This window comes from Pan troglodytes, chromosome 6 (genome assembly GCF_028858775.2).
Source record: "Pan troglodytes isolate AG18354 chromosome 6, NHGRI_mPanTro3-v2.0_pri, whole genome shotgun sequence".
NCBI lineage: Eukaryota > Metazoa > Chordata > Mammalia > Primates > Hominidae > Pan > Pan troglodytes.
In genome coordinates this window covers 12,190,095-12,260,248 of record NC_072404.2, presented here as the reverse complement: position 1 = coordinate 12,260,248, position 70,154 = coordinate 12,190,095, and the positions used below count along the sequence as shown (strand labels likewise).

Here is a 70,154-nt window from a genome sequence, read left to right as displayed (position 1 = left end):
CAATCTTGTTTCATTGCAGCCTTGACCTCCCTCCTGGGTTCAAGTGATCCTCCTGCCTCAGCCCCCCAAGTAGCTGAGACTACAGCTGCACACCGCCACACCCACCTAATTTTTGTATTTTTAGTAGAGAACGGGTTTCTCCATGTTGGCCCAGCTGGTCTTGAACTCCTGGGCTCAAGCGATCCACCCACCTCAGCCTCCCAAAGTGCTAGGATTACAGGCATGAGCCACCATCCCTGGCCTAAAAATATTTTTTCAGCTCTAGAAATGTTAGCTCTTTTGCTGTACATTTCCAGAGCTGCTTTAATAATGACAGTTATCACACCCATAATTTCATGTGATGATTGCATTCTTAATTTTTAAATTTAACAACTGCACTTACTTCATGAGGTCTTGTTCATTGATACATCTTTAGCACCTAGTGTGCTTCTGGTGTAGCACACGGTTGATATAAATTGAAATTGAATTAATGCCCTCAGTAGTTTGGGGATGGAGCTGGTAGTTCTGCATTAATTTTGCAGGTGAAAAAAAAAAGGCATGAGGAAGTTGAAACTTGCCAAAAAATACAGCCAGTACGTGCTAGAATTGGCCCTGGGTCTCAAATCTGGGCTTCTGACTCCAAAGCTTAGGCTCCTGCTCATACAGGTTTATTTTCACATTCTAAGCTTTTAATGAAATGTATGTCCAATGAGTCATTTCTGTTTAGAAAGCCTTTAGGAGTTGGAAGCTACTTCCTGGTGATGTAATGTTTGACTCTCTAAAGTTTTTGGAATGGGGAGTTCCAACTTAAGCCCTCAATAATGTCATGAGTGAATGAATATTGGCAAGACTGGCTGGGCCTGTAATCTGCCTTGAGTGTGAGGGAAAATGGAAAAGCGCTTAACTTTATGGTGAATTCTAATTTATAGTAGTTGAGATTGAACGACAAAAATCTTAAAATTATGATGCTGATGTGTCATTGTGACCTTGGTAAACTGACAGCACAGCAGAGAGAAGGGCTCATTAAGGAGAGCACTTGGCTAACTGAACCCTCAGGATGCCAGAGACTTGAATTCTCATGTAAGCCCTTAAGCTTGCCTTGTCAATGCTGTAAAAATTGGAGACCTTTATGTTTTGCTAATGATGTGGTGACCTTAGTTATTAGGTGGTAGCCTCTTGAAAAACATTCCAGGTGGTTGGGAGACTTTCAGCCACCACTCTTCTGCCTGGCGGCACACTGGTAATATTAGGATTAGTCTCTACCCATTGCCAGTTGTGCAGGTGGTGCTCCTTTCTCTGAAGTATTTCTACACACTTCTCTGTTTGGCAAGTTTAACTCCCATCGTCTCTGAGCTGTTAATTAAATGTCTGGGATGTATTGTGATAGTCCCTGCTTATAGACTTATGGTGCTGTGTGAGGATTGGGGCTGGGGGAGGTGGCAGTTAAATACAGCTGAATCAATGTGATGGCAGTTACGTGTGGTAGTTTATTGACTAAGCACTTTCTCTCAAGAGAACAGTCATTGCCGATTGCCATAGGGGAGGCTGTAGGGATGTGGTGGGATTTTGAGCTGTGCCACTTAAGGCAGCAGAATAAGTTACTTAAAGAGGAAGGCTGTGTTTGTATATTAGTGTTAATTAAAATACCTTTAGGCTGGGTGTGGTGGCTCATGCCTGTAATCCCAGCACTTTGGGAGGTCCAGGTGGGCGGATCACTTGAGGTCAGGAGTTCGAGACCAGCTTGGCCAACATGGCGAAAACCCATCTCTACTAAAAATACAAAAAAATTATCCAGGCGTGGTGGTGGACAGCTGTAATCCCAGCTACTTGGGAGGCTGAGGCAGGAGAATCGCTTGAACCTGGGAGGCAGAGGTTGCAGTGAGCCAAGATGGTGCCTCTGCACTGCACTCCAGCCGGGGCGACAGCACGAGACTCGGTCTCAAAAAAAAAAAAAAAAGAAAAAAAGAAAATATCTTCAGGATCAAACTTAAGATTCTTGATGAGAGGCTCTACAGATGTTCACAGAAGAGACGTGAAGTTTTAAAATCTTGTTTTTCTTGAGTCTTGTACATAGGTGACAACTGTTTCTTGACTATTAATGCTAACACCAGGTACCTAAACAGAATGTGATGGCTCCTGACTCTATCTTTCTGAGAAATTCTAGTTTGTTTACTTTAAATTTCAGGGTACCAATGTGTATGTGGTGATAAAGGGTTATAGAAAACATTTTCTTTAATGCTAAGTATGTGATGTATATGCCTTGATTTTTTTTCTCTAGAAATTATTTTAACCTAATAGTGAAAGCTAAGATTACATTCGTGTTGACTAAGCAACCTTTTTTCTCTTTCTCTTTAGAGCTGTAGGTAAAACTTGCCTACTGATCAGTTACACAACCAATGCATTTCCTGGAGAATATATCCCTACTGTGTAAGTATCTTAAATTGGGAATTAACTTGTTTGTGTTACGGGTTTCACATTTCTTTGACCATTTGTTTTGCTGTAAAGCCATCTTTAATCCTCATATGAACAGATACTAATTTTTTCTTAAACATTCACTGAAACCTAATTATAAGGTATATTAGGCTTTAAAAAAATAGGGCTGGGGGTGGTGATCTCAGCACTTTGGGAGACTGAGGCGGGTGGATCAACTGAGGGTCAGGAGTTCGAGACCAGTGTGGTCAACGTGATGAAAACCCATCTCTACTAAAAATACAAAAAATTAGCCAGGCGTGGTGGCGGGTGCCTGTAATCCCACATACTTGGGAGGCTGAGGCAGGAGAATCACTCGAACCCTGGAGGCGGAGGTTGCAGTGAGCCAAGATCACGCCACTGCACTCCAGCCTGGGCAATGAGAGCGAAACTCCATCTCAAAAGAAAAAAAAAAAGAAACTTAGGGTAATATAAACTTTTCACAACTTTGCTAGTTGATTTTTAGACATCCAGAAAGCAAACTTTAACTGTCTGTGAAATACAGAGACTGGATGATGTTAAAGAAAACCAGAGTTGGACACAAGAACTCTGACCAAAAGTGTGATCAGAAACAGTCCTTGTCAGTGCACGAGTTTCAGATACATTGGCTTTCTGGGAACTGGAACGGGAAAGATTCCATTATGTTTTAATTGGCCTTTTCTGATAAGTCATCAGTTGGTTACATGTCCGCATTGAGGTGTAGGGCTTTGGAATTGAAACTTGGGTGTGTGTGTTGAAGGGGGAATGGGAGGGTGGAATTGGCTATTGAATTGCTTACTCCCTGTAGGCAGCAGAATTGGGTGGAGACAGGAAAGTGCTGCTCTGGTGATGGGTTACCCGGGAGCCCACGTAGCTGAGCCTCATAATGCACCATCCTGCAGCTGCTGTGAGTCCTCCCTGTGCAAGCTGGGGAGGTGTCGCCTCCTCCCCACCTGTGTTCACCTCCTCAGGCACAGCACACACCCAGGTGCTCTCTGAAGTGTCGTACCCATGTTTTTGTTGTTGTTGTTGTTGTTTTCCTTTTTTTTTTTTTTTTTTGGAGTTAGTCTCTCTCTCTCTTGCCCAGGCTGGAGTGCTGTGATGGGATCTCAGCTCACTGCAGCGTCTGCCTCCTGGGTTCAAGTGATTCTCTGCCTCAGCCTCCCAGGTAGCTGGGATTACAGGCATACACCACCACACCTGGCTAATTTTTGTTTCTTTAGTAGAGACGGGTTTCACCATGTTGGCCAGGTTGGTCTCAAACTCCTGACCTCAGGTGATCTGCCAACTTCAGCCTCCCAAAGTGCTGGGATTACAGGCATGAGTCACGGCACCCATTTTTTACTGTAAGTGGAATCATGCTGTCCCTGTTGTCTTAAATTTATGGGGGAGATTTTCCTTATCTACATATGTAGATAAAGGTTTAATCATTAATGATGAATGATTTTGAAGTACTATAACTGATTTAACCCACTGGTCACTTGGACTCTTGGTGTTAACAAACATTGCTGGGTTCAGTGTTGTCCCTTATGTCTTTGTGTACACTTGATAGATTATTAGAAGCAAAATCATGCCAAATCAAAAGACAATGGATGTTTTAAATTTTGGTAGATACAGCTGGGCGTGATTGCTCACGCCTGTAATCCCAGCACTTTGGGAGGCCAAGACGGAAGGATCACTTGAGGTCAGGAGTTCGAGACCAACCTGGCCAACATGGTAAAACCCCCACCTCTGCTAAAAATACAGTAGTTAGCCGGGTGTGGTGGTGCACTCCTGTAGTCCCAGCTACTCAGGAGGCTGAGGCATGAGAATTGCTTGAACCCGGGAAGCAGAGGTTGCAGTGAGCCAAGATTGTGCCACTGCACTTCAGCCTGGGTAACAGAGTGAGACTCTGTCTCCCAAAAAAAAAAAAAAAAATTAAAAAATTATTTTTTGGTAGATAACTACCAAATTGCTGTCTATAAAGCTGTCACTTTGCTGGCCTTGACTTAAGTGGCCTCTTAGTACACACTGCCATTAACGTGGGTTGAAGTTATCTAACCGTTTTCATTTCCAATCACAGATGTGGTTAAAATCTTTTGAATTTTTTTTTTTTAATTAAAAAATTTTGCTCACGCCTGTAATCCCAGCACTTGGGGAGGCTGAGCTGGGCGGATCACTGAGGTAAGGAGTTTGAGACCAACTTGGCCAAGATGGTGAAACCCTGTCTCTACTAAAAATACAAAAATTAGCTGGGCATGGTGGCACATGACTATAATCCCAGCTATTCGGGAGGCTGAGGCAGGAGGATTGCTTGAACCTGTGAGGTGGAGGTTGCAGTGAGCCAAGATTGTGCCTCTGCACTCCAGCCTGGGCAACAGAACAAGACATTGTCTCCAAAAAAGAAAAAAATATATATGTGTTTTTGTAGAGCTATGTTTTGCTATATTGCCCAGGCTGGTCTTGAAGACCTGGCCTCAGGTGATTCTCCACCTTGGTCTCCCAAAGTGTTGGGATTACAGGCGTGAGCCACCACACCTGGCTCTTTTGAATGTTTACTGTACATTTTTAGTCTCTTGTGAATTGTCTGTTTAAATCTTTCGTATTTTTCTACTGAGATTTTTTCTTACTGATGGAACATTTCCTTCCTTCCTTCCCTCCCTCCCTGTCTCCCTCCCTTCCTCCCTTCCTTTCTTCCCTCCCTCCTCCTCTCCCTCCTTCCCTCCTCCCCTACTCCTTCCCTCCTTCCCTACTCCTTCCCTCCTTCCCTCCTTCCCTCCTTCCTTCCTTCCTTCCTTCTCCTTTCCTCCTTCCTTCTCCTTTCTTTTCCCCTCCCTCCCTTCCTCCCTCCCTCCCTCCTTCCCTCCTCTCCTACTCCTTCCCTCCTTCCTTCTCCTTTCTTTTCCCCTCCCTCCCTTCCTCCCTCCCTTTTTTTTTTTTTTTTTTTTGTGAGATGGGGTCTTGCAGTATTGCCCAGGCCGGACTTGAACTACTGGTCCTTCCACCTCAGCCTGTTGAGTAGCATGCTCCACTGCACGTGGCCTGATGGAACGTTTTGTAAATAATCCTCAGTCTGTCATTTGTCTTTGTACTTCATTATGGTGTCTTCTGCCATATAGAAATTTAGCATTTAATGTAAATAATACCACCTTACCCGGGCACGGTGGCTCACACCTGTAATTCCAGCACTTTGGGAAGCTGAGGTGGGCGCATTATGAGGTCAGGAGATCAAGACCAGCCTGATCAACATGGTGAAACCCCATCTCTACTAAAAATACAAAAATTACCCGGGCGTGGTGGCATGCACCTGTAATCCCAGCTCCTCAGGAGGCTGAGGCAGGAGAATCACTTGAACCCAGGAGGTGGAGGTTGCAGTGAGCCGAGATCGCACCACTGCACTCCAGCCTGGGTGACAGAGTGAGATTCTGTCTCAAAAAAAAAAAATAATAATAATAATGATAATACCACCTCTCCCTCAGAATTGTATGTTGTACTTAGAAAGGCCTTTCCTACTTAAATAATGCAAAAGTATGCTCTAGTATTTTTTTCTAGGATTTTTGTGGCTAAAATTTTTATCTTTAATGCATTTAGGACTTATTTTTGGTATAGAATGAGGCAAGGACCTGATTGTTTTTCCCTTATGGGGAAAAAAAGTCACAATACTATTTATCCAATAATCTTTTTCTTATGGAAATATAATTAACATGTCCATCACCATCACACCTTTTCTTTCTTCTTCTTCTTTTTTTTTGAGACCGAGTTTTGCACTTGTTGCCCAGGCCGGAGTGCAGTGGCGCAGCTTGGCCCACTGCAACCTCTGCTTCCCGGGTTCAAGCGATTCTCTTGCCTCAGCCTCCCAAGTAGCTGGGATTACAGGTACCTGTCACCACGCCCTGGCTAATTTTTGCATTTTTAGTAGACACAAAGTTTCGTCATGTTGGCCAGGCTGGTCTCGAACTCTTGACCTCAGGTGATCCGCCCACCTCGGCCTCCCAAAGTGCTGGGATTACAGGCGTGAGTCACCGTGCCCAGCCTCTGCTTTTTATTATATTTTTCCTTTTTTTTTTTTTTTTTATTTTTTGCCTTCCTGTCCAGAGGAAACACTATTTTCTTCTAAAGCTTGGTTTCTGCTGACCAGTAGCAATTTTTAACATCAGTCTGATTTCCCTCTGTCAGCCTATAGGCTTTGCTGGGTTATCTCTCCTGACTAATTTGTGTAGCAACTTCACATGAATTTAAACATTTGTATCATCAGTTACACTCACTTTGAAAATGTTATTGGGAGGCTTGTTAAGTCAGGTGTATTTTGTGTGACTGCTCTACACTCAGGCCTTCTGGAAACCCTGCAGAGGGTAGCTCTAGTGGCCAGCTAGCTCTCTTGCTGAAAATGAGCAACATAAGTACATGAAAAACCCAACAAGTAGGATTTGAAAGCGGGGCTAATTGTACCCTTATTTCTTCTGGGGATAAAAGTCTTAAACTTTGTTTAAAGTAAAATGTTTTTATTTCTGACGGTGATTTGTTTCACTTAAATAGCTTGTTGTTTGTTTCTTTCATTTCTCTTAAGTTTTGGGTTGGGTTTGGTTTGTTTCCCGCAAGTTTTGCCCGTGCCTCCTTCCTCCTTGTGCCTGCAGGGACATTTGCTGGTGTGGCAGCCTCCAGGCCCATCCCCAGCCTTTTTCTTGGCACACCTGCTCTAGGATGGCTGGGACAGTGACTTAGCTTCTACACCTGTGACTAACCATTTTCATTCCATTCTACAGCTTTGACAATTATTCTGCCAATGTTATGGTAGATGGAAAACCGGTGAATCTGGGCTTATGGGATACAGCTGGACAAGAAGATTATGATAGATTACGCCCCCTATCCTATCCGCAAACAGTAAGGATTGCAGCTGATTTTTAATGTGTCTTTTAGAGTATATAATTCTCGAGCGCTTAATTAGTGCGTGTTACCTATGGACGTGCTTATATTGCCATCATTTGGGTATTGAGTAAATAGCAAACAGGGTGGAATTGGTTCCATGTAAACATCCCCCTAGATGCAAGCCCAGGGGTTTTGTGTTTTGAGCGTTACCAGCTGTTCCATTGTTGGGCATTTTACAGTCTTCCATTTAGCTTTAGAATAACTGTATGAAAGAGGTACTTTTTGTTTTGTTTTTGCAAACCAGTTTTTAACACCAATTAGTTTGAAGGCAGGTTTGCTGTGTGACATTTTTGTACCACAGAATCAAATTAGGCAGTTAAGATTCAGGTTTCTTTAAACCAAGTTAGTAACTAATCTCACAGGTTTAATACATTTTTTCCCACAAAATACATAATTTGTATGGATTTTGTGAACCATACAATAGAACCTAAATTTATTCAATGTAAATTGAAGTTTTGGTTTTGTAAAATGTATCCACTGTGTCGAATCAGAAAAAAAAGTTTAGTTTTGCTTCTGTATCAGACAACTAAGTGATTTATTTACCAAAGCTAATTAGAGCAGTAGCTGGTGAAAATGGGTACTTAGAAGACGTTGTGGTTAAAAGTTACTTTTCTTTAAGCAGTGGTTTTACTTGTGTATCATTTGCTTATCTTGTTACATGTTTGTTCTTCATTTTTAAAAGTGTCTTTGGAAGCAAAAGTTAAATATGCTTGAGATTCCTTGGGTTGATAACCTGTGTGCATGTCCTAGCTCTGTGACTTCAGGCAGGCTTCATCCTCTCTCCAGTCTTTGCCTGTTTCCTTGTAGGGTGAGATGAGTACATGTCACGCACGCATAACAGTCCTGGGTACATAGCACACACTGTGGGGCCAGCCGCTGTCAGAATTCTCCTGTTCCTCAGTGTGCGGGTGGGTCGGCCTAAAGAGTGCTGCTTTCCACGTTGTGCCCAAATGAGTGGAAGTTGTGTGGTGCTCAGCACACCTGGGTTGGCCGGAGGGATTGGGGTTGGGGTTGGGTTGAGGTCAGGAAGACATCCTAGAGAAAGGCTGGCTTTGAGCCCTGATTGATGGTGAGGCAGCCTGTGATTGATTCAACCAGTACTTCGTTGTAGGGGGTAATATGGGTGAAATAACTTAGTAGTTAAGTCTGCTGTATTAAAAATCAGTCTATAATCCCCAGACAATTCAAATTCTTCAGTATCTTAGGAAACTCTTCTATACCCAGTGGATGTTTAATAATTCAGATTGTAAATGGATTTAAAAACATACTGGCTGGTAGAGTAGGAGACTTCAGCCCACTGGACACATGTGGAAGGGTGTGGTGTCATTCTGAGAAACGAGAGCCACCCTGCTGTGACTCAGGGGGTACCGGGCAGGGTGAGGCCTCTCTAAGGAAGGCCTCACAGTAAGTCAAGGGTGACTTGGCAGGAGTCCCACTTTGTGTTCTGAGGAACACACAGATAAGGAAAGAGAACTCTCCTCAGCTTGAACAAAGCTGTAGAGTGTGAGGCCTGGTATCAAAGTAGGTGTTGTCCTCATAGGGCTAGAACTTAAACTTCATGTTTCCTCTGTGTGAGACTGTGGACTGCTTTCCTATAAAATATTTGAGGAGCAAGGAGGGAGTGGGACATGGTTCTTGCCCTCAGGTAGTTCACAGAAAAGTCCCATAAACTGTGTAAGACACCCTGTGCTAGCAAGGGGGTGAGCCGGGCGCTTAAGGAGCAAGAGGGGCGAGCACCCACCCAGCAGTGGAAGCATTCTTGTCTGGACTCCTTCAGAGATAAGGAAATTATCTTGACAACTCAGGGGCAGGCCACAAATGCTCAGATACCATTGTCTGGAAGGTCTCATCCCTTTGAGCCACACTGTCCTAAGAAGAACTGGATCTGGTAGTAACATGCTGGCACCTGGGTCTCTTGTTGATAAAGGGGAAACCTCTAAATTTTGTACTACATGGAATGTGGTCCCTGATTGCTGGCTCTGTGGTCTGCAGACCTGTTGATGTAGCTCATCCAAGACTGCTTAGACACTCTCCTGAAGGACCAGTTGGAAGATTTCTTATCTAGGGTGTCCTAAAAAGAGATGTTACATTTCTTGTGGTCATTTAACATTGGCATCCTCTCTATTGGGCAGCTCTGTCTGGCTAAGTCTGTTCAGACCATTCATTTCTTCTTCCTTCTCCAAAAGATGGTGAGCAGGTAGTCGCCATTCTTAGTTGAAATTGCCCTTCAGGTTTTTATTTTCCCAAATTACGTAATCCTTACATTATCTTCTCTTGAAAATCTTTGCTAAGTTCTGCATACTCATCTTCAGTTGCTATGCACAGAATCAAGTCTCGTCAGAGTGACGCTCAAGTCCAGCATCTTCCCTTGTGTAGATCACCTGTATTTATTTGCCTGCTTGTACCAGCATTGGTGGTGTGAGTGGGAGCCTAAGTGACCTGTCAGTGTCACAGCGAGTCCTGAGCCCTGTGTGTGTCCTGAGACTCAGGCTGTGCAGCGGGTTCGCTGAGATTCTGAGCCTCCATGTTGGGGTCAGCCAGGACCCCAGTGCGTCATGCCAGTTGTTTCATTTTCTCTCTAGGCTAAAAGTTGTTGTTGTTGTTGTTGTTTTTTGAGACAGAGTTTCGCTCTTGTTGTCCAGGCTGGAGTGCAATGGTGTGATCTTGGCTCACTGCAACCTCCGCTTCCCAGGTTCAAGCGACTTTCCCGCCCTAGTCTCTCAAGTAGCTGGGACTACAGGCATGTGCTACCATGCCTGGCTAATTTTGTTTTGTATTTTATTTTTTTTGAGACGGAGTCTCGCTCTGTCGCCCAGGCTGGAGTGCAATGGTGCGATCTTGGCTCACTGCAAGCTTCACCTCCTGGGTTCACGCCATTCTCCTGCCTCAGCCTCCTGAGTAGCTGGGACTACAGGCGCCCGCCACCACACCCGACTAATTTTTTATATTTTTAGTAGAGACGGGGTTTCACCATGTAAGCCAGGATGGTCTTGATCTCCTGAGCTTGTGATCCGCCCGCCTTGGCCTCCCCAAGTGCTGGGATTACAAATTTGGTATTTTTAGTAGAGACGGGGTTTCTCCACTTTGGTCAGGCTGGTCTCCAACTCCTGACCTCAGGTGATCCGCCTGCCTCTGCCTCCCAAAGTGCTGGGATTACAGGCGTGAGCCACTACGCTTGGCCAGTGCTAAAGGTTTTAAAGTGGTGGGCTAGACTCCTGTGATGGTAGATAAAAAGAAAAACTGTGATGTTCGGCTTGGCAGTTTTGAGTTTCAAAAGGCCTCAGCCTTTGTGAGGTTGGCTGTTACAAGTGCAGCCAGAGAGCACCAGGCACACACCTGTGGTTCAGCAGAACTAGAGTTGTTACTCTTCGCCGCGAGGGAAACACGCACCTGGGGGCTGTGGGAATTCGGCCCTCACTCTTACTGGCCGGGAGCAGGGGATATTTGGTGATTTTTGTGGTTTGTATGATGATCTTGGATTTGTCACTACTTAGAAACGATTATGAGTTGTTTTTTTTAAAGTTTACTTACTTTTGGTCGTATTTCAGCACAGTCACACAGGTGACCTTCTCTAATGTTAGTGTTCTGCGAGATGATTCTATTCAATAGTAACACCTCCACCAGGGCGAAGCTGCGAGTGCCAGGCTGGTTCTCATACGTCAGGGCTGCCTGACCCTTTTACAGGATTACAGGCGTGAGCCACTGCGCCTGGCCAGAATGTCTGTGTGTTTTAAAATTCCAAACCTGAAAGTAAAATCCAGGTGGATAGCATTTGGAAGAGAATAAAACGAAGTAGAAACAACACTACTTTTTTGTAGTGAGATCTCAGCTGTCCAGATGCCCGCCCTGTCTTACTCCATGGAAAGTGGACCCATCTGTTGTGGATGGTTCCACCAGTGGGCAGGAGGCCGTGGGTAGAGCAGCCCTGGCTACATTTACCACCGAGGAGGGAGTGGTGTGTGATACAGGAGTAACAAAGGCGTTGAAGGCACCACGTGTGTAACAGGCACGCGGGAGTCTGGGTTAGTCAGAAAGGGGAAAGCAGTGCTCAGGTTGACTGGAAACATAGGCCGGTGACCGGAGACAGCCTGAGGCTCCAGAACACACAAGTGACCTGTGAGGAAGGAAACTGAGAGACCCTGGAGAGACACCGGTGGTGCCCTCTCAGGTCCTCTGAGTGTTACGAGGACAGGGAAGAAATAGAGCCTCCCAGCCAGGGTCAGCCAGCACAGCCTCTGTATGTGAAGCGTCAGGACAGCGACGGCCGGGAGGAGGGGATGCTAGGAAGTGAGTACCAGAAGCACTAGACAGGGTTTTGGGAAGCTATATTTAGCTGGGGACGAAGAAGGAACAAGGAAGGAACAGGCAGATGGCATAGCACGGACGCCGGGTGGAAAGTGGAACTGCTCGCTCCTGTCGTGTGTGTCTCTTCTCCATCAAAAAAGAGGCTCTTAAAAATCGAAAGCATGCCACAGATACGATCAGAGGCTCTTTGGAAGCTGCATTTTTGTAACTGGTTCTCGATGATCCTCTCCCATGGTAAAGATTTGGCACCATATCAAGTCCTTGGGAGGACAAATCTTCAAAAATAGCCCATAGATGAAACCCAGATAGCTGTGGAAACTAATGTGCTCTTTGAATGTTAAGTCAGAAAAGCTTGAGTGGCCTGGCACAGTGGCTCACGCCTGTAATCCCAGCACTTTGGGAGGCCGAGGTGGGCGGATCACGAGGTCAGGAGATCGAGACCATCCTGGCTAACACGTTGAAACCTCGTCTCTACTAAAAATACAAAAAATTAGCTGGGCGTGGTGGCGGGCACCTGTGGTCCCAGCTACTCGGGAGGCTGAGGCAGGGAGAATGGTGTGAACCTGGGAGGCGGAGGTTGCAGTGAGCCAAGATCGCGCCACTGCACTCCAGCCTGGGCGACAGAGCAAGACTCCCTCTCAAAAACAAAAACAAAAACAAAAAAAAGAAAAGAAACCCCGTCTCTACTAAAAATACAAAAAAATTAGCTGGGCGCAGTGGCGGAAACCTGTAGCCCCAGCTACTGGGGATGCTGAGGCAGGAGAATGGCGTGAACCCGGGAGGTGGAGCTAGCAGTGAGCCCAGATCGCGCCACTGCACTCCAGCCTGGGTGACAGAGCAAGACTCTCTCAAAAAAAAAAAAAAGAAAAAGAAAAGCTTGAGTGAGATGAAATTAAAATAATTTTCTCATTTTGAGACAGAGTCTCGCTCTGTCACCCAGACTGGAGTGCAGTGTCACAGTCTCGCCTCACTGCAACCTCTACCTCCCGGTTTCAAGCAGTTCTCTGCCTCAGCCTCCCGAGTAGCTGGGATTACAGGTGCCTGCCACCATGCACGGCTAATTTTTTGTATTTTTAGTAGACACAGGGTTTCACCATCTTGGCCAGGTTGGCCTTGAACTCCTGACCTCGTGATCCACCTGCCTCGGCCTCCCAAAGTGTTGGGATTAGAGGCGTGAGCGCTTTTCTTAAAAGAGTTCCAGGGTTCTATGTTGGAAGAGCGAGTCTGTCAGTTTTTATTGGAACAAAGAAATGAATTGACAGCATTGTGATAAACACTGGAAGTGTCCCTTCTAAAATTTGTCCATGGCTGGAAGTGGTGGCTCATGCCTGTAATCCCAGCACGTTGGGAAGCCAAGGTGGGTGGAGCACCTGAGGTCAAGAGTTCGAGACCAGCCTGGCCAACATGGTGAAACCTGGTCTCTACTAAAAATACAAAAAATTAGCTGGGCGTGGTGGTGTGTGCCTGTAGTCCCAGCTACTTGGGAGGCTAAGGCAGGAGAAGCGCTTGAACCCAGGAGGCAGAGGTTGCAGTGAGCTGAGATCTCACCATTGCACTCCAGCCTGGGCAACAGAGCAAGACTCCGTCTCAAAAACGCTTGTCCTTAAGGGGTGGCTTCCCCCAGACCTATAAAGTAGCCCAGAATTGGAGGTCTTAGTGTCAGCAACAGTGTTGATTTTGATAATGCAAGTCTGTACATTCAAACCAGTCTCCCAGAACTAGGTGGGAGATAGGAACATTTCTGCATAGGAGACTTGGAATGTTCTGGCAGCATTAAAACCCTGAGGCCCGGCTATGTTCTGGGAGAGCCCTTTGTCTGGTAGGCATCATTTACAGACGGGTCCTTTTCCTGTGTGCTGTGGCTTCAACTAGGCTGTGTCTGAGAACTCAGATGGAGCACTTGAAAGTGCCCGTGGCTCCCGCCTGCCTTTGCGGTAAGGGACAGTGCAGAACATCTCCGGCTGTGCCAGCTGTTGTAGATTCTGGTGGGTGCTGCCATGGGAGGAGGAGCACGTTGTTGCCCCCCCTCAGGATCTGCCTGACCTCTGTCTTCACCATCGTTGAACTTAACGCCTGCTTTTGACCAGGTAGCGTGGAGTGTTTCAGTGGCATTTGTCATCGAAGATATGTTAGAATCTATTGTATGCTTTTGGATCTCTCCGGAGGGTTAAGACAAAATTCTAATAAAGAATCAATAAGAGGTTATATTGATTTTTGTGGTCTTCAGTCTGTACTAAACTCAAACCAAGTTCTCATGCATTACTAGGTTGGAGAAACGTACGGTAAGGATATAACCTCCCGGGGCAAAGACAAGCCGATTGCCGTATGTAAAACTTTCAGTCCACTTCAGTTTCAAGCTTTCTCTGTTCTCTCATTTCACTTCGTTTTCCTAGGATTTTTTATTAAGCCTCAAGCTCCTTGAGTGTTTTATATTTAATTCACTCAAGGTTGGGGTTTTGCTTGATGAAATAAACTTCATTAGAGTGTGATAGTTTACCCACCGGCTTGAATTAAAGCAGTTTGTGAACTGTGATCTTCCCCTCCTAAGTGAAAGGAGGGGAGAGTGAGAGGGCCCCTCTCCTGGCTGGTTGGAGATGCAGATATGGAGACTCCTCCTGGAAGCCCACCTGGCTGTGAGCCGAGCCGGAGCAGGACTAACCTTGTTGCCGGGGCCTTCTTTCTCCGCTTGGGTGTCCCGTGTGGTGGGGCTGTCTGGGCGTGGCTGTGCAGTGCTGCTGAGCTAACCCCACCGTGCTTGAGATGGTGTGCTGGGTGCCGCGGTGATTCTCAGACGAGCTTGTGCATGCGCCAGCATTCTTCAAATGCCAGTTATAAAAAGCTGTTGTGTGGGATGTTTCTTTCCCTTTCAGGTACAAGGTATCAGCTGGAGGGTTGAAAGTGTAGCTTGGGAATTGTGCGCATTTCATAAAGTAGCATAATTGCCTTTTTCCAGGAGAATATTTTAGAAATCTAGCATTTTAGAATTCTTGGGCATTTTTAAATACAGGTGAATATTTGAATTTGGTTTGACACAAAATACAGAATGGATGAAGCATGCAGATGTCTGGCGTGTGCCCCGAAGCACCCTCCACTCTGTCCTCTGCACCCACCCTTTGCGCCTCTGCGTCAGCCACAGCTGCCCCGGGAGCGAGTTCTCCTGAGGCCCTGGCTGTGCTGACTCTAGGGCAGCGTGAGGGTGGTTGTCAGCTGTGAAGGTGCCACTTACACACTAAGTCCTCCTTCCTTGTGGAGGGAAGGGCTCAAGTAGCAAATATTGGAGCCCCCGCTTGGTGCTGGGAGCTGCGACAGGCAGCTCCTGAAGAAGCAGTTTAATTGGAACCAGTGACCATCTAAAACTGTTTGTACTCTAAACCAGATTTTACAGAAATATTGGAATCATACCTTTATACTTGATTTTTTCTGTTTAGATAGTTAGGCGGAAAGGAAGCCTCCTGGGGGTCTGGTCTGATCCTCCTGATCCTTGAAGAGCTTCCAGCATCATTCCCCCTTCATGCTCCCCATTTTCATAAGTAACTGGTGGCTTGACATGCTGGGTTTGGTTTGGGAGCCCTCTGACAAACTGAAAGGGTGGATCAGGAAGCGTCTGACCACACCACTGGTAGACACGCTCTGCGTCCGACAAGTCCTTCCCAGCAACATGTAGAAAGCAAAGTGCATGCTTCATTCTAAGGTCGTTGTCTAAATGTTTCCCTGTGTTTCCTTTTTGTAGGATGTGTTCTTAATTTGCTTTTCCCTTGTGAGTCCTGCATCATTTGAAAATGTCCGTGCAAAGGTACGTGGGGATTTAAAGTGTGTATGTAAGTTATAGAATGATCCTCTCAGAAATAAATACTTTAAAATATCACTTAGCCTAGGAATTTTCAGTTATTTAAATTGGTTTTAGCAATTTGCTACTTAGGTACATGATTGGGTTTTTTTTTCTTTTGAGACGGAGGTCTCACTCTGTTGTGTCTAGGCTGGAGTGTAGTGGTGACATCAGAGCTCACTGTAGCCTTGAACTCCTGGGCTCAAACAGTTCTCCTGCCCCAGCCTCCTGAGTTGCTGGGACCATAAATGTGCACCACCATGCGTGGCTAATCTTAAAAGAATTCTTGTATAGCTGGTTTTGTAGACCCTGGCTTGTCTCAAACTCCTGGGTTGAAGTGATCTTTCAGCTTCAGCCTCCCAAAGTGGTGGGATTATAGCTGTGAGCCACTGTATCTGGCCCATCAGCAGTTTATTTTATTTATTTATTTTTGACAGAGTCTTTTTTTGTTTTTGTTTTTGTTTTTTTTTTTTTGAGATGGAGTTTCACTCTTGTTGCCCAGGCTGGAGTGCAGTGACGCAATCTTGGCTCACTGCAACTTCCGCCTCCTGGGTTCAAGTGATTCTCATGCCTCAGCCTCCCAAGTAGCTGGGATTACAGGCATGCACCACCACGCCCGGCTAATTTTGTATTTTTAGTAGAAATGTGGTTTCTCCACGTCAGTCAGGCTGGTCTCGAACTCCTGACCTCAGGTGATCCGTGCGTCTCGGCCTCCCAAAGTGCTGGGATTACAGGCGTGGGCCATCATGCCCGGCTGAGACAGAATCTTGCACTGTCATCCAAGCTGGAGTGCAGTGGTACAATCTTGGGTCACTGCAACCTCCCCCTCCCGGTTCAAGCAATTCTCCTGCCTCAGCCTTCTTAGTAGCTGGGATGACAGGTGCCCGCCAACACACCTGGCTAATTTTTGTACTTTTAGTAGAGATGGGGTTTCACCATGTTTGCCAGGCTGGTCTCGAACCCCTGGCCTCAAGTGATCCACCCGCCGCAGACTCCCAGAGTGCTGGGATTTCAGGTGTGAGCCACTATGCCCATGCCCGGCCTAATACGTGGATTTTTAAAGCTTCAGGTTCTGGTTCAGAAGTTTCCTGGGTCTCATTAAAATAATGAGGCACTCAGAATTGGTCTAATAAAAATAACGACCATTTCTTTCTACTCCAGTCTCTTTCACAAAGTTCTTAGTGAAAATGACAAGTGAGGCCCTTTAGTAGGGGCATTTTCAGTGGAGATAATAGCGGCAGACCTGAGACCTTGGGCTAGGTAGTTTATTCTCATTTCTGAACAGATGATGAATTTTCTCAGATGACCCTAAGAAATTGTTTTACCAAAAACAAAGTGATCTATTTGCTTTGGGAGGAACTCCCTTCCTTTTGTTTCTCTTCCCTTCCCCGCTTCCCCTGCGGTTGTAGAGCCCGTTCTGTCCGGTCGTGGTTCTGTCCAGCCATAATCCGGGAGTCCTAGCTTGCTAATGGAACACCTGAGATGTTCCTTATGACTCAAGGCTTGAATTGAAGGTGGGAACCATGTGAAGCCTCGGTGGGGAGGCCTTGCCTGAGGTTAGGTGTCTGGCATGAGTGCCGCCGGCTGGGTGTGATTTAGGTGAAGGACATCTGTAAAGGAGCGTGTCACAACCTCTGTTCCTTCTTCACATCTAGTGGTATCCTGAGGTGCGGCACCACTGTCCCAACACTCCCATCATCCTAGTGGGAACTAAACTTGATCTTAGGGATGATAAAGACACGATCGAGAAACTGAAGGAGAAGAAGCTGACTCCCATCACCTATCCGCAGGGTCTAGCCATGGCTAAGGAGATTGGTATGGAATCCTGCGTTTTTCCTCCGCCTTGTACCTCTTTTATTGTAGTGACAGAGACTGAAGTCCAGTCTGGGAAAGGAGGGTGTGTGTCTCCCACTCAGGGCCTGGTGTACTCTTGGGGAACCAGCTGGCAAGGCCCTCTGGGTCTTAACGTCAGCGTTGGAAGGTGGAAGCAGGGCTGGGAGCCGGCAGAAGGCGCCCGGGCCCCAGGAGCTGCCTCCTGCTGGTGGTGTGATCAGAAGAGAGTGGGGTCGAGTGTACATTGCTGTGTGGTCGTGTTTCCTGTAGGTGCTGTAAAATATCTGGAGTGCTCGGCGCTCACACAGCGAGGCCTCAAGACAGTGTTTGACGAAGCGATCCGAGCAGTCCTCTGCCCACCTCCCGTGAAGAAGAGGAAGAGAAAATGCCTGCTGTTGTAAATGTCTCAGCCCCTCGTTCTTGGTCCTGTCCCTTGGAACCTTTGTACGCTTTGCTCAAAAAACAAAAAACAAACAAACAAAAAAAACGGTGGAGCCTTCGCACTCAATGCCAACTTTTTGTTACAGATTAATTTTTCCATAAAACCATTTTCTGAACCAATCAGTAATTTTAAGGTTTTGTTTGTTCTAAATGTAAGAGTTCAGACTCACATTCTATTAAAATTTAGCCCTAAAATGACAAGCCTTCTTAAAGCCTTATTTTTCAAAAGCGCCCCCCCCATTCTTGTTCAGATTAAGAGTTGCCAAAATACCTTCTGAACTACACTGCATTGTTGTGCTGAGAACACCGAGCACTGAACTGTGCAAAGACCTTCGTCTTTGAGAAGACGGTAGCTTCTGCAGTTAGGAGGTGCAGACACTTGCTCAGTAGTTCTCAGATGCGTAAAGCAGAACAGCCTCCCGAATGAAGCGTTGCCATTGAACTCACCAGTGATTTAGCAGCCCGTGTTCCCGACATAACATTGTACTGTAATGGAGTGAGTGTAGCAGCTCAGCTCTTTGGATCAGTCTTTGTGATTTCATAGTGAGTTTTCTGACCAGCTTTTGCGGAGATTTTGAACAGAACTGCTATTTCCTCTAATGAAGAATTCTGTTTAGCTGTGGGGGTGCCGGGTGGGGTGTGTGTGATCAAAGGACAAAGACAGTATTTTGACAAAATACGAAGTGGAGATTTACACTACATTGTACAAGGAATGAAAGTGTCATGGGTAAAAACTCTAAAAGGTTAATTTCTGTCAAATGCAGTAGACGATGAAAGAAAGGTTGGTATTATCAGGAAATGTTTTCTTAAGCTTTTCCTTTCTCTTACACCTGCCATGCCTCCCCAAATTGGGCATTTAATTCATCTTTAAACTGGTTGTTCTGTTAGTCGCTAACTTAGTAAGTGCTTTTCTTATAGAACCCCTTCTGACTGAGCAATATGCCTCCTTGTATTATAAAATCTTTCTGATAATGCATTAGAAGGTTTTTTTGTCGATTAGTAAAAGTGCTTTCCATGTTACTTTATTCAAAGCTAATAAGTGCTTTCCTTAGTTTTCTAGTAACTAGGTGTAAAAATCATGTGTTGCAGCTTTATAGTTTTTAAAATATTTTAGATAATTCTTAAACTATGAACCTTCTTAACATCACTGTCTTGCCAGATTACCGACACTGTCACTTGACCAATACTGACCCTCTTCACCTCGCCCACGCGGACACACGCCTCCTGTAGTCGCTTTGCCTAATGATGTTCCTTTGGGTCTGTGAGGTTCTGTAAACTGTGCTAGTGCTGACGATGTTCTGTACAACTTAACTCACTGGCAAGAATACAGCGTGGGACCTTTCAACCACTACAACAGAATTTTTTAAATTGACAGTTGCAGAATTGTGGAGTGTTTTTACATTGATCTTTTGCTAATGCAATTAGCATTATGTTTTGCATGTATGACTTAATAAATCCTTGAATCATACGACTGGTAATACTGGTGTTTTTGAGACTTGATGAACAAGTTCCTGGTGTGTGTTTGTTTGCCTTGCTTTAAAGTCCTGGGTTGTTGGAGACAGTCATTTTCAATGCGTGTCTCCACACAGGAGGGACAGGGAGTGCCACCTCCAGGGGAGAACTGGGTGAGCCCAAATACGGCAGGAGTGGAGGTGACATTCATGTTTGGACCTGTCGAACAGTGGCGAAGCTCTGATGGAGAAGCGCGCATCGGGGTGTGTGTGCACATCCTGGCCCAGAGCTAGGGGCTGAAGATGGAGATGTTGGGACCCTAGACTGGCCCTGGAAGAGTAGAGGTTGGTGAACCACATGCCCTTAAGATCCTTTCCAGAGGCTGAGTGCGTGGCTTACGCCTCTAAGCCCAACGCTTTGGGAGGCTGAGGCAGGAGGAGCGCTTTAAGCCCAGGAGTTCTAGACCAGCCTGGACAAGAAAGAGACCTACCCCCCCCAAAAAAAAAAAAAAAAATGCAAGAGCCTGAACTTGTACTACATAAAGGTTCATGTTAGAATTCATTTTCTTAATATTCCTTTTTATTGCTTTGAAGATTTTTTTTTTTTTTTTTAAGATGGAGTTTTGCTCTTGTTGCCCAGGCTGGAGTGCAGTGGTGTGATCTCGGCTCACTGCAACCTCTGCCTCTCGGGTTCAAGCGATTCTCCTGCCTCAGACTCCCGAGTAGCTGGGATTACAGGTGCCTCCCCTGACGCCTGGCTAATTTTTTGTATTTTTTCACCATAGTTTCACCATGGCCAGGCTGGTCTTGAACTCCCAACCTTAGGTGATCTGCTCGGCCTCCCAGAGTGCTGGGATTAAAAGCGTGAGCCACCGCCTCCAGCTGAGTATTTTTTTTTAAAACAGATATAAATAATGCAGATTTTGTTTTTTGAGATAAGATCTGGCTCTGTCTCACAGGCTGGAGTGCAGTGGCGTGATCTTGGCTCGCTGCAACCTATGCCTCCTGCACTCAAGCCATCCTCCCACTTCAGCCTCTGGAGTAGCTGGGACCACAGGTGCGCGCCACCACACCCAGCTAATTTTGTGTTTTTTGTAGGGTTTTGCCATGTTGGCCAGGCTGGTCTTAAACTCCTGAGCTCAAGCAATCCACCAGCCTCGACCTCCCAAAGTGCTGGGACTCCAGGTGTGAGCCACCATACCTGTCAATATGCAGTTTTTAAAAGTAAAAGTTTTAGTGGTTTTTAAAGAAAAAGTCTTCCCCCTTCGTAGCCTCTCCAGAAGGAATACTTTGTTTGCTTACCTGATTTTTGGTATTTTACCTGCTGTGTCTAAATTAGGCTTTTTGTTCCAGTGTAACTTCTGAGTTCAGCCATTCTCATCGACATTCCCAGCATGGACGATGAGAGGCTTGCTTTCCTGCTTGTAGCCCTCTCCACCCAAAACCTTTCTCATCCCCTCAATCTGATGGTTTTGGTGGACTCAGTTTAGTGCCGGCATGATCACTACTACATAAACTACTCACTGGCCTTGCCATGTAGCAAGAAAACTGTTTCCTGCAGAACTTCTGGTTTTCTTTGGGATAATTAGTACTTTGCTTACTTTCCTATGTACTGAATTCAATTGTGAACTTTTTTTTTTTTTTAAGGAAGGGTCTTGCTCTGTCACCCAGGTTGGAGTGCAGTGGTGCCATCACAGCTCCTAGACTCAAGTGATCCTCCTGCCCTAGCCGCCTGAGTAGCTGGGACCACAGGTGTGTGCAACCATGCCCGGCTAATTTTTTAAATGTTTAGTAGAGTTGGGGGGGGTCTCCCTGTGTTGCCTAGGCTGGTCTTGAACTCCTGGCCTGAAGCCACCATTCCACCTCAGCCTCCCAAAGTGCTGGGATTACAGGTACAAGCCACTGTGCGCGGCCTCAGCTGTGAACTTTCATCTATTGTCTAAACCTCTCAAGATATTCATATGTGTTGTTATTTTTGCCAATACCCATTTTCCTGGAGTCATCTGATCTGCACCTCTCTTAGGTGCTGGTCTTCATTTCCTGCATCCAGATTCCCTTTTTTCATTTACTTCATCCTGAATGGTTTCTCCAAGAAATCCCTTGAGAGAGTTGGAAGTACGTATAGTCATGCACTATGTAATGACATTTTAGTCAACAGTGTATTGCATATATGATAGTGTGTGGCTGCACCTTATTTTTACTGTACCTTTTCTGTGTACAGATACGCAAATACCACTGTTACAACTCCTACTGCATTCAGTATAGTAACGGGCTATGCAGGTGAGTAGCCTGGGAGCAATGAACAGGCCCTACCTTCGACCTAGGTGTGTAGTAGGCTGACATTAACAATGAAATCACCCGCGTGTTTCTCAGAATGTATACCCATCGTTAAGTAAGGCATCACTCTTATTTTTGAGCCCCTGCATCTTTGAAAACAACTGTTGTACATTACTTCTGGCTGGGCCTAAAATTCTAGGTTGGTGTGAACATCCCTTTTAAGTTATATTTTTGAGACAGGGTCTCACTTTGTTACCCATGCTGGAGTGCAGTAGCATGATCTCAGCTTACTGTGGCCTCAACAACCTGGGCTCAAGCAGTCCTGCTCAGCATCCTGAGTAATAGGGACTACAGGTGTGCACCACCATGCCCAGCTAATTTTGTTTTGTAGAGATGGGATCTGACTATGTTGCTTAGGCTGCAGATTTCTTCTTTTGAGACAGGCTCTTGCTATGTTGACCAGGCTGAGACTCAAACTCCTGGGCTCAAGTGATCCTCCCACTGCAGGCTCTCAAGTAGCTGGGACTACAGGTTTGGCCCACTGCACCCAGCCTCCCTTCGGTCAAAAAAAATTTATTTTTGGCCAGGCGCAGTGGCTCATGCCTGTAATCCCAGCACTTTGGGAGGCCAAGGTGGACAGATCATTTGAGGTCAGGGGTTCGAGACCAGCCTGGCCAACATGGTGAGACCATCTCTACTAAAAATACAAGAATCAGCCAGGCGTGGTGGTGCATGCCTGTAATCCCAGCTACTTAGGAGCCTGAGGCAGGAGAATTGCTTGAACCTGGGAGACGAGGTTGCAGTGAGCCAAAATCGTGCCACTGTGCTCCAGCCTGGGTGGCAATAGTGAGACTCCCATCTCAAAAAAAAAAATTTTTTTTTTTTTTTGTAGAGATGGGGTCTTGCTGTGTTGCCCACACTTGTCTTGAGCTCAAGCAGTCCTCCCACTTTGGCCTCCCAAAATGGAATGATTACAGGCCTGAGCCACTGCACCTAGTCCCTTCAGAATTCTGAAGGCAGTTCTTCCATGATTTTTCTTAGCCATTTCTGTTGGGATGTATTTTTTTCTTAAATCTTGTGAGATTGTCCTTTTCTCTTCCACATCCTAGGGTTTGTTTTATCCACCGTGCTGTGCGCTTGGTGGCCTCTTTCCATCTTGGAAACTCGTGACTTTCAAACTCAGATGTCAGACCTGGAGTGTCCTCGTAACCTTTTTCTTTTCCTGGTTTGTTATCTTTGAGCTTTTGATTTTGTCTGATGCTTTTCATCTTCAGGAGCTCTTTTCCACTCTCCTCACTATGAGCCTTCAGGGTCAGTTCTGAGTCACAGCGCTTTCTCTGAGTCCCAAGCCATGGCATGGGTCATTAGGAGCTTCTGTCCACATCATGTTTCTTTTGGTGTCTTGTTCCTCTGGTGTCAGGAGTCCTTGGCTCATGCTTAAAAGTTGAAGTTGGAAGCAGTTCCCTAGGAGGGTCACACCATGTAGCGAGTCCATCTTGTACCTTTCTGACACTAGGTGAGTGCAGGAATTGAGTTTAGAAACAAAGCTTGTAGCAGTTGGACGCTGCTACTGCTTTTTTTTTTTTTTTTTTTTTTTTTTTTTTTGAGACAGTCTTGCTCTGTCGCCCAAGCTGGAATGCAGTGGCACGATCTCGGCTCACTGCAGCCTCTGCCTCCTGGGCTCAAGCCATTCTCCTGCCTCACCTCCCGAGTAGCTGGGATTGCAGGTACCTGCCACCACGCCTGGCTATTTATTTATTTATTTTTTGAGGCGGAGTCTCGCTCTGTTGCCCAGGCTGGAGTGCAGTGGCATGATCTCAGCTCACTGCAACCTCCGCCTCCCAGGTTCAAGCGATTCTCCTGCCTCAGTCTCCTGAATAGCTGGAGCTATAGGTGCACACCACCACACCTGGCTAATTTTTGTATTTTTAGTAGAGACAGCTTTCACCATGTTGGCCAGGCTGGTCTCAAACTCCTGACCTCAGGTGATCTGCCCACTTTGTCCTCCCCAAAGTGCTGGGATTACAGGCAAGAGCCACGGCACTCAGCCTGCTACAGCATTTCAATTAAAGTTGGACTTATTTCTGTGAGACAGGGTCTTACTCTGTCACCCAGGCTGGAGTGCAGTGGCATGACCGCAGCTCACTGCAGCTGTGAACTCCTGGGCTCAAGTGTCCGCCTGCCTCAGCCTCCCAAAGTGCTGGGATTACAGGTGTGAGCCACTGCGCCTGGCTTGAAGTTTTTAAAGAGCCCTTTGCAGGCTTTACAAAGCTCTAAGGTGGCATGGCTGTGACAGCAGAGAGGCCCCAAGGAGGTGTCTTCTGAGGTCAGATTTCCCGGGAGAATCTTCTCCTTGAAGACTTGGGAGCCAGGAGGGGCACAGTCTCCTTCCCTCAACTGCTTGTGCCCAGGCCCCACCTTCCACCTCAGAGCAAACGACAGGCCAGGTTTCTTCCCGCTTTCCAGCAAACCTGCTCTTTAGCTGGGCGTGTCTGCATCACTCCCACTTCACAGCTGCCCAGGGTCTTGTAAGCTGGGGTCAGTTCATGTCTTTCCTTCCCCCTTAAGGTTCTGTACTGTGCGTCCTCTGACTGTTGGAGTGTCTTTTCCCATCCTGTGGGTCTCTGCTTTTTTGGAGAAATCTCCCTCCTGTCATTCTGTTGGGCTTCCGGTGGGAGAGGGGGTGAAATCAGTGCTTGTGCAATCTTCCATCTGTAGCCAGAACCCCAGGGTTTAAAAAAAAACGTGGAAACATCATTGCTCTACAACCACCCAGTATAGTAGCGCTACCTGGAAATCCCCAATAAGAGAGCACGCGGCTGTACACACAAGCACTATCGTGACGCGCGCTTTATTGTTTCAACTCCTGAATCCACTGGCCGACCCGAGAGCCAGAAGAGTAGCAAGAATTCAATCAGCAACTCTTGAGGTGGACAAACAACTGGGCAGTGGGAATAGGCAGTTGGGGGGCTGCGGCTCGGCGGGGCCGGGGGCTCCACTCACTTCCCCAATCGGGTTTCGTCTTCATCCCCAGCCAGCGCCCAGGGCTGCCCTTGGTGACGCCCAGGAGAAAACCCCAGCCCGCACCCTCACCACAGTTCCATTTGTACATCCAGGAAGCCCAGTTTGAAAAACAAACCACGCCTGTAAACCGAGTTGGATGAAAAGGGCTGCCTTGGGGGTGGGAGGCTAAGGAACTGTTCACGGTCTCCTGGGTGGGTCCTGGATTCCCCACTTCTGGAGCGGTCCTCAGACAGCCAAGGGATCCATCCGCGGGCCAGGGCTTCCCGAGGCTGTCTCCACGGTCGCTGGGTCTCAGGAGTCGTCCTATCACCTGAGCGTGCTGGCTGCTTCTGCTACGATTATGGCCACAATGACTTCCCATAAACTTAGTCATTGAGACCATGGAATTCTGTTCCCATCGGATTCCTGTTGATGGACATTCGCTGTTTTGGCGTCATGGGAACTCCTCGGATGGTAAGTCAGTTTAAGGACAAAAGCGTGAGTCCATCGTTCCTGGGACAGCTTCCAGTGGCCCTGGTCAGGCCACGTCCACACCGGAGACCCCTTGTGCTGGACAGGAGACGCAGGCCGCTCTGTCGGAGACCACGCTGTCCAAGGCCCGCATCAGGATGTCTGGCATGTGGTCTGTGAGCATCTTCGGACCTATGAGTATTTTGCTGAATTCCGCTTCGTGTGACCACTTGGCGCTATAGTGAGCAGCAGAGCAGCAGCCAAACCTGAAGCAGAAAAGGAGAGACAGCTCCCACGCGGCCCCAGGGCTGACCCCGCGCTGCTCCTGCCTGCCCACCACACCCACCACGCCGCACTCACCGCCCCGAGGCGCCCTCCTCCTGCAGGTGGATGATCCTGCCGGGAGGGTAGAGAGGGGGGTACTTGGGAGAAGAGTCCAGTGGGGAGTCGCTGGAGAAGCTGTAGGCCGGGGACCAGCGCGTCAGTAGGCTCTGCTCCCCCAGAAGAGGCTGTGTCAGGACTTCCTGGTCGCCCCCGTCCAGCTCCGTGGGAAAGTTGTTGGGGTTTCCTCCAAACAGTTCGTACCACAAACCGTGCAGCAAGATCTTGTACTGAGGGCGAGACCCAATCAGTAGAATGCTGTCACTCACCCTCTGTCACCCGAGACCTCCCGAAACACCAAGGCGGACCAGGCACAGGAATCTGCCCTTTGACCCAGAAACCCCGCTTGGAAGACTCCAGCAAAGATGCACCGGCGAGCGGTGCTGGGTGGCAGCCACTTCGGCTCAGGACAAGGCTCTATGCCTAGTCACAGATCACGAGTGTGGGCTCTCTCTTGGGCAGTAAAACCATCACACGTGGAGCAATATTAAAAACTAAGCCATACAGACTGTGAGGGATATTTCCCTTAATTATTTTCCGGCAATTCTGGAAATCAGCTTTACCCTTCCTTCCCTGAAAGGCATTAGATATTAATTTCTATGGGCTGGAGCGCAATGGCGTGATCTTGGCTCCACAATCTGCCTCCCGAATTCAAGCGATTCTCCTACCTCAGCCTACTGAGTAGCTCGGCTTACAGGCTCCTGCCACCATACCCCACTAATTTTTTGTATTTTTTTTTTTTTTTTTTTTTTTTTTTTTTTGAGACGGAGTCTCACTCTGTTGCCCAGGCTGGAGTGCAGTGGCGCGATCTTGGCTCACTGCAAGCTCCGCCTCCCGGGTTCACGCCATTCTCCTGCCTCAGCCACCAGAGTAGCTGGGACTACAGGCACCCGCCACCGCACCCGGCTAATTTTTTGTATTTTTAATAGAGACGGGGTTTCACCGTGGTCTTGATCTCCTGACCTCGTGATCCACCCGCCTTGGCCTCCCAAAGTGCTGGGATTACAGGCGTGAGCCACCGCGCCCGGCCTAATTTCTTGTATTTTTAGTAGAGACGGGGTTTCTCCATGTTAGTCAGGCTGGTCTCGAACTCCCGACCTCAGGTGATCCGCCCACCTCAGCCTCCCAAAGTGCTGGGATTACAGGCATGAGCCACCGGGCCCGCCCTAGATACTAATTTCTAAAAAAAATTTTAGGTTGGGCACAGCAGTGGCTCACACCTGTAATCCCAGCACTTTGGGAGGTCAAGGCAAGCAGATTGCTTCAGCCCCGAAGTTTGAGACCAGCCTGGGCAACATGATAAGACCCTGTCTCTACAAAATACAAAAATTAGCCAGGTGTGTTGGCGCATGCCTGTAGTGTAGTCCCAGCTACTCAGAAGGCTGAGGTGGGAGGATCACTTGAACTTGGGAGGCTGCAATGTGCCGAGACTGTGCCACTGCACTCCAGCCTGGGTGACAGAGCGAGACCCTGTCTCAAAAAAGAAAAAACTGGGGGAGGTAATTGGTAAGGAGAAAAATTTAAATTGCGTTTCTTCTTTCTGATTAGGAACAAAACCATGAGAAAGGTCAGAAAACAAAGGGATTAAACAAGTAAAAATCATCTCTACCGACACTAAACAAAACCACCCTTGGCATATGTATTTTCAAATTTTTGTCAAAATTCATATATCTGTATCTCCTTGTCCCCACTCTCTGCCGTGAGTCATATGTCTTAAGAATAATTTTTAAGTTTTTTTTCTTTTGAACTTTTCAATGGATATCTATCTATATCGGCAGACATAAATTTCTTCTTTTTGGAGACAGAGCCTCACTCTATTCCACAGGCTGGAGTGCAGTGGTGCAATCTTGGCTCATGCAACCTCGGCCTCCTGGGTTCAAGCGATTCTTCTGCCTCAGCCTACCAAGTAGCTGGGATTACAGGCACTCACCACCACCCCTGGCTCATTTTTGTATTTTTACTAGAGACGAGGTTTTGCCATGTCGACCACTCTGGTCTCGATCTCCTGACTCAGGTGATCTGCCTGCCTTAGCCTCCCAAAGTGCTGGGATTACAAGCGTGACCCACCGTGCCTGGCCAGCAGACATAAATTTCTATCACCATGTTAAAAAACCCTTGACGTGGACACATGTCACCATTTTAATAACTGCATGATATCCACAGTGTAGATAAATGTGCCTGTACCTCTTAAGGTCCATTTGGCAGCCTTGCTTCCTAAGCTTTCGGACAACAAAGCCAAAAGGCATTAACAAACTGTTAGTCACAAGACAGGACTAAGAAGTTTGTCAGAAAGCAAAATCAAACAGTTCCTCCAGAGTATTTTCTTTTTTTTTTTTTTTTTTAGAATAGAGACAGGGTCTTGTTGTGTTGCCCAGGTTGGCCTCAAGGGATCCTCCTGCCTTGGCCTCCTGAGGTGCTGGGATTCCAGGCATACACCACTGCGCCCAGCCCAGATCCTGTTTCCTCCCTGTGACATTTCCCCCACTTGCTGCAGCCATTTGCTTTCTTAGACATCACAGAGTCCTAGCCCAGAATCTGATCAGATGGTGGAAGGAGAACTTCCAGCAACAGCATAGAGTGCCCTGCACTGAGGGTGCAATTCCTCCCGGCTCTCCACAGGATCTCAGGGACAGGCCCCGTGTCCTGCTGACCCTCTCAACAAGGCACCCGCTTACCTTGGGTTTATTGCAGTGCGCGACCACTCGCAAGATTCTTCTCTTCAGATCTTCCAAGTTGGTCACACTGAGCCTGTTTAGCAAAGAGGCACAGTGAGGCTGGGACCTGGCACTCCCAACCCCCCAGCCCCGGGCACAGCACCAGGCGGGCTTACCTGGGAATCACATCCTTCCCCAGGACGAGTGACACGATGAAGCTCTGAGAATATTCATGCAGAGCTTTGCTGAAATTCCAAACAGAGAGAGGATGTTAGCTTTACGATGACACTGCCCACAAGGGCTGCCATGAAAGAAATCAGTAACACTGAGGGGTTAGGTTCCCAGGCCTCAGCTCTGTTCTCTCTTCTCTAAAGGGAGGGTAGGGGAAACGTCAGTTATGGCAACTCACTGGCCAGATCCTACTAAAGCCACAATATGTGTTCAACAGAGACGCCCCGCAGCTAAAACCGCAAACTGGACACCAAGGCGGACCAAGCACATGGATCTGTCCTTTGACCCAGAAACTGCACTTGGAAGACTCCAAAGATGCACTGGAGGCTGGGTGCAGTGGCTTACGCCTGTAATCCCAGCACTTTGGGAGGCCGAGGCAGGCGGATCACAAGGTCAGGAGATTGAAACCATCCTGGCTAACACGGTAAAACCCCGTCTCTACTAAAAATACAAAAAATTAGCCAGGCGTGGTGGTGGGCGCCTGTAGTCCCAGCTACTCAGGAGGCTGAGGTAGGAGAATGGTGTGAACCCGGGAGGCGGAGCTGGCAGTGAACTGAGATCGCGCCACTGCACTCCAGCCTGGGCGACAGAGCAAGACTCCATCTCAAAAAAAAAAAAAAAAAAAAAAGATGCCGCAGCAAAAATGAAGGGGCAGAGGCAACAGGCGATTCACTGCAGCAGAACCTGCACCGGCAGAGGCTGGAGCCTCCAAACACCCATCCACAGAACTGCCTTCAGCTCCCAACAACGAGTCACATAATCGTGCGTCCCGCACAGCTGGGAGAAGGAGGAGGACTGTGTGTGCCACTGCGGGGTCATCTCAGGACATGCGGTGAAAGTGAACAGCCACGACCAGAGACAGAAGAGCAGGGAGAAGGTGCAGCCTTTCATCAACAGGAGGAGAGGAACACAGACACGCTTCCTTCCAGCCATGGACATAATGGAAGCACCAGTCAAAACCACCACATTCTACCTCTGGGGTGACAGAAAGGACTTTTCTGTTTTTGAGATGGAGTCTTGCTCTGTCTCCCAGGCTGGAGTGCAGTGGCACAATCTCAGCTCACTGCAACCTCCATCTCCCAGGTTCACGCCATTCTCCTGCCTCAGCCTCCCAAGCAGCTGGGACCACAGGCGCCCACCACCACGCCCAGCTAATTTTTTGTATTTTTAGTAGAGATAGGGTTTCACCGTGTTAGCCAGGATGGTCTTGATCTCCTGACCTCATGATCCGCCGGCCTTGGCCTCCCAAAGTGCTGGGATTACAGGTGTGAGCCACCACACCCGGCCAATTTTTTTTTTTTTTCTTTTGAGACGGAGTGTAGCTCTGTCACCCAGACTGGAGTGCAGTGGCACGATCTCGGCTCACTGCAACCTCTTCATCCTGGGTTCAGGCAATCCTACTGCCTCAGCCTCCCGGGTAGCTGGGACCACAGGCACATGTCACCACGTCCAGCTAATTTTTGTAAGGAACGGGGTCTATGTTGCCCAGGCTGGTCTCGATCTCCTGGGTTCAAGTGATCCTCCTGCCTCAGCCTCCCAAAGTGCTGGGGTTACAGATGTGACCCAACATGCCCAGCCTCCTGATCTTTAAGTATCACTATACACTACAGTTACATTTTCTCTTTGGTGTAACAAAAGCCTTTCCTACCTCTTTCCAATGAAAAGGCCTGGAAATTATGACCAGCCCTGTGGTGATGAGAACTACCAGTGCCCCGATTTCAGTTCAGAAATACCATTTCCTGCTAAAAGGAACCAATATTCCTTGGAGAAACGGTTGATTCCAGATATGGACGATGGAAAAAAAAAAGACTTGCTCATTTCAAGCCCAAAACTTGAGAATATTCTTGAGAAAGCAAGAAAATGAGGCCAGGCACAGTGCTCAACACCTTTAATCCTAGCACTTTGGGAGGCTGAGGCAGGAGGATCACTTGAGCCCAGGAGTTCAAGACCAGCCTGGGCAACATAGCAAGACCCTGTTCCTTACAAAAATTAGCTGGATGTGGTGGTGTGCGCCTGTGGTCCGAGCTACTTGGGAGGCTGAGGCAGGAAGATCACCTGAGCACAGGAGGCAGAGACTACAGCAAGCCATGACTGTGCCGCTGCACTCACGCTGGGGAGACTGAGTGACACTCTGTGTCAATAAAAAAAAAAAAAAAAAGACAGCAAGAAAACAGACGACTGAAATTTAAGTTTTAAAAAATTAATGTCTGCCTCTGTAGACTGCTAGGCAACAATTCATTATTCTGAACACTTCTATATTGAGGGAAAGATTTAAGCACTTATACATTCTCCTGTTTTTTCCTGTGTGAACTATACGTCAAAGAAACCAAGTATGCGAAGAAAAGCTCTTTTTGTTCTTTACGTACTTACTTTTTAATCATCCCAAAGGGCCGGGATTACAGGCATGAGCCACCACGCCTGGCCTTTATTTCATTTTAATGAAATAAAGTGGTATAATTTTCCTTTATAATCATGGCAAAAGGTTACACAGAACAGTCAGTATGCTGAATCAGCAAAAAAAAAATATAAACTTTTCAGCCAGGCGTGGTGGCTCATGCCTGTAATCCCACCACTTTGGGAGGCCAAGGTGGGCGGATCATGAGGTGAGAAGACAGGAGATCGAGACCATCCTGGCTAACACGGTGAAACACGTCTCTACTAAAAAAATACAAAAAATTAGCCGGGTGTGGTGGCGGGCGCCTGTAGTCCCAGCTACTCGGGAGGCTGAGGCAGGAGAATCGCTTGAAGCTGGGAGACGGAGGTTGCAGTGAGCCGAGATCACACCACTGCACTCCAGCCTGGGCCACAGAGCAAGACTCCGTCTCAAAAAAAAAAAAAAAGTAATTTTCAAACTCATAAAAATGTCTTTAAACATGTGCATTATGCATGTGTCCCCACCCAGGGCATATGCCCCCTGAGAGGGAGGAGGGAGTGCTCAGCATACTACAGGCTCTGGGCGATGTGCCTACCAGGCGCATGGATGTCAGCAACTGGACCCCTCTGCCAGGGCTGTGAGAATGGGGGAGGGTGTGCTTGCTTGTGGGGAGGGAGGGTATGAGAGATCCCTACAACCTGCTGCTCAGTTTTGCTGTCAGCCTAAAACTGCTCTAAAAAATAAAGTCTGTTTGAAAAAAGACTCTTAGAATTAAATCATTTAGGAAATTACAGGTATGGTCACATAGGTCTAAGAAAGGCTAGACAGACTTTCTTCTGTGAAACAGCGCTTCAAAACACAAACCTCAGCTGCGTGCGGTGGCTCACGCCTGTAATCCCTGCACTTTGGGAGGCCGAGGCGGGCAGATCACTTGAGGTCAGGAGATCAAGACCAGCCTGGCCAACATGGTGAAACCCCACCACTACTAAAAATACAAAAATTAGCCGGCATGCTGGCGGGCGCCTGTAGTCCCAGCAACTCGGGAGGCTGAGGCAGAAGAACCGCTTGAACCTGGGAGGTGGAGCTTGCAGTGAGCCGAGATCACGCCACTGCACTCCAGCCTGGGCGACAGAGCGAGACTCCATCTCAGGAAAATAAAAGAAAAAAAAGATGAGTCTTGACCACATGACTTGTAAGTAGCAAGCTGTTAGAGCAGGAAAACAAAGGCTCACCTCCACAGCCCCCGGGGTGGGGAGAAGGCGTAGCACCTGACCTGCGGGTAGGCGGCTCTGAGCATGGTGGCCAGCAGGGCGGCCGCCCCGCCCCCAAGGCTGTGGCCCACTATGACCAGCCGGTACTCCTAGAGGACAGACAGCAGAATGAGGTGAAGGGTAAAAACAACAGCTCCAAAGAGGACAAGGAAAGAAACGTTAACTAAGATCTCACAGGAGCAATGCTGAAGGCTTGGCTCAAAATCCCGTCGTTGATGAGTCGTCGGTAAACGTATCTGGCAGCTTGAGAAATACCCTAAAAACACAGACAAAGAAGGTGGCCGTTAATCCTCAGACAAGGCAGGCCCAGTAGAGACTCAAAGATGGGATGACGCTGTGCACTGATGTGTGAGTCTCTCCTGGGATCTGAGATTGCAAAATCAGCAGCCACGTCCATCGTGCATGGCTGTGCTCCTGGCACCTTGCACAGGGCCTGACGTGAAGCAGGTGCCAGGTGTGGTGGCGCACGCTTGTAATCCCAGCACTTAGGGAGGCCAAGGCAGGAGGACACTTGAGCCCAGGAGTTCAAGACCAGCCTGGGCGACATAGTCTCTACTAAAATAAAAATACAAGACCAGCCTGGATCCTGACTCTACTAAAAAAAAAAAAAATTAACTGGGCTTGGTGGCGAGCGCCTATAGTCCAGCTACTTGGGAGGCTGAGGTGGGAGGGTCGCTGGAGCACATGAAGTTCAGGCTGCAGTGAGTTATCATCGCACCACTGGGCAGCAGAGTGAGACCCTGTCTCAAAAAACAAACAAACAAACAAAAAACCCAAAACAACCAAACATCTTTCCACAGATACATTTCTGTGGCTTTTTCTGTAGCTACACCGTTTTGCGCTGTGTGAACATATCACAATTTACTTCAGCCAAGTTCCTACGGCTGGTCAGATTTAGACTTTTTACATAACATTTAAACATAAAGTTCTACAGCTGTGCCAAGTGGCTCACACCTACAATCCGAGCTATTTGGGAGGCTGAGGCAGGAGGATCACTTGAACGCATGAGGTTGAGACCAGCCTGGGCCACATAGCAAGACCCCATTTCTCTAAAACAACTACAAAATCCACGAAGTTCCGAATCAAAGACACTGATAAGCATCCACTGTTCCCGCAAAGGTAAAACTAAACCATCAGAAGTGAGTTTTAGGGTGGTCAGGTTTGGCTTTAACTTCAAAAAGTAAACAAAATTTTATTTATTTATTTATGAATGAATGAATGAATGACAGTCTCGCTCTGTTGCCCAGGATGGAGTGCAATGGGGTGATCTCGGCTCACTGCAACCTCTGCCTCCTGGGTTCAAGCAATTCTCCTGCCTCAGCCTCCTGAGTAACTGAGATTACAGGCATGCACCACCACACCCAGCTAATTTTTGTATTTTTAGTAGAGACAGGGTTTCACCATGTTGGCCAGGCTAGTCTCGAACTCCTGACCTCGTGATCCACCTGCCTCAGCCTCCCAAAGTGCTGGGATTACAGGTGTGAGCCACTGTGCCCAGCAAAAATTTAAAATTTTCTAACATATACATCTGTCCTCTGAAATAGGCTTCTTGAAAATTAAGCAGGTGGCTCATGCCTGTAATCCCAACACTTTGGGAGGCTGAGGCAGGAGGATCACTTGAGCCCAGGAGTTCAAGGTTACAGTGAACTATGATTGCACCACTGCACTCCAGCCTGGGCGACAGAGCGAGACTCCGTCTCAAAAAAAAAAAAAATAATAATAATAATAATAATAAATAAAAGAAAAAAAATAAAGCCATTCCCTACACGCAGTTAAGCCCTCAAAAATTTTTTTAAAAAGAGAAGCAGTGCCAGGGAAGAAATGACCCTGTCAATCAAAAATATCTTCAAAATGCTTCCTCAGTGTGCTCCTGTGCTGGGCTCGGAGAAAAGCGGGCCTGGCCCCTGTCCCGTGCAGCTTCGATTCTAATAGGACGGGGTGGAGGAAATCCCACAGAAGATGGGAGATGGTTTTTGATCATCTCTAATCCAACTACAAGTTTCTTTTTTTGTTTTTTTTTTTTTGAGACGGAGTCTCGCTTTGTCGCCCAGGCTGGAGTTCAGTGGCTCAATCTTGGCTCACTGCAAGCTCCACCTCCCGGGTTCACGCCGTTCTCCTGCCTCAGCCTCCTGAGTAGCTGGGACTACAGGCGCCCGCCACCACACCCGGCTAATTTTTTGTATTTTTAGTAGAGACGGGGTTTCACCGTGTTAGCCAGGATGGTCTCCATCTCCTGACCTCGTGATCCACCCGCCTCGGCCTCCCACAGTGCTGGGATTACAGGCGTGAACCACCGCACCTGGCTGCAACTACAAGTTTCTAAGAATTAAATAATTCTGCAAGTAGAATGCTGAACCCAGCCATCATATAAGAAAATTTTTAAAAAGGCTTCAACACTCTGTGTGCATTCAGATGGCACTTCCTTTTTTTTTTTTTTTTTGAGATGGAGTCTCAGGTTCAAGCGGTTCTCCTGCCTCAGCCTCCTGAGTAGCTGGAATTACAGGCACTCACCACCACACCCGGCTAATTTTTGTATTTTCAGTAGAGATGGGGTTTTACCGTGTTGGCCAGGCTGGTCTCAAACTCCTGACCTCAAAGTGCTGGGATTACAGGTGTGAACCACTGCACCCGGCCCTGACAGCACTTCTTAACAAATCACCAGATGCCCTTTCTCACTCCTGTGACGGCGGGATGCAGTCAACTCCAGGCCACACTCACTGGGCACCTACCCTGTGGCTGGTGCTGGGCAGGCAGAGCCCAGCAGGACGTGGACTAAGCTGCTGCTGGCGAGCCTCCCCGGCGCACCTCCAACAACAAATGCCAAAGCCCTTTCGGCCACACAGGTTTGGAGTCCGATTACCGTGGACAGCGTCAGAGCCAAACTCAGCGTGATTTGGAACAAATGAAGCCAAGAGGACAGGACAGGCCCTCAGCGGCAGCCTTCCCGACCCAAGGGATGAACTGTCACTAAAATATGAACCCAGCACGTGGGGGCCTCAGCTGCCAGCCAAGCCGGGGATCCTCAGCTTGTGGTCACATAAAGCCTTTGCCTGAGCAGATCCACCCAGGCCAAGCCCCCTGGCCCCTGACGGGTTTCTGGGGCATCTCTGTACTAAGGCTTACAGTTCCTCCTTTCCTCACACAGTAATGGGCAAACTGGAGTCTTTTGTGAACTGGCATACAAAAAAGACAGCAAAGGGCCGGGCGTGGTGGCTCACGCCTGCAATCCCAGCACTTTGGGAGACTGAGGCAAGAGGACTGCTTGAGCCCAGGAGATTCAAGACCAGTCTGGGCAACACAGAGAGACCCCATCTCTACAAAATAAAAAGTAGAAAATTAGCCAGGCATGGTGGCACACGCCTGTAATCCCAGCTACTTGGGAGGCTGAGGTGGGAAGATCACTTGAACCTGGGAGATGGAGGCTGCAGTGAGCTATGATCACACCACTGCACTCAAGCCTGGGTGACAGAACAAGACCCTGTCTCAGAAACAAAAACAGTCCAGGTGCGGTGGCTTACGCCTGTAATCCTAGCAATTTGGGAGGCTGAGGTGGGGGGATCAGGAGGTCAAGAGATAGAGACCAGCCTGGCCAACATGGTGAAACCCCGTCTCTACTAAAAATACAAAAAATCAGCTGGGTGTGGTGACGTGCGCCTGTAGTCCCAGTTACTTGGGAGGCTGAGACAGGAGAATTGCTTGAACCTGGGAGGCGGAGGTTGCAGTGAGCTGAGATGGCACCACTGCACTCCAGCCTGGACGACAGAGCAAGACTCCATCTCAAAAAAAAAAAAAGAAAAGAAACAGGCCAGTGACAAAAGGACAAATCCTGTACGATTCCACTTCTGTGGGGTTCCCAGAAGAGACGACTTATAGAGACAAAGTAGAACAGAGGTTCCCAGAGGCCGTGGAAGGGAGGAAGCGGAAGTGAGTGGGGATGGGTTCAGAGCTTGTGTTGGGGGTGTGGGACTGGACACGGGTACACGGCACTGGGAACGCACTGGATGCCCGGAACTGCACACTAACGACCACCGAACAGTGAAACTGACCAATGTGTGTCAGGAATATCTCACCACAGTTACAGGAAGCCCCCAAAACTAGAAACCCCTACCCCTCTACTCTGGGCAGGGGGTTTTCATTCCTTCGGGAGGAGCTGAGGCAGCCTCACACCCATAGCACAGTGAGCATGAAACTGTAAGCCTGGCACCGTGCCATCTGCCATCTGCACAGAGAACATGTGAATGACCCGGCAGAGCGCCCGTGGGGTGGGCCTGCCTCCTGAGGGCCTGGTGCGCACTCTCTGCTGCTCTGAGCTTTGATGAAGCTGTTCTTCACCATGAGAATGTACCACCTGAATGAATTCAGAGGCTGGGTGTGGTGGCTCACGCCCGTAATCCCAATACTCTGGGAGGCTGAGGCAGGAGGATTACTTGAGCCCAAGAGGTCAAGACCAGCCTGGGCAACACAGGGAGACTGCCTCTCAGAAAACACACACAGAGAGAAGGAAAAGCCACAGAGCTGGGCTCAAATGCCCAACCTGCTACTTATTCCAGTAGCCACGCGACTTTGGGCAAGGCACTCGCTCTCTCTGAACAGGCTTCTCTCTCTTAGGACAAACGAAATCCCACAGCCTCCCAGGGCTGCTGTGAGAATCAGCACAGAAGGAACAGGCAGCGCGGGAGGCACAGGCAGCGCGGGAAGAACAGGCAGCGCGGGCTCTGTGCAGTCCCTGGCCTGAGGCGCCCATCTGCTGTGTGGTCAGCATTCACAGGAAAGACACACGAGTCCGCACTCATACCTTGTGTGCCAGGCGGTCCTGCACCTCACACTCCACGTCCAGCACCTCACTCTCCGCTGACAGGTCCGTAAGGACATCCTGTAAAAAGGGCGTTGCAGAAGCGGCCGTCAGCCTGTGATGGGCAGGGTAGGAGAATGACAGGTGGTCCCTGCTCCTGACACTTCTGTGGAGCATGGCGGGGATGGCACCGTCTCCTAGTTCAGTCCTGGGACTGAACCCTAAACTAAAGAGGGAAACCCAGCGGTGGCTCCTGAGGGCCCTGATGGCACGACCAGCTCTGGGCCAGGCGTGAAGGGTGGAGGGGACCATGGAGTGTGCCTAAGACACGCCCTGCGCCTTCCCCATCACACACACATATTCTAAGGACCCCGTGGCACAGAACCTGTACCAGGGTTCTGAACAAAGCCTGGTTCCCGTCCTCAGGAGCCCCGTAACAGGTGAAACCGTGGAGAGGAGGAGGCCTAGACTAGCACCACAGCAAGGGCCAGGCGGTGCCGAGTCAGAGGATGGGGCACAGCCCAGGCGCAGGGGCGGCTCCCTGGAGGAGGTGACGCCACAGCCAGACCCGAAGGAAGAGGTTGTTGTGAAAGCAGAGAGGACAGGCGGCGTCCTCCCCACAGGGGCAGCAGGACCCGCTGGCTGGGGCCCTGGGCACGGCTCCACACCAGCCATATTTGAAAAGGTCCACAGGCGAGTGCTGTGCTGCTGGGCTGGAGGCCCCGGCACCAGCGTCCAGGCTGCGGAGTGGGCATGGGGGAGGCTGCTGGGTAAAGCACCCAGAGCTGTGATAAGAAACACAAACTTGATGTTAAAGACAGTGGGCCCAACCATAGAAAAGCGCAAAATCACATCCTCTGCAGCAACGGATGCAGCTGCGGGCCATCATCCTCAGCAAATTAACGCAGACACAGAAAAGCAAACACCGCATGGTCTGATGCGACGGTGGAAGCTCAACATTGGGTATTCATGGACACAAAGAGGGGACAATAGACACTGGGGCTACTAGAGGAGGGCAGGGGAAGGAATGAAAACCTAACCACTGGGTACTATGCTCAGTACCTGGGAGACGGGATCAACAGTACCCCAAACCTCAGCGTCACACAGTATACCCAGCTACAAATCTGCACATGTACCCTCTGAATCTAAAATAAAAGTTGGAATTAAAAAAAGAACATTTAAAGATAAATCCATAAAGGCAATGGGAAGCCACTGGAGGTATCTGAGCAGGACGGTAAGATCCGATCCGTGTTCTGGAGTGAGTCCTTGGTGGACAGGACAATGGACAGACGCTGAGGTGAGTGGATGGCTATAGCCCAGGAGTCCAAGACCAGCCTGGGCAACATAGTGAGATCCTGTCTCTACAAAAATAGAAAAAATTAGCTGGGTGTAGTGGCACATGCCTGTATTCCCAGCTACTTGAGAGGCTGAGGCAGGAGGATCACTTGAGCCCAAGAGGTGGAGGCTGCAGTGAGCTGACTGTACCATCGTACTCCACCCTGGGCAACAGAGCGAGACCCTGTCTTAGAAACAAACAAACAATCAAACAGACTGGGGAGATGATACTAGACAAGGACGGAGATGGGAAGCTAGAGGACTGGGGCCAAAAGCGGGGCCATGGCGCTGGAAATGGAGAGAGGGCCACATAGGCTGGGGCAGGAAGTTCACACACAGCAGACAGGGCGCACAGAAACCACAGACGACGCCACTGCTTCTTTTGAGACAGAGTCTCGCTCTGTCGCCAGGCTGGAGTGCAATGGCGCAATCTCAGCTCACTGTAACCTCCACCTCCCGGGTTCAAGCAATTCTCCTGCCTCAGCCTCCTATCTGGGATTACAGGTTCCCGCCACCATGCCCGGCTGATTTTTTTTTTTTTTTTTGAGACGGAGTCTCACTCTGTCTCCAGGCTGGAGTGCAGTGGTGCAATCTCGACTCACTGCAACCTCCACCTCCCAGGTTCAAGTGATTCTCCTGCCTCAGCCTCCTGAGTAGCTGGGACTACAGGAGCCCACCACCATGCCTGGCTAATTTTTTGTATTTTTAGTAGAGACGGGGTTTCACCATGTTGGACAGGATGGTCTCGATCTCTTGACCTTGTGATCCACCCGCCTCGGCCTCCCAAAGTGCTGGGATTACAGGCGCTACTGCTTCTTAAATGGGCAACGGGGGGACGATGGCAGAGCTGACGTGAACAGGGCGCCCCCCGGGAGGAGCAGCCCTGTGGGAAGTGTGGCTTCTCTGGTGCCTCCCGGGAGACCCACAGATGGCTCCTGAAGATGCAAGTTTGGGGTCCTGGCCCTGGACTTGGGGGGGCTACCCCAGAGCCAGTCAGGAGCAGAAGAGGGCTGAGCGCACAGGCTCTGGAGTCTCAACTCATTTTCTGGGTCAGCAGAGAAGAACGGGAAGTGAGACTGAGGAGTGGCCAGGAGGAAACCGGAATGGAGAGAAGAAAGCTTTGACAAGGAAAGCATCGCCTGGCATCTCCAAGGGGCCCAGGAGTATGGACTGAGGAAGACAGAAGAGGGGCCATGGGCTGGGGATGGATGTCGGCAGTCCTGGCCTCACCTGGAGAACGGCAGGCCACGAGGGCCTGTGAGGATCCAAACCGGGAGCCTGCAGCAGGGCTGGTGGCCAGGGGCGTGACTCTCTGCAGCAAGACTGACTCACTGCCGCCATCTGGCTCTGGTGCAGAAATTCCCCGGGAGGGCTCCCGGGTGTGGGGCCTGGCTGGGCTCAGGGAAGTTAGGCAGGAAGGGGTCAAGCAGGTGCCCTCTGGGAGCTCCTGTGGCCGGGGGGCCAACCTGCTGGCCGCTCTGCTGCTGACAGTTCTCAGTGAAGATGAAACAGCTTCATCCCTTTTTGCAAAGGGAGTATTTCCCAACCCCGGGCTCACATCCTCATTTTCTGTCCTCACCATTTTCCCCTGTGTCTCATGCGGTTACTGACGGTTTTCCCCAGCCGAGCAGCTGTGGGCTCCCGCTCCCGCACCCCACTCCCAGGGCTGGAAAGTCAGGTTCCAACATTACCTGCAGAGACATGGTCCCCCTCACAGCGACCACAACAGACTCTTTCCTGTGATCCAGAGCCACTAAAAATGGCAGCTCGTAAACCTGCAGGAGCAAGAAACAAGCATGGGGCCTAAACAGTGAACACACGCACCAGCACGCAAAGTCGGAGCCCTGCAGTGTCTGCAATGACAGCCCAAGTCCTGCGGCACGGAGAGGAGGGGACACCGCCTCTCCACTCACGCTCACTACACAGTGGGACCCACTCTGGCAAGGACTGGCCTTCATAAACCATGCTGCTCTACATGAAAAAGGATCTTTGTTTTCTTAGCCTCTCTCTGACCTCCCCAGAGATTCGGATTGAACTGGCCCAGGGTGCGGCCTGGACCTCAGCAGTGTTAAAAGCTCCTCAAGAGGTTCTATTGGGCAGCAAAGTGGGAGAGCCGCCGATCTGCGCCAGCAGGCCTCCCGCTGCGGTGCCTATGAGAATCACCTGGAGAGACAGCGAGCGACACTGAACACCCAGCACTGCAGCCACGCACAGCTGGCTTTTTTTTTTGAGATGGCGTCTTGCTCTGTCACCTAGGCTGGAGTGCAATGGCGCAATCTCAACTCACTGTAACCTCCGCTTCCCGGATTCAAGTGATTCTCATGCCTCAGCCTCCCGACCAGCAGAGACTACAGGCACCCGCCACCACGCCCAGCTAATTTTTGTATTTTTAGTAGAGATGGGGTTTCACCATATTGGCCAGGCTGGTCTCGAACTCCTGACCTTATGATCCACCTGCCTCGGCCTCTCAAAGTGCTGGGATTACAGGCGTGAGCCACTGTGCCCAGCCCACAGCTGGCTTTTGCAGCTTCTCCCAAGGTGACAGTGACCCCCCCAGAGTGCCAGACCTGCTACGCTACACTACTGATGGCACTCACAACCCAGGACGACGATACGAATCCCAGAAGGCCATGCGGCATTAATACTGAGGGATTTCACTCCTCAACAGAAGGGCGAGGTAAGAAACATAGCGCGCTATCTCTGATGAAGATGTCTCTATCTTATGTGAAACCTGGGTTCTGAACCTGCACCAGGGCATCTGTGTGGCTCCCCCAGGGTCTGTGGCCCCTCTGAAATAGTACACAGGACTTAGAAGTGTGTTTGTGTGTCTATGAATTACGGGAAGAATAATTCATAACTTCCATCAGAATCTCTAACGGCTCCAGGACCCAAAAGAAGTGAAGAGCCGCTGTCTGCAGCGTCCACACCTTGTCATGGAAGCTGACGTGGATGAAGTCCCTGTACTGCAGCCCTGTGGTGTGCAGGATGGAGCCGAAGTGACAGTTGAGCTGATCGCCTCCGACCAAGTCATAGTCTGTGGTTCTGCTTCTGCAGCTAAAAAGAGGACAAAGACGTTACCGTGCCGAACAGAGCCACTTAGCAAGGAACGTCCATCCTCACTGCCACATGTTCCCGGAGACGTGAGGACCAGAGCGGACAATTCTCAGGACTTAGCCTGGCTGACATGGAATGGCTTTTTAAAACTTAATTTGATCGATTGATTGATTGAGATGGAGCCTCACTCTGTCACCCAGGCTGGAGTACCGTGGTACAATCTCAGGTCACCGCAACCTCCGCCTCCCAGGTTCAGGCGATTCCCCTGCCTCAGCCTCCTGAGTAGCTGGGATTACATGCCTGCACCTCCATGCCCGGCTAGTTTTTGTATTTTCAGTACAGACAGAGTTTCGCCATGTTGGCCAGGATGGTTTTAAACTCCTGACCTCAGGCGAACTGCCCGTCCTGGCCTCCCAAAGTGCTGGGATTATAAGCGTGAGCCACTGCACTGGGCCCGGAATGGCTTATTAAAGATAATACCTGTCTGTGTACACTTCTTGGATAGAGTTCTGACTTCTGGCATCATGTTAATGATTTCTATATTCAAAAAATTCATCAACAAGGATGGGCAAGTCCCTAAAACTGAATGCCAACAGAAGCAGGTAAAGCAAACCTGTCCAAATGAACAGCACAGCCAACTCCGTAGAAAATAAATAAGAAATCATATAAGTAACTTTTGAGTACTGTGCTCTACGTTTAAAAAACAAAAAGAGGCCGGGCGTGGTGGCTGACGCCTGTAATCCAGCACTTTGGGAGATCGAGGCAGGTGGATCACCTGAAGTCAGGAGTTCGAGACCAGTCTGGCCAACGTGCTGGAACCCCACCTCTACTAAAAATACAAAACTCAGCCAGGTGTGGTGGCAGGCGCCTGTAATCCCAGCTACTCGGGACGCTGAGGCAGGAGACTTGCTTGCAACTGGGAGGTGGAGGTTGCAGTGAACTGAGATCGCGCCACTGCACTCCAGCCTAGGTGACAGAGTGAGACTCCGTCTCAAAAAATACAATTAAATTAAATTAAAATAAATAAAAATAAAAACTAAAAAAACTACAAACAAATCGCAAACTCTACTTAGCAGATGCCCTTTTTGTAGTGGAACTGGGTATAGCAATTCTGAAACTATTTTCTTAGGGGACTGAGCGTGGGTAACTCACGCTGATGTTGCTGGGAGCCAAGCTTCTCTTTGCAGACATGATGTGGAGAAGCAAAGAGAAACTCTGTGGCTTTGGACTAGAATTAAAAGATATCAGGGCCAGGAGACTGACACCCATGATGAGCACTTTGGGAGGCTGAGGCGGGAGGATCGCTCAAGTGTTGGAGACCAGCCTGGGCCACAAAGCAAAACTGTCTCTAAAAAGAAATTTATTAATTTAAAACATTTTTAAAAATTATCTGGGTCTGGCAGTGCGTGCCTGTAGTCCCAGCTACTTGGGAGGCTGAGGTGAGAGAACCCCGTCTCTTAAAAGACAAACAAAAAAAAGATATTAGTAAAATCTCATGATCTTTAAAATAAGTACATAGGCGTGGTGGCTTACACCTGTAATCCCAGGACTTTGGGAGACCGAGGCAGGTGAATCACTTGAACCCAGGAGGTTGAGGGTATGGTGTTACAGTAAGCCGTGATGATACCCCTATACTCTAGCCTGGGCAACAGTCCCAAAAAAAGAAAAAGCAAAATCCAGAGGTTAGGAAGTGCTCAGAACATGATGGGGTCATATGAAAAGAACACTGGAGCCAGTCTGCAGGACAAAATCTGGAACATTTTGAGCATCAAATAAACACTGTACTTACTACAAAATGAACAGTCATAATTACAACCCACTGAATAATTTAAGAATCTATAAATCCATATTGACAGTAAGATGTAGGGATAAAAAGCTCTTTTTTATAGGAGAATGACAATTAATGTAGAAGAAATGATGAATTTAGAAAAATCACAATTTTGGCCAGGTGCGGTGGCTCATGCTTGTAATCCAACCACTTTGGGAGGCCAAGGCGAGTGGATCACCTGAGGTCAGGAGTTCGACCAGCCTGGCCAACACAGCAAAAACCTGTCTCTATTAAAATTACAAAAAACTAGCCGAGTATGGTGGTGCAGGCCTGTAATCCCAGCTACTTGGGAGGCTGAGGCAGGAGAATCACTTGAACCTGGGAGATGGAGGTTGCAGTGAGCCAGGATCCTGAGACTCTGTCTCAAAAAAAAAAAAAGAAAGAAAGAAAGAAAAAGAAAAATCATGATTTTGCCACCATCCTGGTAATAAGTGATTCAGACAAGAATCAATGGATGCTGTACTGCCAGATGAGAATTCAGAGAGGGATAGGACATTTACTTACTTGTTTTTTGTTTTGTTTTGGTTTCTTTTTTTTTTTCTTTTTGAGACAGAATCTTGCTCTGTTGCTTAGGCTGCAGGGCAATGGTGTGATCTCCACTCACTGCAACCTCCAACTCCCTGGTTCAAGCGATTCTCCTGCCTCAACCTCCCGAGTAGCTGTGATTACAGGTGTGTGCAACCATGTCCAGCTAATTTCTGTATTTTTAGTAGAGACGGGGTGTCACCATGTTGGTCAGGATGGTCTTGAACTCCTGACCTCAGGTGATCAGCCCGCCTTGGCCTCCCAAAGTGCTGGGATTATAGGCATGAGCCACTGCACCTGGTGGGATATAGACATATATATTTATTTAATTTATTTTTTAAGACAGCGTCTTGCTCTGTCACTCAGGCTGGAGTACAGTGGCGCAACCCCAGCTCACTGCAACCTCAGCCTCCTGGGCTCAAGTGTTTCTCCTGCCTCAGCCTCCCAAGCACCTGGGACTACAGGTACACACTGTTACACCCAGCTAATTTTTATATTTTTAGTGAGATGGAGTTTTGCCAGGTTGCCCAGGCTGGTCTCAAACTCCTGAGCTCAAGTGATCCGCTGGCCTCGACCTCCCAAAATGCTGGGATTACAGGTCTGAGCCACCACGCCCGGCCTCGGACAAGATATTTAAATGGTCTCAAGGCTGGCAGTCACCACCTCAGCCAAGCAATCAATGTTAATATCACCAGAAATGGGACAAACTGGCATCATGTATCCCCTGATATGATACACTAGGAAGGATGGTTGTCATGGACCATTCCCGCCAAAAATGCAAAACATAAATCTAATCATGGGGAAACCATCACACAAATGCAAATTGAAGGCCCTTCTACAAAATATCTGCACTGTCCTCTTCAAAATGTCAATATCATGAAAGGAAAGAACGGCTGAGAAACTTAAAACTTGAAGGAGACCAAAGAGACACAGCAACTAGATGTAACGCATCATCCTGGATTGGAGAAAAAAATTGCTAAAAAGGGTATTACTGGGGCTGGGCACAGTGGCTCACACCTTGTAATCCCAGAACTCTGGGAGGCTGAGGCAGGCAGATCACTTGAGGTCAGGAGTTTCAGACCAGCCCGGTCAACATGGGGAAATCCTGTCTCTACTAAACATACAAAAATTACCTGAGACCGGGCCTGGTGGCTGATGCCTGTAATCTCAGTACTTTGGGAGGGTGAGGCAGGTGAACCACAAGGTCAGGAGTTCCAGACCAGCCTGGCCAACATAGTGAAACCCCGTCTCTACTAAAAATAGAAAATTAGCCGGGTGTGGCCGGGCGTGGTGGCTCATGTTTGTAATCCCAGCACTTTGGGAGGCCGAGGCAGACGGATCACGAGGTCAGGAGATTGAGACCATCCTGGCTAACACGGTGAAACCCCATCTCTACTAAAAATACAAAAAATTAGCCAGCAGTGGTGGCGGGCGCCTGTAGTCCCAGTTACTCGGGAGGCTGAGGCAGGAGAATGGCGTGAACCAGGGAGGCGGAGCTTGCAGTGAGCCCAGATTGTGCCACTGCACTCCAGCCTGGGCGACAGAGTGAAACTCCATCTCAAAAAATGAAAATTAGCCGGGCATGGTGGCGGGCACCTGTAATTCCAACTACTCAGGAGGCTGAGCCAGTAGCACCACTTGAGCCTGGGAGACGGAGGTTGTGGTGAGCTGAGATCACGCCATTGCACTCCAGCCTGGGCAGCAAGGGTGAAACTCTGTCTCAAAAAGAGAAAAATAAAATGGTTCGGGGAAAAAAAAATACATGTGCATATATATATATATATATATATATATATATATATATATATATATATGCATGCAGGGGGGAGGGAGGGAGGGGGAGAGAGAGGGAGAGAGAGAGAGATACAGCGCATGTGACCAGATGAGTCACAGCTGGTGACTCTAGGTAAAGGATTCATGGGAGTTCTTTGCACTGTTCTTTCAAATTTTTGAAATATCTCAAAATAGAAAGCTGTTTTTTTTTAAGGGAAATATGGCTATGGAGGCTCAGACTGTGCCAACCCACCAGTCACCACCAATCCTGCACAGCCCCGTGAGGGGGTTTCTGTAGATGTAGAGGGGCCACCCATAGGCCGCTGCTGCAAACTGCATGTAATGATGGCAGTTTTCTAATTCTGCATCCAGATCAGCTTCCTACAAGAGAAGGACAAAAACTACTGTTTATTAAGGGAACTCCTGACACAGAGGATCGACACACTGAGACCTGAAACCTGAACTCATTCCTGATTCTTCCTGCTCCTTTGTTGAATAGAACTCTCAGACGCCCACAGGCAAAACTGCTCCTTCAATAAGGATGACATGGACTTCTCATTTTTTTTTTTTTTAGACAGAGTCTCGCTCTGTCACCAGGCTGGAGTGCAGTGGCACAATGTCAGCTCACTGCTACCTCCACCTCCCAGGTTCAAGCAATTCCCCTGCCTCAGCCTCTCAAGTCGTTGAGACTACAGGCACCCGCCACCACACCCGGCTAATTTTTGTATTTTTAGTAGAGATGGGGTTTCACCATGTTGGCCAGGCTGGTCTCGAACTCCCGACCTCAGGTGATCAACCTGCCTTGGCCTCCCAAAGTGCTGGGAAGCCAGGCGTGAGCCACCACGCCCGGCCTGACTCCTCATTTTATAGGAACACAGCAAGCACGGGGGAAGTTAACAGTAAAAAACACTCCAGTGACTTCTCTGGTGTCTTTGCTGAAATGAGCCGGCGCTTCCTATCTAGATGCCTGAAACTAGTACATTTCCATGCCGCTGCCACACACGAGCTGTCAAGAACTGAGTGGCTTAACCCGGAGCAGCGAAGATACATACCGTCTACGTGCAATTTTCTTTCTCAAAAACATAACAACCTGTGGCAGGAAAATTATCACCAAGCAAAGCTGAACTGCTTCTGCCCCCAGCCCCAGAGAAGAAAGCAAACACACCCAGGGAGAATCGCAGTCCCCATCCCAGGAGGAATTGTTCTAATGCATAGAATTGAACAGCAAATTTCCTAAAACATAAGCCTTCAAAGATATGATAAATGTGGCCGGATGCAGTGGCTCACGCCTGTAATCCCAGCACTTTGGGGGGCCAAGGCCAGCAAATCACTTGAGGCTAAAAGTTCGAGAACAGCCTGGCCAACACGGTGAAACCCCGTCTCTGCTAAAAATACAAAAATTAGCTGGGCGTGGTGGTGCACGCCTGTAGTCCCAGCTACTGTGGAGGCTGAGGCAGGAGAATTGCTTGAAGTCAGGAGACAGAGGTTGCAGTGAGCCAAGATCATGCCATTGCACTCCAGCCTGGGTGACAGAGACTCTGTCTCAAAAAATAAAATAAAAAATAAAGATATGATGGATGATAAAGTGGCCAGGAATGGGTTCCCACTACCTCAACTCCAGGTGATACGAAGATGCCTCACCTGACAGGTGATGCAATACAACCAGTGGAAGCCACCAATCAGATTCCAACCCTGCTGCTAATGAAACTGCTGTAGGGTCCTAGGCTTAGTAGCTGGGTGACAAAATAATCTGTACAACAAACCTTCGTGACATGAGTTTACCGGTGTAACAACCCTGCTCATGTACCCCTGAACCTAAAATAAACGTTAAAAAAATGAAAAATAGGCCCGGTGTGGTGGCTCATGCCTGTAATCCCAGCACCTGGGAAGCTGAGGCAGGCAGATTACCTGAGGTCATGAGTTTGAGACCAGCCCGGCCAACATGGCAAAACCCCGTCTCTACTAAAAATACAAAAAATTAGCTGAGTGTGGTGGCATGCGCCTGTAATCCCAGCTACTCAGGAGGCTGAGGCAGGAGAATCACCCGGGAGGTGGAAGTTGTGGTGAGCCAATTGTGTCATTGCACTCCAGCCTGAGCAACAAGAGCAAAACTCCATCTCAAAAAAAGAAAAAGAAAAAAAGGGGAGGGGAGGCTGGGCACGGTGGCTCATGCCTGTAATCCCAGCACTTTGGGAGGCTGAGGTGGGCAGATCAGGAGGTGAAGAGATCGAGACCATCCTGGCTAACACGGTGAAACCCCGTCTCTACTAAAAATAAGAAAAAAAATTAGCCAGGTGTGGTGGCAGGCGCCTGTAGTCCCAGCTACTCAGGAGTCTGGGGCAGGAGAATGGTGTGAACCTGGGAGGCAGAACTTGCAGTAAGCCGAGATTGTGCCACTGCACTCCAGCCTGGGCGACAGAGCGAGACTCCGTCTTAAAAAAAAAAAAAAAAAAGGTGGGGGAGTGGAGGGAAGGGGAGGAGGGGGAGCGGAGGGGAGGGGAAAGGGGAAGGAAGGAAGGGAGGAAGAAATTGCTATAGGTTAGCTGTATGATTCTGAAGACCCACCAAAAGGTGTAAGTGTCAGAACTGGACACTCCATGAAGCCAGACTCACCTGGGAGCTCCCTGGAGCATGGCAGACCACCTGGGCAGGCTCTTGGTTGTTCCTGATATTGTCCTGTTGCTGATGAAGCAGGGCGAGGCCCGCCGCAATGTCGCTGGGCACCAGATCTGTGTCCTGGGTGGGAAACCACAATGGCCTGTCATAAAACCCAGCAGGCACCGCCCCCGGGTTCCCTAAAATCCAGTCTTCTATAGTTGATAGGCATTCACGCACACACAGAGACATTTCTAGACACAGAGGTATGTTAAAAAGACTGCTCCTGGCAGGAGTGCTTCTCTATGTGACCTGAATATGTTTTCACATCCTGCCCTCAGACAAGTCCACTGGAGAATATAAAAATGCTATTCGTCTGTCTTAAAATTTCACTTCACGTGACTCAACTATTTTTAATCTACTTCAAATATTTTGTAAAGTGGAGAAATCAATGGATAAATTGTCCGTTTTTGTAGCAATGCACCATTTTAGCCCACGTTTATACTCTCATTTCTCAAGATGCTGGGAAGGTTTTGTTGAAACACAGTGGATGGTAGAGATTTATGAGACTAAACTCATACTCACAGGGTATGGCAAGCCTCATAAAGGACCCCAAGCTGGGAAAGCAACAGACAGTGAGTCTTCTTGGGCCTGACATGTCCTTTTTCTCCAGGAAATGGAGGAATTAGGAATTCTCAATCACCTCCGGGTACTTGTAGCCCGTAAGAATGGACAATATACTGCCAGGTGCGGTGACTCACGCCTGTAATCTCAGCACTTTGGGAGGCCGAGGTGGGCGGATCACCTGAGGTCAGAAGTTCGAGACCAGCCTGGCCAACATGGTGAAACCCCGTCTCTACTATAAATACAAAAATTAGCTGGGCGTGGTGGCAGGTGCCTGTCATCCCAGCTATTGTAGTACTCTAGCTACTCAGTACGCTGAGGCAGGAGAATCTCTCGAACACAGGAGGTGGAGGTTGCGCCAAGATGGCGCCACTGCACTCCAGCCCGGGTGACAAAACGAGACCTTGTCTCAAAAAAAAAAAAAAGACAATATACTGGCCACTCAGCCACTGAGCCATCAGTTCTGCCTGTGATGTAGATTACAACATCCTCTAGAAATAACCAGCTTCTCTTCTTCCCTCTTCCAGATATCTTAAGACTAGGTTTAAGCACTTCTTTAAGTTACTGAGGGGACAGCTTCCCTCTTCCCTCTACGGAGGCTGCTGCTATGACTTGGTGTCAGGCTCCAGGACCAGCCCTGAATGGTGCCAAGTCGGATAGCACAGAGGTGGGAAGAGAGGCTGGCAGGTGTGCAGGATAAGCAGAGAACTCTTCCTCCCTTACCTCATCTCAGTATGGAATTTAACAGCATTTAGCAGAGAATGTCATATAAAAAGATGACACGCTGCATGTGAAAAAAAAAACAAGCATTTTCAAATTGCGGAAGAACTCTCTCTAGAATGACGCTCCCTTCTGTGCTGCAATCATCTATTCAAACTGTCTTCCAAAAGTAGCATCGTCGATCATTTCCATCATGATACAAAGTGGTAAGAAGTCACTCACTATCTGATTCCAACCTCGATTCATGCCACTGCCTGTGCTTGGTATCTGCTCAATAGCAGCTGCAAATTATTCTCAAAGGGTACAGCGTCCGTTATGTGGTTCCTTACAGGCTAATCCAGCATTTTGACAGGGTAGTGAGTGGGTGTCAATACGAAGACATGTCCTACTGGGACACAGGGTCTGAGAAGGTGTGGCTCTTGCAGTTAACTGCTCCCTGGAGGGCTCATCACAGACAGAGGGTCTCCAGCCACCCCCCACACACCCAAAGACAGGTTCTCAAACGCTGTTTTATGGGAACAGAGGGACCGGCTCCATCAGAAGCATTTACTGAAACAGAAGAAACAGACCAAACCAGATCCCCTTGGCTTACTGAAAAGTAGGTTGAGAAAAGCTCTGCCGTACTCGAAAAAGCAACCCGAGTATGGTCGTCTTTCCCAATGCAACAGCACAAGAGCTTGATTCTGGTTTCCCACACGCTTGTAGCTGCTGTCTTGAGGCCATTAAGTAACTGGCTTGAATCATGACTATCCAGGTGGCTGGGGCCGGCAGAGGAATATGGAGCCATTTTCCCCCCAAGAGGGTCAAAGACAATGATAATGGAAACCACTGTGGCAGCGATGATGATCCAACTGCAAGACAGAGAGAGGAAAAGGCTCGGTGACTGCGGGCCCCAGCCCAGACGCAGGTGTCCGGGGTCCCTCCTCCAGGTTCAGTTTCTGAGTCTCTACCACGGAGGGTTCTGTTACCGAGGAAGATGCAGCTCTCCTGGAACCTGCCTGAGGCAAGCAACTTTCTTCTAGAAAGTTCCTTATGAGGCTGGGCGTGGTGGCTCACACCTGTAATCCCAGCACTTTGGGAGGCCGAGGCCGGCAGATCACGAGGTCAGGAGATCGAGACCAGCCTGGCCAACATAGTGAAACCCCGTCTCTACTAAAAACACAAAAATTAGCTGGGTGTGGTGGCGCGTGCCTGTAGTCCCAGCTTCTGAGGAGGCTGAGGCAGGAGAATCGCTTGAACCAGAGAGTCGGAGATTGCAGTGAGCCGAGGAGGCGCCACTGCACTCCAGCCTGGCGACAGAGGGAGACTCTGTCTCAAAGAAAAAAAAAAAAAAAGTTCCTTATGAATCAATGGTTAACCCAGGCCCTGCCCTAACAGTAAAGGCCACAGAAGGAACAGGGAGGTGTCCGCTGGGCAGAGTTGCAGCCTGGGCCCGGAAGCAGCGGGCACTTCTTCTCCATATGGCCCTGGGACCATGACATACGCCCTTCCCCTTCGGTGCCTCAGGGCTCTTCTCATGAAGGTATCACAGAGTACTCTGATAGGCCTCTCATCTATATGTTTAAATATTTCCACACTGCAAGACGCCGGATTGAGGAGCACACGCAACCGGGAAATGCCCCTCCCGAAGGGGCTCTGCTGCCCCCTGGCGGTGTGACTCGAGAAACGCAGCAACAGCCCAGGTCTGATTCCTTATTTAGAACAGAGGGTGTTAAGGGGGCGGGACTGGATCATCTCTAAGATTTTTAGCCTAGAAAACACGAAAACCTTATTGTTCTAGAATATTATTCCCTGTCCCACTTCTGGACACCGTATCTCTTTTCATACCTTTAGTTTTAGTTTTTGCTCTGGTTTTGGTCTTTGGTTTTCTTCCGAATTCTTATAAGAGAAAGGTTAGGAATAAAAGACTTTAAGAAAAAAAGAAAAAAAAAAAGAGAGAGAGACAGAAGGGAATGTAGAAAATAAAGAACCAGTAAGGAAAGAAATCTACATCAATACGTGCATAACGAAAGACGAGTTGTATTTCATGGATAAACAGTGTCTCTAAATTTTGATGAGTTACGCAGAAACTAACTCCAATTTCTAACTATTTGAGGAAGTCCGAGGGACACTGGACTCTCTGTCATGTTAGAAGGGTTTGTTCACCTATGCCTCAAATCCACTGAAACTCAAAGAGAAGAAGGGAGATGTCACCTGACCACGACGGTTGCGATGATGCCGTTTACTACTGTCCTGTCGCACTGAACACCATCTGCCACCCAGGCAGCCCCCAGAGAGGCCCAGACCATCTCTGGAAAAAACAGCGCCAGGCGGATGTAAAGCAGCTTAGACATAGACTTCCGCGGTCCAGGGTTACAAATCGTTCCTGAAATACAAAAAACGTTCCAACTGCTCAGTTGCTTCCTCAGAGATGAAGAGCTTCCTTTTTGCAAAAATACAGTTTTTGCAAAGCATACATTTGTACTGTGCACACACCCGCCTCCTGACTTTTTCTACTTATAATTGGTAATCAGCACCTAAGTCAGACAGCAAGTGAGAAAATGAGGATGGGAAACGTGACAAAAAGTCCTGGACTCTTTTTTAAGATTTACCAGGGATTAAAAACACTTCTGGGTTCTCACTGGGGTGACAATATAATCATGGCCCAAACTGGTATACTTCTGAGAGGAAAAAAGGGGACTATTAATAATTATGCTGGGGCCGGGCGCGGTGACTCACACCTGTACTCCCAGCACTTTGGGAGGAGGCCAAGGCAGGTAGATCACCTGAGGTCAGGAGTTCGAGACCAGCCTGGCCAACATGGTGAAACCTCACCTCTACTAAAAATTAAAATATTAGCGAGGCGTGGTGGCGGGCGTCTGTAATCCTAGCTACTTGCGAGGGAGGCTGAGACAGGAGAATCGCTTGAACCCAGGAGGCAGAGGTTGCAGTGAGCTGAGATTGCGCCACTGCACTCTAGCCTGGGCGACACAGCAAGACTCCGTCTCAAAAAAATAATAATAATAATAATAGTAATAATTATGCTGAGACAACAGGCACAAAACAGACCTGTCCCAGGCAAACAGGGATATATGGTCACCCAAGTTCTAACAGCCAGGAAAATAAGCTCCACGTCCCTTTGAGACCTATATTGTTCTAGACACCAACCTAAAACACTTCATGCGCGTAGTTCTTTAATCCCCACAATGACTGGGTTAGTCATTATCTCATTTTACGTATGAGCAAGCAAACTGAAGCTCAGAGAGCGTAATAGCTACCTTTTTTTTTGGAGACAAGTTCTCACTCTCTTGCCCAGGCTGGAGTGTGGTGGCACAATCATGACTCACTGCAGCCTACACCTCTCAGGCTCAAGTGATCCACCCACCTCAGCCTCTCGGGTAGCTAGGACTACAGGTGCACACCACCACGCTGAAATAGGCCTCATAGTCCCATAGACAGTTGTTTTTTTGTGGGGGTTTTTTGGTTAATTTTTGTTTTTGTTTTTTTAGATGGAGTCTCACTCTGTCGCCCAGGCTGGAGTGCAGTAGTGTGATCTCAGCTTACCACAACCTCCGCCTCCCAGGTTCAAGTGATTCTCCTGCCTCAGCCTCCCTAGTAGCTGGGATTAGAGGCATTACACCTGGCTAATTTTTGTATTTTTAGTAGAGACTAGGTTTCACCATGTTGGCCAGGCTTGTCTTGAACTCCTGACCTCAAGTGATCTGCCCGCCTTTGCCTCGCAAAATGCTGGGATTACAGGCATGAGCCACAGCACCCTACCAGGAAATAGCTTTTAAATTCAAAAAATTATCTTCTGTTAGAATGAATGAAATAGTTACATTTAAAATATTAGGCACTAACATAAAGAAGGATGAGTTCATGTCCTTCGTAGGGACATGGATGAAGCTGGAAACCATCATTCTGAGCAAACTATCGCAAGGACAGAAAACCAAACACCGCATGTTCTCACTCATAGGTGGGAACTGAACAATGAGAACACCTGGACACAGGGTGGGGAACATCACACACCGGGGCCTGTAGTTGGGTGGGGGAGGAGGGAGGGATAGCATTAGGAGATATACCTAATGTAAATGACGATTAACGGGTGCAGCACATCAACATGGCACATGTACACATATGTAACAAACCTGCATGTTGTGCACATGTACCATAGAACTTAAAGTATAAAAATAATTTTAAAAATGCAAAAATAAATAAATAAATAAAATATTAGGCACTAACAGCCTCATTTTTGGCACAAAGACAAAATTTTATAAGCTAAATAATTGTAACACTAACCTCTCTGAGGGGGAAAGGGTGCAGGTATGTGGGAAAAAAAAAAAAAACACAGTCCTATATTTGGAGCTTGTTATAACAATAGCCAAACACCCCAGAGAAACAGGAAACAGTATCTGCATACACACTGCTTCCTGGAGGGCTGGGATTCTAAAAACAGACACATCCTAATGTCAGCAGCACCTGGACCTGAAACTCCAACTGTGATGACAACTGCTGATACTGCATTAATGAAATACACAGACAAGGAATCAAGAGATGGAGTTGCTCTGATTAAGGTTCCAGAAAATAAGATATTGATCCCAGCACATTGGGTGGCCAAGGCAGGAGGATTGCTTGAGCCCAGGAGTTCGAGACCATGCTGGGGAACACAGAGAGACCTCATCTCTGATTATTTTCTTAAAAAGATGATGATGATGATGATGATGATGATGATGATGATGATACTGAGAAAATCTCCTTTACACGGTTTTGCCTGCCTAGAAAAAATTTCTGGCCGGGTGCGGTGGCTCACGCCTGTAATCCTAACACTTTGGGAGGCCGAGGTGGATGGACTGTCTCAGCTCAGGAGTTTGAGACCAGCCTGGCTGACATGGTGAAACCTCATCTCTATTAAAATATAAAAAATTAGCCAGGCATGGTGGTGTGCTCATGTAGTCCCAGCTACTCAGGAAGCTGAGGCAAGAGAATTGCTTGAACCCAGGATGCGGAGGTTGCAGTAAGCCAAGACTGTGACACTGCACTCCAGCCTGGGCGACAGAGTGAGACTCTATCTCAAAAAGAAAAAAAAAGAAAAAAGAAAAACTTTCCCTTTTATTTTTCCTTAAGAAAAACAGATGCTAGTATGGACCTGGCTGCCGCAGCAGGCTTCCTAAGGTCACTGGCCCCATAACCGACAAGCACAGCTGCATTCCTAAATGTAATGTCCTCACCACCGTCTTGGTTAAGTAACCCTATCATCCATCATCAGACACAGCCACTTATGGAAGAGCAATGAAAGGAAGGCCTAGGTCCCAGAATCAGTACACTCAACTCCTATAGCCAATGCTGCAATCTTCTCTGACCCAGCTTAGCAATGAGCTCTTGGGATACCAACACAGAGGAGATACAAGGAGGCATCCCACAATCAAAGCCACACATGGCACAAGGCAGACTTTGTATGTCAAAAGTGTTCTTCTGTCAAAACATGGTAGTCATAAGGGTGGACCATCCCTAATCAAACCTCCCACAAGGTGCAACAGTGGGATTTCATTTGGGAGGTTTTCAAATAAAAAATAGAAACTAGGCCGGGTGCGGTGGCTCATACCTATAATCCGAGCAATTTGGGAGGGCAAGGCGGGTGGACCACCTGAGGTCAGGAGTTCGAGACCAGCCTGGCCAACATGGCAAAAACCCATCTCTACTAAAAATACAAAAATTAGCCAGGCGTGGTGGTGGGCGCCTGTAATCCCAGCTACTCGGGAGGCTGAGGCAGGAGAATCGGTCGAACCCAAGAGGTAGAGGATGCAGTGAGCTAAGATCACGCCACTGCACTCCAGCCTGGGTGATGGAGAAAGACTCTGTCTCAAAAAAAAAAAAAAAAAAAAAAAAAAAGAAACTACCACAGTATCAAAGTTTTCCTCAAATGCCGGGCGCAGTGGCTCAGGCTTGTAATCCCCAGCACTTTGGGAGGCTGAGGCGGCAGATCACCTGGAGTTGAAGACCAGCCTGACCAACATGGAGAAACCCCGCCTCTACTAAAAAATATAAAATTAGCCAGGTGTGGTGGTGCATGCCTGTAATCCCAGCTACTTGGGAGGCTGAGGCAGGAGAATCACTTGAACCCAGAAGGCGGAGGTTGCGGTGAGCCGAGATCATGCCATTGCACTCCATCCTGGGGACTCAAAAGCGAAACTCCGTCTCCAAAAAAAAAAAAAAAGTTTTCCTCAATTGAGCTACAGAAGAAGAGGATCAGTCTTCTGGATGGAGAGGACTGAATTCCACCTGCTCCAAATGTTCCCTCCACATCTTGTGATGTTCCTTTCAGAGAGGAGTATCAGCCAAAAGCTAAAGAAGCATTCTTTCAGCTCAGATGACAGGCTATTGGGACTTGATTTACGAAACAAAAGGGACAACAGAAGTTAGCTATGTCGGCCGGGTGCAGTAGCTCATGCCTGTAATCCCAACACTTTGGGAGGCCATGGCGGGAAGTTCGAGACCAGCCTGGCCAACATGGTTTCTACAAAAAAACACAAAATTAGACAGTCATGGTAGTGTGTGCCTGTAATCCCAGTTAATTGGGAGGCTGAGCCAGGAGAACTGCTTGAACCTGGGAGGCGGAGGTTGCAGTGAGCTGAGATCCCACCACTGCACTCCAGCCTGGGCAACAGAGCGAGATTCCATCTCAAAATCAATCCATCAGTCAATCAATCATTTATATTTCCTTTACATGTTCATGTTCTTTGCCCATTTTCCTACTGACCATTGGTTTTTTTCTTTCTTTCTTTTTGAGGGGGGGACGGAGTTTCCCTCTTGCGAAAGTGCTGGGGTTACAGGCATGAGCCACCGCTCCCAGCCTTCGATACATATTTTTAATAAGGCGTATGACATTATGTGTAACAAACTGACAATTTTTTTTTTTTTTGAGATGGAGTCTCGCTCTGTCGCCCAAGCTGGAGTGCAGTGGCGCGATCTCGGCTCACTGCAAGCTCCGCCTCCCAGGTTCATGCCATTCTCCTGGCTCAGCCTCCCAAGTAGCTGGGACTACAGGCAGCTGCCACCACGCCTGGCTAATTTTTTGTACTTTTTAGTAGAGACGGGGTTTCACCATGTTAGCCAGGATGGTCTCAATCTCCTCACCTCGTGATTCGCCCGCCTCGGCCTCGCAAAGTGCTGGGATTACAGGCGTGAGCCACCGCGCCCGGCCACAAACTGACAATTAAACAAACATTTTTTTCTTTTTTTTTTTTTTGAGACAGAGTCTCACTCTGTTGTCCAGGCTGGAGTGCAATGGCGCGATCTCGGCTCACTGCAACCTCCGCCTCCCGAGTTCAAGCAATTCTCCTGCCTCAGCCTCCCGAGTAGGTGCGACTACAGGGGCCCGCCGCCACGCCCAGCTAATTTTTTGTATTTTTAGAAGAGACGGGGTTTCACCGTGTTAGTCAGGATGGTCTTGATCTCCTGCCCTCATGATCCACCCGCCTCAGCCTCCCAGAGTGCTGGAATTACAGGTATAAGCCACCGCGCCTGGCCTTCAATACATATTTTTAATAAGGCATATGATGTTATGTGTAACAAACTGACAATTAAACGAACATGTTTTTATAAAATACTGTTTTCAGTTTGGCTGGGATATCTCTAGCCACAAGTTACAGAAAATTCAACTCAAACTGGCTGAAAAGCAGGAAGGGCCACAATGACTCGAGGGACTGAGTGCAGAAGCAAGACGGCATCGGGGCTGCCCTGACCGAGACAAGCCTCCATCTCCTTGTGCTTCTCCCAGCTCTCCCCTGCTCTGTATGTCAGCTTGCCTTGCGCTGTGAGTGGAGACACAGCTTCAGCCAGGAGAGCGACGATAAATGGCTTTTGGATCCTTCCTAGAGGGGCAAGGAAGCACTTCCCCAGAACCTTCCACCAAACTCTCCCTGACTCTCACTGGGCCAAACTGGGTCATGTGTCCATTCCTGAACCAATCACCGATACGTGAGCCCGGCCTAGGGTCTGCTTCTCTGACGCATACTTGGTATGTGTGGGATGGGGGCAAAACAAAACGGGGTTCTGTTTGGAGGAGGCTGTGGGATAGACAACCCAGAACACTCCGACAACCCACAGATGACTTCTGAGCTCTGACCACAAGTACATGATGATGCAAGCATTGTACGAGTGTCTAGGAGGAGGGAACGGAGTGAATATGAGCATCCCTCACAGGGAGGTAAAGACGTCCCAACACCAAAAATATCTCAACACAAACAAACATGTAAGGGGAAAAAAAAAAGTACACCGACTGCTTCCACTCTGATCCTGCTATTACAGCCACAAACTCAGTGGTCTAACCAGAATGTGAGATGAACAAAAAAGGGCAAATAAGTTAGATAATGCTGTATCTGAAATGACACCAGTCTCAATACTTCACCTTCAATAAGAAGCTTCCCAGCGCTGAAGCCACACTGTACACATGGTTTCTTTCTTTCCTTAAGCATCTGGCACCAATGACAGCCTACATTTGGGGGCCAACACAAACGTGGAGCCTCCATCAATCCAGCCTCCTTGCGTGGATGTTTCTAGAGGCATACTAAAATACACAGAGCTAGCTGGGTGCGGTGGCTCACACCTGTAATACCAGCACTTTGGGAGGATGAGGTGGGTGGATCAGCTAAGGTCAGGAGTTCGAGACCAGCCTGGCCAACATGGTTCAACTTTGTCTCTACTAGACCAGGTGCAGTGGCTCACGGCTATAATCCCAGCACTTTGGGAGGCTGAGGTGGGCGGATCACGAGGTCAAGAGATGGAGACCATCCTGGCTAACACAGTGAAACCCCGTCTCTTCTAAAAATACAAAAAAAAAAAAAAAAAAAAAAAGCCAGGCACGGTGGCGGGCGCCTGTAGTCCCAGCTACTTGGGAGGCTGAGGCAGGAGAATGGCGTGAACCCGGGAGGCGGAGCTTACAGTGAGCCAAGATAGAGATAGTGCCACTGCAGTCCAGCCTGGGTGGAAGAGCGAGACTCCATCCAGAAAAAAAAAACAAAAAACAAACAAAAAACAAACAAAACAAACAAAAAACTTTGTCTCTACTAAAAATAAAAAAAAAAGAAAAGAAACTTTGTCTCTACTAAAAATACAAAAAAATTAGCTGGGTGTGGTGGCACGTGCCTGTAATCTCAGCTAGTTGGGAGGCTGAGGCAGAACTGTTTGAATCTGGGAGGCAGAGGTTGGTTGCAGTGAGCTGAGATTACGCCATTGCAGTCCAGCCCTGGGCAACAAGGGCAAAACTCTGTCTCAAAAGAAAAAAGTAAAATAAAGTACACAGAGCTCTGTTTTCTATGTTACTGTGGTAATCAGGCACATGCCACTCTTGCTGGTCATCCCAAACCCTAAGGTCTTTTTCTCATGAAAGATGTTGCTGCTAACATTTCTACCCTCTACATTGCTCCTATGAGCTAACACCTTTTACATTTCAGTCCTTCATTCCAAACTGTCAAGATCTTGATGCCGTCACTCACTGTATCACCAGCGCCTCCCAGTGCACCTCACCACCAGCATATATCTGATATGCATACCTCGTCCATCCCAATTCAAGCAGTGACAAAAGACTAAAACATGGCGGATGGTGGCATGTCACACAGCCCTGCCTCTGACCAATGAATCGTTTCTATGAATGCATTCCTTTATTAGTCACCACAGTGCTCACATCATCCTATGAAGCAGAGGAATCCAACAGGGAAGGTTTCCAACACTTCTGGAGACATTCTCAGATAAATGGTTATCTACAGAAAACTGTAACACATATAAAAAAAAATGAAGAATAGGTGATCAGACGCGCTGGTTCACCCCTGTAATCCTAGCATTTTGGGAGACCGAGACGAGAGGATCACCTGAGCCCAGGAGTTCAAGATCAGTCTAAGCTATATAGCAAGACCCTGTCTCTACAAAAAATAAAAATAAAAAAAATTAGCCAGGTATGGTGGCACGTGCCTGTACTTCCAGCTACTTGGGGGTTGAGAAGAGAGGATTGCTTGAGCCCAGGTATTTGAGGCTGCAGTGAGCTATGATTGCGCCACTGCACTCTAGCCTGGGCAACAGAGCAAGACACTGTCTCTAACAACAACAAAATAGTTGTAACCCTCACAATGTAAAAATAAAAGGGACCAGGCGCGGTGACTCACACTTGTAATCCTAGCACTTTGGGAGGTCGAAGCGGGTGGATCACTTGAGGTCAGGAGATCGAGACAAGCCTGACCAACATGGTAAAACCGCATCTCTACTAAAAATACAAAAATTAGCCAGGCGTGGTAGCGGGTGCCTGTAATCCCAGCTACATGGGAGGCTGAGGCACAAGAATCACTTGAACCCAGGAGACGGAGGCTGCAGTGAGCAGAGAGCACGCCACTGCACTCCAGCCTGCGCAGCGGAGGGAGACTCTATCTCAAAAAATAAAAATAAAAAATAAAAGGATCAATAGCCTAGTCTAAAATTGGGCAAAAGATCTGAACAGACATTTCCACAAAAATGATACACAAATGAGCAATAAGCAAATGAAAGGATGCTCAACATCATTAGTCACCAAAGAAATGTTCCTCAAAGCCATGAGACAAAAAACAAATGGCCTGTGGCCCCAGCTATTCGGGAGGCTGAGGCAGGAGAATCACTTGAACCCGGGAGGCAGAGGTTACAGTGAGCCGAGATTGCGCCATGGCACTCCAGCCTGGGTGACAGAGTGTGACTCCGTCTCAAAAAAACAAAACAAAACAAAACAAAATCATGAGCTACCACTTCACATTCACTAGGATGGCTATAATTAACAAGTCATATAATAAGAGCGTTGGGCAATTAGAACCCTTATACACTGCTGGTGGGAATGTAAAATGGTACAGCTGCTTGGAAAAGTCTGGCAGTTCCTCAAAAGGTTTCACAGAGCATTAACACATGATCCAGCAATTCACTCCTAGGTACACACTCAAGAGAAATGAAAACATGTCTGTATAAACACTTGTATGCGAATGTTCATAGCTGCACTATTCGTAATAGGTGAAAAATGGAAACAATCCAAATGCCTACCAAATGGCAAAGGGATAAATAAAATGTGGTCCATTCATTCGATGCTCTTATTCAGCCATAAAAATGAAGTACTGATACATGCTAAAACATGGATGAACCTTGAAGACATTATGCTAAGTTTAAGAAACCAGACCAAAAGGCCACACAGTGAATTAATTCCACTTATATGATGTCCACAATAGGCAAATGTACACAGACAGAAAGCAAATTAGTGAATGCTTAGGGTTGGGAGAGTTTGGGGAAAATGAGGAGTGACTGCTAATGGGTATGGGATCTCTTTCTTTCCGTTTTGTGACAGAGTCTCCACTCTGTCACTCAGGCTGGAGTACGGTGGCATGATCTCAGCTCCCTAGCAGCTGGGATTACAAGCATGCACCAACATAATTTTCTCTATTTTTAGTAGAGACATAGAGATGGGGTTCCACTGTGTTGGCCAGGCTAGTCTCATGCTCCTGGCCTCAAGCGATCCACCCACCTCGGCTTCCCAAAGTGCTGGGATTACAGGTGTGAGCCACTGTGTCCCGCCTGGTACAGGATTTCTTTCAGGAGTGAAGAAAATGGTATAAACTTGATGATGGTGATGGCTGCACAACTCTGTGATTATATTAAAAACTGTTGAATTGGAAAGTTTACAGAAGTGAATTGTATGGTATGTGAATTATATCTCAATAAAGCTATAAAAAAATAGGTATCAAATAGAAAAGGCTACTTTTTACCTCTCATGCTGACACACATGATGGCTGACACAGTACATATGACAACTGCCAGGAGAATCATGAGGACGATCAAGTAACTGCTGAGCAAGGCTCCACCAGCACAGTCCAGCTTCCCTCTGTGCATGAGATACAACGTCAGAATGCCAATCCACCTGGCAAAAAAAAAAGGGAAGGGTCAGAAATGAAATCCAAGGAGCTGCTGTGTAGAACATGATACAAAGAAATAAAAGGGGACCGGGCGCGGTGGCTCACACCTGTAATCACAGCACTTTGGGAGGCTGAGGTGGGCGGATCACAAGGTCAGGAGATCGAGACCATCCTGATCAACATGGTGAAACCCTGTCTCTATGAAAAATACAAAAAAAAATAGCTGGGCGTAGTGGTGCGCGCCTGTAGTCCCAGCTACTCGAGAGGCTGAGACAGGAGAATTGCTTGAACCTGGGACGTGGAGGTGGCAGTGAGCCGAGATCGTGCCACTGCACTCCAGCCTGGGCAACGATATGAGACTCTGTCTCAAAAAAAAAAAAAAAAAAAGAAAGAAAAGAAAGAAAAAAGAAATAAAAGGAGTTAATATTTTCCAAAACAAGGCAAGGTTCACTTTGGAATATAATTTTCTTTTTGTAGAGACAGGGTCTTGCTATGTTGCCCAGACTGGTCTTGAACTCCTGGCTTCAAGTGATCTTCCTGCCTTGGCCTCCCAAAGTGCTGGGATTACAGGCATGAATCACTGCACCTGGCCTGGAATATAATTGCCAACAATAAAAGATCTAGGCCCGGCACGGCGGCTCACGTCTGTAATCCTAGCACTTTGGGAGGCCAAGGCAGGAGGATCACTTGAGCACAAGAGTTGGACACTAGCCTGGGCAACACGGTGAGACTCCATCTCTACAAAAAATAGAAAAAGTTAGCTGGGCGTGGTGGCACGAGTCTGTGGTCCCAGCTACTTGGAAGAGTGAAGTGGGAAGATCGCTTGAGCCCAGGAGGTTGAGGCTGCAGTGAGTGGTGATCGCACCACTGCACTCCCGCCTGGGTAGTAGAGTGAGACCCTGTCTCAAAAAAATAAAAAGAAAAGGGGTCTCACTATGTTGCCCAGGTTGGTCTCAAACTCCTGCCCTCAAGCAATCCTCCCGTCTCAGCCTCTCAATGTGCTGAGATAACAGGCGTGAGCCCTGGCGCCCAGCCAAGAATCTACTTTTGCATAACAATGATTCATTCCCTGCACAGATCCTCTGGGAACAGACTTCAGGTACCAATGCCACTTCCCACTGATTCCACACTTTGAAAGACAACAGCGTTGTATGTTGAGCCTGTCTCCTTCTCACGAAATGCAGCCACAACCGGCTCGGTATTTTTTCCTATCCTTCGTGTTGCAGATTGAAGTGCCTCGTACAAAGGGAAGGAAGGGCACAAGTGGCTGCTCCCGCCTCAAGAAAGGAGACCTCGAGGCCAAGGCTTTTGCCGGCGGTAACACCCTCGTGGCACCCCAGGGCCAGGTCTCGGCGCTGCACACAAAGGGGTGCTCGCGTCCTGCTGCGCGGACTTCCAGACCCCCTGTTTGTCCCCCGGGTCCAGCCCACACACTCTGGGGGCTTCGGTTTGTCATCCGTCAAATGGACACAGCACCACTGCCCACCTCTTCGGGCGGTGGTGAGAACTCGATAAGAGGATGCGTGGCCAGCGCTGGGACCGCGACAGTGCTTGGGAAGCCACTTCTGTCACCGTCTCAAGGGACAGCTCGCCCCCCGCTCCCTCCCCGGTGGGCTCCACCGCCCCCGTAGCCGCCGTCCTTACCACAGCACTCGCACTACCAGCTCGAAGAACCCTGGGAAGACCAAGTCGTCGCTGGCGATGGCCCAGCGCCGGCCGAAGAGTACCATCCCCGGCATGGCGAAGGTCCCGTAGCTCGCACTCAGGAGAGACCCCGCGCGCCGTTCACCGAGAACAGACCAGCACCCTCCGGACGCCGCCACCAAATTATCTGCGCTCAAGCGCAAACGCAGCGAGGGCGGGGACCTGCGCATGCTCACGCTGAGGCCGAGATCGGCGCAAGCGCACTGAGCCCTACACCGCCTCTTCCGCCGGAGCTGTCTGCGCCTGCGCAGAAACGCTGATCCGGAAGGCGCTGGCTGAGTCGATTGCAGGTCTGCCGGTCGGTGAAATCCGTTCTGGTATTTTCTTTTTCTTTTTCGTGAAAAGTGCAGTGATATCCGTTCTGGTGATATTTCCTTTTCCTTCTTTGTGGTTTTTTTTTTTTTTTTTTTTTTTTTTTGGTGACGGAGTCTCGCTCTGTTCCCAGGCTGGAGTGCAGTGGGTGTGATCTCGGCTCACTGCATCCTCCGCCTCCCGGGCTCAAGCGGTTCACCTGCCTCAGGCTCTGGTGTAGCTGTGATTACAGGAGCGCGCCACCACGGCTAATTTTTGTATTTTTAGTAGAGACGAAGTTTCACCATGTTGGCCAGGCTGGTCTCGAACCCCTGACCTCAAGTGATTCGCCCGCCTGGGCCTCCCAAAGTGCTAGGATTACAGGCGTGAACCACCGCGCCCGGCCCTGTTTGTCTGTTTGTTTAAGGCGGCGTATGGCTCTGTCGTTCAGGGTGGAGTGCAGTGGCGCAATCATGACTCACTGCAGCCTTGAACTCCTGAATGCCGCCTTGAATTCCTGGATTCCAGCGACTCTCCCACCTCAACCTCCTGAGTAGCTGAGACCAAAGGCACGTGCCACACTCCCGGCTAATTTATTTTTATTTATTTATTTATTTATTTATTTATTTATTTTGAGACAGAGTTTTGCTCTTGTTGCCCCAGGCTGGAGTGCAATGGCGCGATCTTGGTTCACCACAACCTCCATCTCCTGGGTTCAAGCGTTTCTCCTGCCTCAGCCTCCTGAGTAGCTGGGATTACAGGCATGTGTCACCATGCCCAGCTAATTTTGTATTTTTAGTAGAGATGGGGTTTCTCCATAAATTTTCTTATTTTTTGTAGAGACGGGAGTCTCACTCTGTTGCCCAGGCCGGTCTTGAACTCCTGGCCTCAAACCGTCCTCCCGCCGCAGCCTCCCAAAGTGCTGGTATTACAGGCGTGAGCCACTACACCTGACCGAAATTTTCATTTTATAAGGAGGGACTCTTCAGGCCTGGAGGAATTAACTAGCCTAGAGACCCAGGCTGTCAATGGCAGGTGTGGGACTCATATCCCGGTCTGTGAGACTTGCAAGCATGGGACAACATTGCTTCCATCTGTGCCCCTTGCTGTAAGGAGCCCGTGTTAGGAACCCCTTGAGTTCAGGGTCTGAAACCACCCTGCAGCTGGCGGGGTGGGGTCTGAGCGCTTTTCAGTACCCCCACTGCCCCACCCTGGTCTGAGCCACCTTCATCTCCTGCCTGGGCTCATCACCCCACTGTGCTTTCTCATTCTGCTGTGCCCTCTTCAGCAGCCAGGGTGACTTTGTGAACCTTCAGATAAAGCCTGCACCCTGCCTGGGACTTTGCAAGGCTGCACTTTGTGCATAAAATTACATTCCAGGCCAGGCGCGGTGCCTCACGCCTGTAATCCCAACACTTTGGGAGGCTAAGGTGGGCGAATCACGAGATCAGGAGGAGATCGAGACCATCTTAGCCAACATGGTGAAACCTCGTCTCTACTAAAATTAAAAAAAAAAAAGTTAGCCAGGTGTGGTGGCACGCACCTGTAGTCCTGGCTACTTGGGAGGCTGAGGCAGGGGAATCGCTTGAACCTGGGAGGCGGAGGTTGCAGTGAGCCAAGATCGCGCACTGCACTCTAGCCTGGCAACAGAGCAAGACTCCGTCTCAAAAAAAAAAAAAATTACACTCCAGCCCCTGGCAAAGGCCGTTCCCTGGTAGTCACACATCAAAAGTTTGTAAGGGCTCATTTATCTGTCTCCCTGGTTACTATTTGCCTCTATCACCCACCCCACTGCCTGCCGCCTTTTCCCCCTCTGAAAAGACATCAGGGTCATTTTTGCTCCAGGGGTTCTACATTCTGTGTTTCCTCTGCCAGGAATAGTCCTCCTGCAGGTTTTCTGTTACTGGATGGAAAGTCTTGGCTGTGAGTTGGTCAGGGGCTTGCGCGTTGAACCGAGAATTGCAACACAAGGCCGGGCACGGTGACTCACGCCTGTAATCTCAGCACTTTGGGGAGGCTGAGGCGGGTGGATCACCTGAGGTCAGGGGTTCAAGACCAGCCTGGCAAACATGGCGAAACCCTGTCTCTACTGAAAATACAAAAACTAGGCCAGGCACGGTGGCTCATGCCTGTAATCCCAACACTTTGGGAGGCTGAGGCAGGAGGATCACCTGAAGTCAGGAGTTCAAGACCAGCCTGGCCAACATGGCGAAACCCCGTCTCTCCTAAAAATTAGCTGGATGTGGTGGCACATGCCTGTAATCCCAGCTACTCGGGAGGCTGAGGCAGGAGAATTGCTTGAACCCGGGAGATGGAGGTTGCAGTGACCCAAAATCACACCACTGCACTCCAGCCTGGGCAACAAGAGCAAAACTCCATCTCAAAAATAATAAATAAATAAAAATTGCAACAAAAACCCCACAAAGCAACAACAACAACAACAAAAAACAAATCAACAAAAGACAAACAAATGGAGTAAAAAGCACAGATTGATTGACACGAAGTTCAAGAGACCACACAGCTCAAGAGACCCCTCAATTAGGGTCTTCATTAAGCAGAAAGAATGTGGTTAACACTCATGGCTGAAGTGGAAACTTCTGTCTTGTTATCACAGAAGTGCAGATGTGGCCTCTATGCTGCCTTATCTTGCCCAGAACTGGCTGCACCTGCTCATCTTTTGCTTATGCCTTAACCCTTGTTAACCATTGATTACCCTCATTCCTGATTCTCCTGCCTCATTTCCTTTTTTTTTTTTTTTTTTTTGAGATGGAGTCTTGTTCTGTCGCCTAGGTGGGAGTGCCATGGCGCGATCTGAGTTCTGCAACCTCAGCCTTCTGAGTTCAAGTGATTCTCCTGCCTCAGCATTCTGAGTAGCTGGGGTTATAGGCATATGCCACCATGCACAGCTAATTTTTGTATTTTTAGTAGAGACAGGGTTTTGCCATGTTGGCCTTGGCTGGTCTCGAACTCCTGACCTCAAGTGATCCGCCCACCTCAGCTTCCCAAAGTACTGGGATTACAGGCGTGAGCCACCGCACCCAGCCTCTCCTGCCTCTTTTTTTGTTTTTGTTTTTTTTTGTTTTTTTTGAGACGGAGTCTCGCTCTGTCGCCAGGCTGGAGTGTAGGGCGCAATCTCGGCTCACTGCAACCCCCGCCTCCTGGGTTCAAGCGATTCTTCTGCCTCAGCCTCCCTAGTAGCTGGGACTACAGGCATGGGCCACCACGCCCGGCTAATTTTTGTATTTTTAGCAGAGACGGATTTCACCATGTTGGCCAAGACGGTTTCGATCTCTTGACCTCGTGATCCACCCGCCTCGGGCTCCCAAAGTGCTGGGATTACAGGCATAAACCACCGTGGCTGGCCTGATTTTTGTATTTTTAGTAGAGACAGGGTTTCGCCATGTTGCCCAGGCTGGTCTTGAACCCCAGACCTCAAGTGATCCGCCCACCTCGGCCTCCCAAGGTGCTGGGATTACAGGTGTGAGCCATGGTGCCCCGCTCCTGCCTCATTTCTATCTCTCACTTCATTCAGGCCTCAGCTCAAGTGTCACTGCATCAAAGAGGCCTTCCCTGACCACCTTAGCTAAAACAGCAAAACTGTCAGTCTCTGCTTTAGTTTCCTTCATGGCACATAATGAGCCCCTGACATTACATCATGTTTATTATCTCTTACCTCCTCCCTTAAAAGTGTAAGTTTCACGAGCAGAGGCACCTTGTCCATCTTATTCACTCCTATGAATGTAATAGAGCACATTCTAGGCATTCTTAAATTCTCAGTGAATGAATAACTGATTATGTGTAGAGTAAGTGGGGCCAGGCACGGTGGCTGACGCCTGTAATTCCAGCACTTTTGGGAGGCCGAGGCAGGCGGATCACTTGAGGTCAGGAGTTCGAGAACAGCCTGGCCAACATGGTGAAACTCCATCTCTACTGAAAATACAAAAATTAGGTGGGCGTGGTGGCACGTGCCTGTAATCCCAGCTGCTCGGGAGGCTGGGGCAGGAGAATCAATTGAACCTGGGAGGCAGAGGTTGCAGTGAGCTGAGATCACGCCACTGCACTCCAGCCTGGGCGACAGAGCAAGACTTTGTCTCAAAAAAAAAAAAAAAAAAAAGAGTAAGTAGAAGGAATGAGAGGCAGGGGTGGGGCTGGAGCGGTATGGCAGGGCTTGGGAAGGAGAAGATGGAAGTCAGAGAACAGTACCAGGAAATTAATGTTAACATTGCAACATCAGCCAGGTGGCAAGCTGGCTTGAGGCTGAGACCAGCCTGGGCAACATAGCGAGACCCTGTCTCTTAAAAGAAAAAGTAAAAACATTGCAAGATCTGTACCAAAAGTTTCAGAATAAATGAAACTAATAATAATAAAAGTAAAATACAAGCTTGCAAGGTCTGTGAGCAAATATATTTTTAGACAAGGGTATTTCATTGGGCTGATGAAAATTCTGGGCATTGACCAGGTGCGGTGGCTCACACCTGTAATCCCAGCACTCTGGGAGGTGGACAGATCACTTGAGGTCAGGTGTTCGAAACCAGCCTAGCCAACATGGTGAAACCCTATCTCTACTAAAATACAAAAATTAGCCGGGCATGGTGGCACAGGCACCTGTAGTCCCAGCTACTCGGGGGGCTGAGGCAGGAGAATCACTTGAGCCTGGGAGTCAGAGGTTGCAGTGAGCTGAGATCGTGCCACTGCACTCCAGCCTGGGCGACAGTGCAAGACTGTCTCCAAAAAAAAAAAAAAAAAAAAAAAAAAGCATCTGTGACAGGCTATCTGGAAATCTGGAATTATAGTAAAGAGTATTATATGTCATCATTATTATTTGTGTAATAAATTATCTGCTACACATCTATGCAGCACAGTGTTATCACAACAGGTCTGGGGTATGCACATTCTAAAGAAAGGATTGGCTCTTGACCAGCTCCTAAAACATAACTTCTGAGCCCTTAGAATATTCTACTTGATAGGAGTGTATTTGTATATTTCAGGCCTTGGGCAACATCTAGTAGTTTATGCTAACAGTGGGTTGGTGGTGGCAGCCTTGCGCCATGCTGTATTAGGTTAACCTCTGGGTGGGCGGCTGGAGACTGAGTAGGTAAGGTGAGTCACACAGATGCTCCATGCTTACATGACTGAGCCTAATAAAATCCCTTGGACACCCAGGCTCAGGGAAGCTTCCCTAGTTGGACATACTTTATGCAAGTTGTCACACATTGTTGCTGGGCAAATTAAGGATATATATATGACTCCACTGTGAAAGGAAGCTTATGCCTGGCGTCTCCCAGACACTGCCCTATGCACCTTTTCCTTTGCTGATTTGAATCCATATCCATTCACTGTAATAAGCTACAACCATAAGTATGACAGCCTTTCTGAGCCTGAGTGCTTCTAGCAAATCATAGAACGTGGCCGGGCTCAGTAGCTCACTTCTGTGATCCCAGCAGTTTGGGAGGCCGAGGCAGGTAGATCACTTGAAGTCGGGAGTTTGAGACCAGCCTGACCAACATGGTGATACTAAAAATATAAAAATTAGCCAGGCGTGGTGCCATGCACCTGTAATCCCAGGTACTTGGGAGGCTGAGGCAGGAAAATCCCTTGAACCCAGGAGGTAGAGGTTGCAGTGAGCCGAGATTGCAGTTGCACTCCAGCCTGGGTGACAGAGAGAGACTCTGTCTCAAAAAAAAAAAAAAAAAAAAATCACTCAACTTGAAGGTGGTTTGGGGGATCTCCAACACAACATTCTTTGAATCAGTAAAATGTACAATAAATGTATGTGTATGGGCCGGGCACGGTGGCTCACGCCTGTAATCCCAGCAATTTGGGAGGCCGAGGCGGATAGGGCACAAGGTCAAAAGATCCAGACCATCCCGGCCAACATGGTGAAACCCCGTCTCTACTAAAAATACAAAAATTAGCTGGGCGTGGTGGTGCACACCCGTAGTCCCAGCTACTCAGGAGGCTGAGGCAGGGAGGTCGCTGACCCTGGGAGGCAGAGGTTGCAATGAGCCGAGATTGCACCCTGCACTCCAGCCTGGCGACAGAGTGAGACTCCAACTCAAAAAAAAAAAAAAAAGTATGTATATATGTGCATATATTAGTTTTTTTGATGGGTTAGTTACTAAATACCACCACAGCACGCACTACTATATACTCTAAAAGCCTGGCTGTTGCTGGTGAGTTTTAAGCCTTTAGTTATAAAAGTGGGCCAGGCTGAGCATGGTGACTCACACCTGTAATCCCAGCATTTTGGGAGGCTGAGGCGGGAGGATCACTTGAGCCCGGGAGTTGGAGACCAGCCTGGGTAACATAGTGAGACCTCCGTCTCTACAAGAAATTTAAGAATTGGCCAGGTGTCTTGGCATGGGCCTGTAGTCCTAAGTACTCAGAAGGCTGTGGTGGGAGGATTGCTTGAGCCCAGGAGTTAAAGGAGTTAAAGACTGCAGTGAGCTATGATGGCACCACTGCCCCCTAGCCTGGGCAACAGAGAGAGACCCTCTCTCCAAAAAAAAAAAAAAAAAAAAGGAAAGAAAGAAAAAAAGTGATAATCTGCTTCTGCTACGTGCAGACTTTGGATGTGCTTCAAATTGACAAACCATAAAAAATATGTTTTTGGTTTTGTTTTTTTTTTTTTTTTTTGCTGGACACCATTGATCAGAGATAAAAAGATGTTTTTGAGACAGGAAAATTTGAACATAGACTGTTAGATGATATTTAAGAATTACTAGCCAGGGGCGGTGGCTCACGCCTGTAATCCCAGCACTTTGGGAGGCCGAGGCGGGCAGATCACGAGGTCAGGAGATCAAGACAACCCTGGCTAGCACGGTGAAACCCCATCTCTACTAAAAAAAATAGAAAAAAGTAGCCGGGCTTGCTGGGGGGGCGCCTGTAGTCCCAGCTACTCGGGAGGCTGAGGCAGAAGAATGGCGTGAACCCGGGAGGCGGAGCTTGCAGTGAGCCGAGATGTGCCACTGCACTCCAGCCTGGGCGACAGAGCGAGACTCCATCTCAAAAAAAAAAAAAAAAAAAAAAGAATTACTAACTTTGTTGGTGTGATAAAAAGTCTTTATCAACTAGGACTAGAATGTAGTATCTATGGATGAAATATGCCGTCTAGGAATTTCTTTAAAGTACCCAAGACTGGGCCAGGTGCAGTAGCTCACGCCTGTAATCAC

At 48.4% G+C, this 70,154-nt stretch overlaps 2 protein-coding genes across 5 annotated transcripts in view; one reads left to right on the top strand and one right to left on the bottom strand.

Moving 5' to 3' along the window:
• Positions 1-19,205, top strand: part of RAC1 (Rac family small GTPase 1) — a 29,591-nt gene extending 10,386 nt beyond the window's left edge. The window contains exons 2-7 of one of the 2 annotated variants that reach the window (XM_016946007.3): positions 2,335-2,406; positions 7,170-7,287; positions 13,904-13,960; positions 15,368-15,430; positions 17,119-17,278; positions 17,567-19,205. In XM_016946007.3, the coding sequence (XP_016801496.1) occupies positions 2,335-2,406; positions 7,170-7,287; positions 13,904-13,960; positions 15,368-15,430; positions 17,119-17,278; positions 17,567-17,697 (601 nt within the window). In that variant the 3' untranslated portion in view covers positions 17,698-19,205. The remainder of the gene's footprint in view (positions 1-2,334; positions 2,407-7,169; positions 7,288-13,903; positions 13,961-15,367; positions 15,431-17,118; positions 17,279-17,566) is intronic. The other variant, NM_001246381.1, reaches the window with a different exon arrangement.
• A 5,095-nt stretch (positions 19,206-24,300) lies between these two features.
• DAGLB (diacylglycerol lipase beta) lies at positions 24,301-63,087 on the bottom strand. 3 transcript variants are annotated; one of them, XM_063813987.1, is made up of 16 exons: positions 62,632-62,857; positions 60,841-60,992; positions 60,600-60,736; positions 51,290-51,461; positions 49,689-49,947; positions 47,771-47,893; positions 45,411-45,538; positions 40,905-41,031; positions 39,669-39,752; positions 36,646-36,723; positions 32,026-32,106; positions 31,812-31,939; positions 28,151-28,219; positions 27,996-28,068; positions 25,300-25,550; positions 24,301-25,205 (listed from the first exon to the last, which is right to left on the bottom strand). In XM_063813987.1, exons 4-16 carry the CDS (start codon positions 51,427-51,429, stop codon positions 25,007-25,009), a joined length of 1,740 nt encoding a protein of 579 aa, XP_063670057.1. In that variant the 5' UTR covers positions 51,430-51,461; positions 60,600-60,736; positions 60,841-60,992; positions 62,632-62,857; the 3' UTR covers positions 24,301-25,006. The 3 variants fall into 3 exon arrangements, with proteins under 3 accessions (XP_063670057.1, XP_024213481.1, XP_024213482.1); XM_024357713.3 differs by lacking the exon at positions 60,600-60,736 and having other exon boundaries at positions 62,632-63,087; XM_024357714.3 differs by lacking the exons at positions 45,411-45,538; positions 49,689-49,947; positions 60,600-60,736 and having other exon boundaries at positions 62,632-62,906.
• Positions 63,088-70,154: the final 7,067 nt, after the last annotated feature.

Excerpts from the sequence above, each read along its gene's own strand:
- DAGLB (XM_024357713.3), bottom strand. The coding sequence starts at position 62,861 with ATGCGCAGGTCCCCGCCCTCGCTGCGTTTGCGCTTGAGCGCAGATAAT. Across the intron at positions 49,948-51,289 it reads ATCGCAACCGTCGTGGTCAG|TTGGATCATCATCGCTGCCA; the intron begins GTGACATCTCCC and ends TCTGTCTTGCAG. Across the intron at positions 36,724-39,668 it reads GGGGGACCATGTCTCTGCAG|GATGTCCTTACGGACCTGTC; the intron begins GTAATGTTGGAA and ends CCCTTTTTACAG.